This window comes from Lepidochelys kempii, chromosome 1 (assembly GCF_965140265.1).
Source record: "Lepidochelys kempii isolate rLepKem1 chromosome 1, rLepKem1.hap2, whole genome shotgun sequence".
Lineage (NCBI taxonomy): Eukaryota > Metazoa > Chordata > Testudines > Cheloniidae > Lepidochelys > Lepidochelys kempii.
This window is the reverse complement of record NC_133256.1, coordinates 284,232,293-284,304,381: the sequence shown is the minus strand read 5'-3', so window position 1 is coordinate 284,304,381 and position 72,089 is coordinate 284,232,293. Positions and strand designations below refer to the sequence as shown.

The 72,089-nt window shown below is 43.1% G+C and overlaps 1 protein-coding gene across 2 annotated transcripts; it reads left to right on the top strand.

Moving 5' to 3' along the window:
• The first annotated feature begins 21,315 nt into the window (after nucleotides 1-21,315).
• On the top strand, nucleotides 21,316-40,468 carry TMEM19 (transmembrane protein 19). Of its 2 annotated transcripts, XM_073327769.1 has the most exons (7): nucleotides 21,316-21,605; nucleotides 22,104-22,251; nucleotides 31,154-31,267; nucleotides 33,023-33,160; nucleotides 33,505-33,759; nucleotides 35,327-35,536; nucleotides 37,633-40,468. In XM_073327769.1, the coding sequence occupies exons 2-7, from the start codon at nucleotides 22,125-22,127 to the stop codon at nucleotides 37,794-37,796; spliced, it is 1,008 nt and encodes a 335-aa protein (XP_073183870.1). In that variant the 5' UTR covers nucleotides 21,316-21,605; nucleotides 22,104-22,124; the 3' UTR covers nucleotides 37,797-40,468. The 2 variants fall into 2 exon arrangements, with proteins under 2 accessions (XP_073183870.1, XP_073183871.1); XM_073327770.1 differs by lacking the exon at nucleotides 33,023-33,160.
• The last annotated feature ends 31,621 nt before the right edge of the window (nucleotides 40,469-72,089 follow it).

Sequence of the window (72,089 nt, the reverse complement as noted above, 5' to 3'; positions counted from 1 at the left end):
TTCTTGTCAGTGATCATCTTCAAACAAGATCAGGAACCCACTGACAGAATATGTCTTAGCAGCACCAGAAGGCAAAGGATCCTAAGGTTCCTTTCAGCAAGCACCATAAAGCACCAATTACATTGACACACAATTTTGGTATGAGTGCTGTGTGTTGGACTCCACCCTGTTTATCTGAATTTCCCCAGTCTTGTTTTGCTGCATAACACAGTGAGTCACAGCAGCATGGGTCTACTCCATGTGACTGAAAGAATGTGAATAAAATTTAATTTAGTATAGCAGAGAAACAGAAAAGAATTGAATATTCAGTCTGGTCAGGATTTTTAGGCTGTTGACAGCAGAGGCAATGCAAAGAAGCACACTTCTCAGAACTTCAGCCCATCCTGCTTTTAGGCTATTTACTTTACCTGGACTTCCCACAAGTTCTCCTGAGCCTGATTTGACTCTTCAGAAGTCTCAAGTGGAGGTAAGAAATCATCCTGTGTCTTGGACTTCTAAGTACACATTATATCCACCGCCTCCTTCATGCATGCCTTGACTTCCTTCTTGTCTAGAATCTGGTGAAGCTACAGTAGAAGTCTTGTAGACATTGCTCCCACACCTAAGGTAAGACCTGCGAGCTGCTACAGTGAAAAAGGTTTCCAGACTTACCCCTGCCCCAGGTTGGACTGCAGTTGACTATTACTAATTAGGTCTGCCTAAACCTTTTTTATATATAAATAATCATCCCCTTTTTGTAAATTTTTAAATTTCTTAACAATACAAAAAATTTTCATCATTTAAGAAACAAAACTAATTTATAATTGTTGGCCAAAGAGAGTGTGCCATTTCCATATGTGTCATAGATATGCAAAATACTGGTATAGAATATCATTAACCTATGCAACAAATTAAAGTTATTGTTCTGATAGAATTTTATGCTGAAAAAGTTTAAATCATAAAAATCCAATGTGGATGTGCTGCATAAAGCTGTGCAATGTGCTGCTCTGTGGTAATTTTGTTCTCCCCTGCATACTAAGGGTATGTCCAAAGTGCAGTTGGAGATGTGACTGCAGCACATGTAATTTTATAGTTGAGCTAGCTTTAATCTAGCTAGGCCAGGTACCAATAATCGTGAAGCCACAGCAGCATCAGTTAGCTGCCCAAATATGTACCAAGGCTCCCTGGCGAGCTTTGCTGCTTCGGGCCCTGAGCATAGGTGTGCACACGGAGTATGCCCAGGCACACCCTAATCAGGGCCACCCCAAGCGCAAAAAAAAAGGGGGGGGGGGGTGGCCAGACTGCTGGATATGGAGGGCGAGGGAGTCCGGGGTAGGGTGGGCCCCGGCTCGGCCTCTCTTCTTCCACCCCCCGCCGGCTCTTCCCTGCAGGGGCAGAAGCTTGGTGGTGCTGCGCGCCCCAAGCTCTGTCCTGCTGCTCCACGGCAGCCAGCAGCCAAGCTCCTGCCTCTTCCCCCAGCATGCTGCGTACTCGCCCCTCCTCCTCTCACTCTATCCCTGCCCCCCGATCAGCTGTGTGCTGGGGAGAGAAAGGAGGATGTGGAGGGGGGGGGCAGGGCCTTGCGGAAGAGGGTGGAATTGGGGTATATCCTTTCCAGACCCCTGCTGTGAACCACTGAGGGCAGAGGGCTGGGAGCACCCCCATGACCCCAGCCCATCTCCCCAGCCCTGACCCCTGCAACCCCCACACCAGCCCTCTGCCCTGACTCCTGCTCCCCCCCTCACACACACCCAGCCCTCTGCCCTGAATCCGGTACCCTCCCCCCATGACCCTAGCCCTGACTCCTGCACCCAGTGATTTCCCTATGCCCCTACTGAATTTCTCCAACACCCTTCCCCCCCCCTCCAGTTTTGTGAACTAGTTACATGCCAATTTAGTGACTGTTTGGAAATTTGAATTGAAATTTAAACATTAATAACACTTTAAAAGCATATACAGTGTATGATAAAATACATGTATCTGAAAAAGTATTATAGATTTGAAAAGTATGAACATGGACTAGCTTCCTTATACAGTTGTTTTTTATAACAATGTCGGTGCATTCATCTTGATGATGTTGGCCAACCTAATAATTTCAAATGATGATTTGTAAGCAAAGTCTAAATGAGCTCTCCCTGACAGCTAGTGATGAGCTGGGCTGTGGGGAAAGGCTTCAAGACCAGATTATATTTACATTCACACCTAATCTACCTAGGTATCCAGCAAACAGAGCCCAAGTGATAGATTTTGGCTGGGGTTGGGTTACAAATCACTTGAATGGGGGTGGGGGATGAAATCTTGTTGTTCTTATTGTATGAGTAAAGGACAGTAGAACTGTACTTAGCCTGTGTTGATTGAGGTCATTAAGAGAGAGGATGGGGACCTGTCTCACTCCATTGTTTAAAGACAGAGCTGATTAGGCTCCATAGATAGTCTTTTGTTCTGTTAAGTGACCACTGCAGCTGAAATCACTGATGATCAGGTCTAAGTGATTAGTCCTGCTGTGGCGACAGTGTTTCTGTGGAAGAGACAGCCCAGACTACACTAGCTGCGAGGTTCCCGCACTGAGAGCTCAGCTGAAATCACTGAGAGTTGTGTGGAACCTCAAGAGACCAACTCCCAGAGGTCACAGTGGCAAGTGGCAGCAGAAGGTGACTGTGCAGGGCCATTGGCAACGGAGCTATAGAATGAACGGTGGCACAACAAACAGCAGTGGCCAGAGCGAACAGTGAGCAGCTGGAGGAACGAGAAAGGTGCCTTCTTGCCCCCTACCTGGGAGGTGTATTCACATGAAAGCACTTCTGAACTCTGAGTCTCCACTGACCAAGGGCAACACCGGTGAGTGGGGTGCAGTGGAGGGAAAAATGAGGGGCACGTTAAACAAACATTTGTTTGTTGGACTATATTTCAGTGACTTTGCTCCACAATGCTAGATTTGTGACTGGGAATGGAAACTTATGTTTCCTAGTAGGCCAAGATTTTTAAAATGCATTATTTGCCAAGGTTGTTATCTCACATTGTTGCTATCTTGAGAGGTCATTATGTTGTGGAGTTTCTGTACGAAACATTTTTATTATAATTAATTTTTTACATAAGAATGGTCAAACTGGGTCAGACCAATGGTCCATATAGCCCAGTATCCTGTTTCTGACAGTGGTCAAGGCCAGGTGCTTCAGAGGGAATGAACAGAACAGGTAGTCATCAAGTGATCCATCCCTGTTGCCCATTCCCAGCTTCTGGCAAACAGGCTAGGGTCACTCAGAGCATGGTGTTGCATCCCTGCCAATCCTGGCCAATAGCCACTGATGAACCTATTTTCCAGGAATTTATCTATTTCTTTTTTTAATCCTGTTATAGTTTTGGTCTTCACAGCATCCCCTGGCAAAGAGTTCCACGGGTTGACTTTGTTGTGTGAAGAAGTACTTCCTTTTGGTTCTTTTAAAACCTGCTGCCTATTAATTTCATTGGGTGACTGCTAGTTCTTGTGTTATGTGAAGGATTAAATAACATTTCCTTCACTTTCTTCACACCAGTCAAGATTTTATAGACCTCTATCATATCCCCCCTTAGTCGTCTCTTTTCTAAGCTGAAAATTCCCAGTCATTTTAATCTCTCCTCCTGTTTCATACCCCTAATCATTTTAGTTGCCCATCTCTGTACCTTTTCCAATTCCAATATATCTTTTTTTGGGATGGGGTGACCAGATCTGCACACAGTATTCAAGGTGTGCACGTACCATGGATTTATACAGAGGCAATATGATATTTTTCTGTCCTTTTAATTATTCCCAACATCCTGTTTGCTTTTTGACTGCTGCTGCACATTGAGTGGATGTTTTCAGAGAACTATCCACAAGGACTCCAAGATCTTTCTGGAGTGTTAACAGCTAATTCAGACTCCATCATTTTGTATGTATAGTTGAGATTGTTTTCCAATGTAGGTTACTTTACATTTTTCAACACTGAATTTCATCTGCCATTTTGTCGCACAGTCACCCAGTTTTGTGAGATCCCTTTGTAGCTCATCGCAGTCTGCCTGGGACTTAACTATCTTGAATAGTTTTGTATCATCTGTAAATTTTGCCACCTCACTGTTTACCCATTTTTCCAGATCATTTATGAATATGTTAAACAGTAATGGTCCCAGTACCAACCCCTCAGGGATACCACTATTTATCTCTCTCCATTCTGAAAACTGATCATTTATTCCTACTCTTGTTTCCCATCTTTTAACAGTTACTCATCCATGAGAGGACTTTCCTCTTATCCTATGATGGCTTACTTTTCAAAAGTCAATTTAAATTAAATAACTTTTTTTAAATTATATTTTTTTAGAAATCTAGACCTGTTATGTGTTTTGGTGTAATTTGCATTATCCTTATGTTAAATTTGCATTGTCCTAACAAGACATTTACTTTATTCATATCTCTTTTATAGGTTGCAGGTCAAAGTGAAAATGAAAAGACAAAAAAAATTTTTTTTCACTCAAAAAGGCCTCAAAAACTAACCAAGGTGAAGAACACATCAAGAACATATCAACATGTCATCTGAAGGTTCAAGTGGTATATCTACATCTGACCAGCCCGAAGCACAAATACAGCTACCTAGTGAAGAAACAGTGTCTCCAAAACCTAAAGGCATTTCCCGATGTTCGTCGGTCAAAGTGTTCCCATATATTGAAGTTACAAAAGATGGCTACTGGTGCACCTCTTGCAAAAAAGCTTACGAAGAAGGAAAGTTTCCCAATGCTATAATTGGTAAAAGTGGAGGATTGGTTTGTCAAACCAATCAGCAAAGCCAATGCTGACAAACTACATGAAAAGTTTGCAAAACACCAGGCTGCTGCAGTGCACCAACATGCAGAAAGCCTTATAAACCCACTTTCAAAGCCAATTTTAGAAGTACTTAATGAGGCTGTTAAGAATGCTGGAGACACAACACAGTTCATGCGAACAAACATGGCTGTGGCATCCTACTTTCTATTTAAGCAAGAGATACTACACACTACAAACTGGAGGCCAATGTTAAGTGCATTGTCACTTGTTCATCCTGAAGTTGAACACTGGTTCCGAACAAGACCAGCAAATGCTCACTATCTTTCTGCAAGAAACTCAACTGACTGGCTAGAAGCATGGAGTGTAACAGCAAAAGACTCAACAGTTGAAAACGTGAAGAACTCTCTCGCCACATTCAAAAAATTTGCATACATGGCTGATGAATGCACCGATGCAAATGGGCATCAAGTATTACATCTTTGTGTACGTTATCTAGATGTCAGGGGTAGGCCAGTAGATGCATTTCTAGATGTTCAAGTTATAGAAGACACATCGGCTGCATCTGTGACAACCCACATCTTAGAGTTAAATGCTTGTCAACTGGACCCCAGACAGATGTCTGCTTGTGAATTTGATGGAGCTGCAAACTTCTCTGGAAGACACGGTGGAGTACAAGCTTTGCTCAGAGAAAATTATAACCCTAATCTCTCCTATACACACTGCAGAGGCCATCTACTCCAACTAGCGCTAGTACGAGCTGCAGAATCTTCAAAAGACATTTAAAAAGCTATAAATGTAATGTCTTCGTTATATTCTTTTTTCAGCAAGAGTCCAAAAAGACTTACTATCTTGGAAAATATAGAAGATCCACTGGGACTGAAGTTAAAATTAGTCCAACCTAGGAAAACCCGCTGGCTTTCCCATGAGCAATCCTTGGCTGTTGTCTTAAAATTACTCCAGCCGTTATTACTGGCTTTGGAAAGTATCTACCAAGATGTGATGGATCTAAGTAGTGAGGCTGGTGGATTACTTTTGCTACTACATTCAGAGAAGACTATTGCCATTCTCTCTCTTGTAAGTCTACTGTTGAAACCAATTGGGTCATTAAACAATGCCATCCAGGTATCTGCTACAACAGTAGTAGATCTTTGTCCAGCAATAGAAGCTACATTTGGATCAATTAGAGAGCTATCCATTGAAAAAGTACTGGAAGAAGCAAAGACTTCAGTCCAGAAGTTGACTAATGAAGGCATTTATATTGAATCCTAAAGTGAAGAGGACAAGAAGTGTTTGTTAAGACAACTGAAAAAGTACACAGACTTGATTCTTAAAAACCTACAACAGTGACTTCTAGATTCTACTCCACCTCTACGTAGCTTTTACAGATGCCTGTCCTATAAAACACCAACAGTTGAGTGGATTGAGGCACTACCAGCAATGGGGCTGCCATGTGCTCAGGACAGAATAGAGAATTTGAACACAGAGTGGAATATCATACAACGAATGAATGAAGATTTGACTTCAACTTCTTTTTTATCATCACTAGTGGCTCGACCTGATCTTTGTGTTCTGTTTCCTGGGATGAGAGAAGTAGAAATTCATCTCTTGCTACTCCCAGTCACAACAGCTACAGCTAAGCGTTCTTTTTCATCGTTGAATAGAATTTTGTGTTCTGAAAGAAGTCACCTCCTGCCTGATCATGTGAATGAACTAATGAGCATATCAGTTGAAGGAATGGAAGTACTGGGTACACAAGAAGCTACCAAAGATGAACGCATTGCATTTAAGAAGTTCATTAACAGAGTTGTGCAAAATTATAACAAGAAACAAAGAAGGATGTAGACGTAGTGCTTCATAGAAGGCTTCAGTAGCCAAGTTTCATTTGTGTGATGATTTTAAAACATGAGTTAAATCTAATAAAATGGTCATGAAACATTTTTCAGTTTTTACTATGGTGCATACAGCCCACCTTCACCCTCACAGTCTCACCCCTTATTGGCCCTGACACCAGCCCCACCCCCTGTAAATTCGAACACCCCCCCTAATTTCAATTCAATTCAGTCCCCCACACCTTATGTCCTAACTCCTGCACCCCCCCACACATCCCCACCCCAACCCTGAGCACCAAACAGGGAGCTTATCCACCTGCACCCCTCACAAAATGGGAGCTGCCCCAGGTAAGCGCTCGACACCCCAACCTCCTGCCCCAATGCTGAGCCCCCTCCCTCATTCTAGCTCCTGGCCAAACCCTGCACCCCAATCCCCAGCTTGCTCCTACACCCTAACTCCCTCCCAGACCCTGCATCCCTAGCCCTGTACTCAGTGCACCCCCACCTTCAGCTTGGTGCGGAGAGAGACAGAGAGAATGGGTTAGAACCAGGGAGAAGGTAGGTACCCACTTTATGTGGGCAGGAGTGGGGGGGGATCCTGTTTACACCCTCCCTAGCCCTGCTGCACTTGTAGTTTACCCCCAGCCCCTCCCTTGCTCCAGGGACCAACCCTAGTTGTTGGATCATATTAAAGAAGTTCTGTATTAAAATCACAAATGAGTTTGATTCCCCAGAGTTTAAATTCCAGGGTATTACTAATTAAGAGGTCTCTTGGTTTTTGGTATTGTTTCTCTCCCTCTATGTGTGAAACTTGCAAGCTGCTAACTGTGTTAGTACATTCTAAGACAGAGTCTGTTCTCAAAGCAATTCACAGAGAGAGAGACTCAAAGCAATACTCTAACAACAGAAACAGCACCCAGAGACTCCCCGCCCTTTTGTTGTATTAACAATTGTGATTAAAATAGAGTTAGAGGATGTATGTGGATGGATGCTTGGTGTGGATAATAACTGAATGATCAGGGAGGTGCCAGCCTAAGAATCCAGTGTCCATCAGCTGAAGAAGGCGTCAAGTGGAAATAACCAGACAACCCCCCCCCCCTCCCCCAGAGGGCAGACTGGAATCCACCCAACAGCCTCAAGGATGGGAGAACCAAAGAACAAGATAACATCTTGGAGCCATCAGGAATGTGCTATCTGCTGATTGATTCAGCAACAGCATGATGAAGCAATTCCCATAGACTGGCATAGGAAGAAATTCCTATAAAAATAGACTCTAAAAGGTGAGAACTTTGGGGTCTGATTCTGCAAACCAACTTCCAGGAGCATCAGATAAGCATCTGACAAGGCCCTGCTCCCTCCTCATGTCCAGGCCACCTGGCCAGTGACTTGGCATGAGCAACTCTAAGGCTGGTAACTATGATAACAACCTTGCAGAACCTGTGTGTGTGTTTGTATGAATGAATGTGAGAATAAATATGAGATTGAATGGAATGTTATAGCTATAACTAACTGCTTACTATGATTCTTTCTGTATTCACAATAAATGTGGTATTTTGCCTTTTTCCCTTTAATAAGATCCTGCTGGTTTTTATTTTATTGGTACAACATAGTTCCCGCCCCACTGTGCTTTTGCCACCGGCCCCTGCCTTGCTCCAGACAGCAGGGGCTAATCCTCCCCCCATGCCCCACTGTGCTCCTCTTTCCCCTGACTCCTACCTCACTCCAGCTGGTGACCAATTCCCCCCATGCCCCACTGTGCTCTTGTCCCTGGCCCCTGCATCGCTCCAGCTGGGGACCAATCCTTCCCCCCCCCCCCCCCCTCATCTCCACCATGCCCAGCTGTTAGGGTGGATAAAAAATCAATGACTTTAAAAAAAACAATTGTTTTTTTGAGGAAAAAACATATCTAAAGATAGATACATTATATCTCATCATGGAATAAGGATTATAAATTCTAATTCTATAGTATGAGACAGTATATTAATGTAATGTTTAAGAAAAGTTTTGTAAATGAGTTCTAATAGTTCATGGATTAGGGACCCAATTTTATGGGGTTCCACAGGTTTCTGTATAGATTATTTAGGTTAATCTTTCTATCTACCCAGTGGAACTCAGTGCTCAGTCTAGAAGATACCATCAGAAATGCTTAATTTTGCAGTTGTATTATGCAATAAGTGCCGAATTGTGTAATATAGATGTTGTAGAAATGTATAGAAAGCCCACGTTCGCTTGCAGCATGTATCCCCTCCCCCTCCGCATTACCATTGGTCCTCCCCTCCCCTCCAACTACTATTCTAGAAAATTCTTTGACCTATATAAGCGGCCGCATCAGGCGTGCCCAGCGCAGTGTCTACAGTGTTTGTAATCTTTGTTGCGTGTACTCTACTGAAATAGCATAACAAGCCCGTGGCTTTGTTTTAATTCAATGGTATGATACCCCCTTTTAATTTTAAAATATGGATCGGTTCGTTGTTAATATAAGAAAAGGAGCAGACAAACTGAATTATAACGAATGTGCTGATAGTAGTGCAAATACCTCGGACTCCTCGGTTAAGAACTTACATGAAGATAATGCCGCCACCAGTTCCAGTGCGTGCAATAAACTGAGTAATGACCAACAGAAACAGACTTTGTCTCTTAGTTCAGGTCAGTGTAGTTCCTATTCAAAGCCATCAAACATTCCATCTGACGAGCCGGTCTGTGATATTCCAAAAAATAGATTAGAACGCCAGTCTTGATTATCTAGAGGTCCTTATCAGCCTAGATTGAGTATGTTTCCTAGAAGTAAAATAGGGAATAAACAAAGAAGTTTTCAGTCCGATTAGTATGAAAAGTATAGGTGGTTAGAATATAGCCCATCAAAGAACGCAGCATTTTGCTTTTACTGCCGTTTCCTCTCCTCTAATGATGCAGCAAACAAAGGTCACACTGATCCAGCATTCATTGATAAGGGATTCAGAAACTGGCATAAGGCTAATGAATGTTTTTAAAACAACCAACTATCAAAAAATCATGTGTTGAGCTGTTCTTCATGGTCAAGTTTTAATGAAGGGACACCTACTGATGTATTGTTGGATGAGAGCAAGCAGGCTTATCTGTCTAAACAAGAAGAAGAACAGTACCATAACCGAAGTGTAATGGAGCAACTGATTGACATTGTTCTGTGTTTGGCGAAAGGTGGGAGACCATTCAGGGGTTTGAGAGAGGTTTATTTCTAAATCTTGTCAATATGCTCCAAAAATATGATCCCATACTGGCAAAGTATGTGCAACAATCTCCTCAAAACGCTACCTATCAGAGTAATCGCATCCAAAATGATTTAATTGTAGCCTTGCACAACATTGTCCAACAAAAGATTGTGTCTTCACTAAATGGAAAAATGGTCTCAATAATTGCTGAGGACACTACTGACTGAGGACACCATGAACAGATGTCCATTGTGGTGTGGTATTTTGACAATGAAAAACAGTCCAGTTGAACATTTTGTCTGTTCAGACACTATTAACAGTTGATGCTCAGTCAATTTTTACCAGTTAAATGATGTCCTTGGCATTCTTAAAATTGACCATCAGTAATGTCTGTCTGTTTTGATGGCACATCTACTATGTCTGGATGTACTGTGGGAGTTCAAATGAAATGTGAAGAAAGAAACAGTGAAATACCCTATGTACACTGCTATGCGCATTGTTTGAACCTCGTCCTAGAAGATGCATGCACTGCAAGTAAACAAAACAGAACTGTCTTTGATTTTTTTTCGTGTTATTCAGACTCTTTACGCCCTCATGGAGTCCTGTGCGACATGCAGTAATGGAGAAGATTTCACAAGAAGTAGGATCCCAGTTGAAGACTTTGAAGTCCCTGTCAAACACAAGATGGGCATGCAGAGCAGAAGCAGTGGCTGCTGTAAAACAAAACTACTCCATCATTTTACAAGCTTTACAAGGGATTATCGAAACAACTTGCCTTGCTGACGCTAAAATAAAAGCCAGGGGCTTTATCCATGAACTAAATTCATTCAAGTTCGTCTTTGCCCTTCACATGATGCACCCTATTCTCCAGATGGTGGTAAAAGTGAGTAAGGCTCTTTAATGACAGGGGTGATAAGCCTTGTGTAACTCTTTGGCTGTGATGAGAAATGGCCCAGAATATTTTCAATCTATTTTCAATGACAGTGTGAAAATGTGTGTAGAGAACGATATATCGATTCCTCCAGTTAAGAAGAGAAAAAGTCCACTCGTATAGATGACGCATTTGAGTCCCAGCATCACTTTGATACAAAAGAGGCGCAGGAGAGAATAACTTCATTTTCCCCCACTCCTAGACTCCATGATTACCTGCATTGACCAGCGATTTGATCAGGAGACTTGTAAAATTGTGATTGCAATGGGAAAACTGCTGAGCTTAGACATTGGCAGGGACGATATGAGAATCATTGCCAACAAATTTAAAGTGTCCTTGGATGAGTTGGAAGCTGATGTCGGATTGCTTCAGGGTTATGACGGATCTGTTCCTAAAGGTAGCACTACGAACACCACCAGCGAGTGGTTTGATTGGCTAAAGGAATTGGATCGGTCTTCCATGTTCCAGGCCTTTTACAAATCTATTCAATGCTTTGCAGTCTTACCTGTTACAAGCTGTTCACATGAAAGAGCCTTTTCGAAACTAGCACATGTAAAAAACAAACTAAGAAGTACAATGTCCTAGCAGAGCCTCGCCTCACTCGTGATTTTGTACATTGAATGAGAATTGGCTTCGTCAGTTAATTACAATGATTGAGGAATTTAAGTCCATAACACCTGGTGAGCAACATCTCATCCTCTAGGACAGGAAGATGAAGAAACCTTAACCTATTTGGGTTAGCTCATTATCTGGTTAAAGATAAAGATCATGAAAATCGACTATCTTTGTATACACCTGGTTATCACTACAGCAAACATTTGGTATTTTGTGTCTCATTTTTTAAGTTTGTATTTTTTTAAGTAAAGTTTACTTTTTAATTTAAAAAACATTAAGTTGAGTTAAGTTTTAGTTTCTTTGATGAATAAAAATGTCCTTTATGATTTGAGTATTCAATAAATGTTCTCCTTTAAAAAAATAAATAAATAAAATTCCCTGGGTGCACACCCTAATGCAATGTGCTGCGCACGCCTATGGCCCTGAGCCAGCTAGATTAAAGCTAGCTCAGCTACCTATACTGTAATCACACCTCCAGTTGCACTATAGCCCTACCCTATCTAGGGCAAGCCACAATTTTGCAGGAAAGCTACACATTGCGCAGATTTATTCAGGACATATGCACTGAATTTTGTGACAATGTTAACTGATTATGAAACATTTAAGTCTTAAATTTACTTCATCTTAGTCTCAAGTTCACACTTCAAATGAATACAGACGGTGCAGGGGAGGGCAACTTCACACATGATGATTATGATTCTGTGGGGAAAGATTCCTGATTTGCAAGATTGTTGGAATAGGTGGCAAACACATCCAGCACAGTTTGAGCTCTGCATGGCAGGTACCTTTGCTGCAAGCCTCCCCAAGTCTCAAAGTACTACAGTGCCTGCTGCCAGTTCTCCTCACTTAAGTCCTGTATAGAGGAGCAGTTTAGCCATTTCTTTTGGCCTCAGCCTGAATGGTAAAACTCAATTGAGATAATTGCCTTTGAGCAACAGTGCGTGGGGATGGTGATTGTTCTGTTTGCACTACTTTTAATCTGCAAGCATCTTATTGCTGCCTGTGCTTTTAAAGGGTAGCAGCAGGCAAAAGACAGGAGCCAACTGAGGAAGACCTAGAACAAATGAAGAATAAAATACTAGGGAGAAAGCAAAATTGCAGGCAAAGGAGCTCCAGAACAGAAGGTAGTATTTATGGATGCACAAGTGCTGGTAACTAGTGGAGTTCCTCAAGGATGGACCTTAAGACAGATCTTATTTAATATTTATATTAATGACTTTAGCACACTTCTACTTTTTGTGCCAATGATACAAAGTTGGAAGGCGTTGTCCATACAGAGGAACTAGATGTCCTTTAAGACTGGAGTAACAGAAATGGGATGGAATTTAATAGGACGAAGTGCAAGGGTCTAATAATTTCTGCTACAAGCTGGGGGCTCATCGGTGGGAAGTTACAGAGGAGGAGAGGGATCTGCATATGTAGGTCAATCATAGGATAATTGAAGCACCACTCTGATGTGGCTGTGAAAAAGGAAAATGTGATCTATGATGTATTAAATGAGGCATTTCCAGTAGAGATAGAAATATTAATGCCATTGTACAAGGCACAAGTAGGACCTCATTTGGAAGGCTGTGTACAATTCTGGTCACTCATGTTCAAGAAAGATTAATTCAAACTACAACAGGTGTAGAGAAGAGCTACTTCGGTGATCAGAGGAGTGGAGTGTCTATCTTATGAGAGAAGAGCTTGGCTTGTTTAGCCTCGCACAATGAAGGCTGAGAGGTGATATGATTGTTCTCCAGAAATACATTGGGGGTAAACACCAAGGAGGTTGAAGAGCTGTTTGAGCTAACAGACAATTTTGGCACAAGAACAAATGTGTGTAAACTGGCTATGAACAAATTCAGCCTGGAAATTAGAAGAAGTTTTCTAACCATCAGAGGAGAGAGGTTCTGGAACATTCTCCCACGAGGAGTTGTAGGGGTAAGCAACTTAATTAGTTTTGAGAAAGAGCAGGACAAATTTATGAGTGGGATTGTATGACAGGGTTGCATGCCACGGTGGAGGGCAGGGTGCGTCAGCCCTGGGAGTTGCTTCTGGTTCCTAAGATTTCAGGCTTCAGGGCTTCAGCCAATCAGCTGCAGGGGTCAGGAAGAGATTCCCCTTCTCCCCCCAGTGCATTCTTCTTTTTCTTGTCTCCTTCTGGAGCACTAGGGATGGCCACAGCTGGAGATGGGACACTGGTGTGGTGGTACAGTACTCTGAGGTGGCACTGAGCATTCTGTGTCACATGCTTGTCTGGCTGGTTCTTGCTTCTGTGCTCAGGGTCTAACTGATTGCCATATGTGGGGTCAGGAAGCAGTTTCCCCCAGATCAAATAGTCAGTGACCTTGGGGGCAGGTTCACCTTCCTATGCAGCATAGAGAGCAGGTCACTTGCCAGGATTATCTGAATATGTCTCACTTAATCAATTCCCTGCCACTGCAGGGACCTTGTGCACTGGTGCACTTCAGTATCTCCTCTTCTGTCTGGCACATAATAGTCTAATCACCTGTGGGCTGTAATACCTTGATCTATTTTCAGTTGTTGGGTTTAGTGTATGGGTGGTGTTGGTGGCCTGTGGGACACATGGATCAGACTAGATGATGTGGTGGTTTCTCTGGCCTTAACCTGTGATTCTCTGACAAATAGATTTATACTGCAACTTGACAAAATGGCAAATTGTGGGGTTACTTTACAGGATTGGACATTGAGGCCCAGACAATATTGCTACCTGAAGAGCCAGAATAAAAGCTTCCCCAGAAATACCGAGTGTGTAAAGGTTTATATTTGTAATCTAAATTACAAAATAAGATTGGGCAAATCATATGCCTTACCAGTGTGAGGGGTTTGTTTTATATCAAGTTTTGACTGTTAGTAAATTACATGTCCTGGAAACTCACAAATATTTGGACTTCATGTATATCATTGACTAAGACAAATAAAAATATAGAAACAGTAAGTAAAACTAAATTTGGGAAGATTGGAGCAAGTAGCTAATAGCAAATAGCAAAGCTAATGTGCGGAATAAAAATAAGCCTAATTAAAATGAATACATTCTGCAGAGATTCTCAACTCCTTACTATGAATCTCACCCACAGACAGATATTTTTCAGGACTTTATTTAGACAATGAAGAAAAAGCCTAAATTTGCCCTCCATTCAAGGAGAGGGAAGGTGGCAAAGAGTTTATGGGTAAAATGAGTTTAAGTAAAATGTGTCTTTTACCATAGACTGGGGTTCAAAAGGGCTAGTGGGGGGATAGACTGGGGTGGGGGTTAGTGGGGTGACAGCCAGGGGTGAAAGTAAAATGTGTCTTTTACCATAGACTGGGGTTCAAAAGGGCTAGTGGGGGGATAGACTGGGGTGGGGGTTAGTGGGGTGACAGCCAGGGGTGAAAGTAAAATGTGTCTTAACTGGTAAAAGACACATTTTACTTTCACCCCTGGCTGTCACCCCACTAACCCCCACCCCAGTCTATCCCCCCACTAGCCCTTTTGAACCCCAGTCTATGTGACCCTCCAGCAGCCCCATGTGCCCTGTTCTGTTTCTCCTGCCCCATATCCCATGTCTCCTCACCTGGTCCTGCAGGCAGGGCACTGTGTGGAATGCAGATACTGCCCCCTCCCTCTCCGTGGCTGGCCACTCTGGCCCTGAACTAGCTGCCCTCTCTTCTGGTGTTACAGCAGCTCCAGGTGGGTGATAGGTGTAATTGCAGCATCTTTCTGGCAGAATATATTTTCTGTGGGGAAAAAATCTGTGGGGGACATGAATTCTGCATGTGCGCAGTGGTGCAGAATTCCCCCAGGACTACTCTATAGCCTGGTGGTTAGGGTGTCTATGTGGATGACCTAGGTACCAGTTCCCATGGTCTAATGCTTCTTTAATTATTTATACATGATGAAACAGATTCACCAGGATAGAATGAGGGAGCTCTCTTACATGAGACTATCCCACAGCTCAGTGGTTTGAACACCACTCTTGAGACATAGGAGAATCCTGTTCAAATCCATTTTCCCCTCCAGCAGAGAGGGAAATTGAACCCAGGTCTTCCACATCCCAGGCAACTGCACTAAGCACTGGGCTAAAAGTTATTCATTGGGTGATGGCAGCTCCTCCTCCTCCTCCTCTGACTGTTATGTGTGGACTTAGGCAGGCACCCAACTTATTCTCACAAGAAACTACTTATGCATCTATGATGTTTTGGGCTCCACCCAGACAAAAGGGTTTCCATCACCCCCTGCCCTGTAACTTTGGGGGTCTATGTGCTGTGCAGCTGTAGTCCAATTCCCAGACACCAGTACTCTGCACACAAGCATAAGGTCTTATCCTGGCTCTCACCAGCCTAGTTCCACTTTGCAGGATGTAAAAGGTGCTTTTTAAAGGTGCTTTTAAAGGGTGCTCTATCTACACTTTTAAAGGGTGCTCTATCGGACACATGGATTTTTAAAGTCCATTGTTTAAAAACAAATTAAGTTGATAACTTTCTATTAAATAATAAAACCAACCATCAATATTGCCTTTATGGAGGGTTACAAGAAATATAAAAGCAATGTACAAGACCATTCCTAATTATAAAGTTTTGCTCTGTAAGACAAGATAATACAGATATATTTTAAGTAAAAATGAATAAAATGTACACAGAACTACCAAACACCTTAAATAATTAAGAACAGTCCAAGTTTTCTGATCTTTACTATCAAACTAATTCCAAGGTAACTATATTAGCAGGCCTAGAGTTGTATTTATATAGACTCAGCTCCAACCCTAATTGGCATAAGCTCACCGGTTAAGATTTCCAGTTCCCCCTGCTCTTCCTGTTATTCCTTGATTAAACTAATATAGTTCCTGTTATTTAAAAACACCCAAAACCAGGTAAAAATTGACTAATTTATAATGAGAGTGTTCCCTTTCAATGTTACAGCTCTAAGGAAAGAACCTGAAAAGTGATATAAACAATGTGTTTTCAGAAACAGAGATATCATGGATATGAATTTACTTTGAGAAGTGATGAAGAAAAGAAGATGAAAAATACTATATTAGAGTGTTAGAAAGGAGGGGAAGGGGGAAAAAAGCAGAAAACAAAATTTATTTTCAAGAGCTCTCTGGTACAGGAGACATTTTATGCTCTGATATTACAAACCTACATTAGAAAATGCCAAATCCTGAAATATTTCTAAAATTATCTGCAAAAATCCCAGAATGTAGATGAGTGTATTGTGATTAATATACTGTGTACAGTAGTATGCTAGTATCTCCAGACATCCTACATCCATTATCCATTCCTTTTTCTTATTATGGTACTGCAGTGTAGGAACTTCTAGACTCAAAACCAGTTTTGTTTTATAGTGCTGTGATTGGAGTGCTGTAGCTGAAGATAAAAAGGCCTTCAGTTCTAAAATTTTGCTTTCAGTTGCATACACCTTCTTTTAAAAGATAGCTTTTAGTTGAAACTTTTCATGATGTTGCTTAGACCAGAGGGGCATTTATTTACGAAAGTTGAAAGAAAAGGCTTTCAGGCCTGTTAGGTTTTTTTTCCAAACCATTAAGAAAATTGTTTAGTTGCTTTTTTGGCACTGGATGGCTCACGGTTTATTTAAAAATATATAGATTATAAATTTTACAAGCATGAATGAGTAATGTGTGCTGCTTAGATTTATAGAAATTTAGTTATTAGGTGTTGAACACTGTGTACTGAGCATGGAAGGCACTTAACTTTTTTAATGATTTAAGAACAGTATTCTTAAAACAAGACTGTGTGAAAGTTTTAATATATTTTATTTAAATCTTTGCCCATAAGAAAGGTAGTGTAAATTTGTATTGAATAAGAACAATAATTATGGAGTGAGAAAGTCTAAAAACAACATAGTACAAAACAGTATAGAAGAAGTAAAGTTCTTCTTTGGTCAGGAACTACAGGGATGAGTACCATTTGTTCTCAACTGTTTAGTGCTGTTTGCTTGATATGTCTGATGTTGTATTGTCCTATAATCGTTAATTAAAATATATAATCCCATTTCCTCAAGCATAGTTCCATATTCAGGATCCAGAACTTATGTATCATTTTTGCAGGTGCCAATAAAAACACAAGCCAAGATTTAAAAAAAACAGGACACTAAAGTTAGCATTTGGGTTGACTTCGTTAGAAGCTGCTAGGTGCTTAGCACTTTTGAAAATCTGGCTACTTATTGAGATGTCTAAAAGACCCTAACTTTAGGTTCCTATTTTTTAAAAATCTTGATCATATTGCTTCATGTGTGTTATACAAGTTACCTCTAAATCCTGGACCCAACAGGCATATATTTTGGCTTATCATAGCTGAAGATGCTTGGGGCAAAGCAAATGAGGTTTTGACAGATTATGGACCAAAGCCCCACAAACTGAAAGAAAGAGAAGGTGAATATATGTGCAATCATCATTACAGAATTAGTGATTCCAACCTTCTTTATAATCAGGTAAAATTACAACTTGAAACCTTTCTGGATAGCTGATCCAGTCTTTACAGTCTTTTGTTCAGGATGAGCACAGCTCAACACAGCCCTTTTGCTCCAACAGTAACTCTCCTTAACTTTTCAGTGTGCTACCACTAACTTTAATATTTTACAAACAAAAATAATATTGGAGATAGATAAATTCATATTGGAATGAATAAATTATGGAGTTGATTGCCACTAACTAGGCAATGGTTTATTAGGCTAGTGATCTGAATAAGCTTGATCTTGCCTTATTTTTAAAGTTAGGTAATTTAGATTCTGTTAAGTATTTGTATGCATGAACTCTAGCATTGTTAGTTCAGTGTGGTCCTTAAACAATTGCCTCGTTTGTTTTGTTTTTATCAGTTTAACCCTACAATCATGTTAGCTGTTTGTTGATTATTTCAGACAGTTTGCAAATAAGGCCATGTTTACACAAGGGATTTTTTGGGGGGACGGAGACACCAACACTACAACCTGTTCAGCTACACCAGTGTTAGCACTGATGGGAGTTGTAGTGCAGAGAAGATTCCAATGGCTGTTGGCTTTTATACCCACAAAATAGAGTTGTAAATAGGCTGAATGTCACCAGAGTCTTGTCTGAAACACTTGACCTGATGGTGGCATCAGTGGTAATTTTTTCACTAAAATTACCAGAGCCTGTATGCTGTAAACACTTATGTAGGAGCTTAACTTTAAGCACAAGAATAGTCCTATAGACTTTAATTAAATTAAGCATGCGTGTAAATATTTGCAGGATCAGACCCCTAGTGTAGACAAAGCAGAAAGGCCTGCAAGCAGCCTATGAATTATTCCTCCATCTCTACAACAACAAAAGAACCTCTGAGCTCTTGCAACTATTGCCAGAAGATCCCCAATCTTAGCTGGGAAAATTACTTTTGTAGTGCTAACAAGGCCAATCCAATCAAGGTGGCCCATTTCCAACAGTTGACAAGGTGTGAGTATCAGCAGAGGGAAAATTACTTTTTGTAGTGACCCATCCACTCCCAGTCTTTATTCAGGCCTAATTTGATGGTGTCCAGTTTGCAAATTAATTCCAGTTCTACGGTTTCTCGTTGGGAGTCTGTTTTTGAAGTTTTTTTGTTGAAGAATTGCCACTTTTAAGTCTGTTATTGAGTGTCCAGGAAGATTGAAGTGTTCTCCTATTGGTTTTTGAATGTTACAATTCTTGATATCTGATTTGTGTCCATTTATTCTTTTTGCATAGAGACTCTCTGGTTTGGCCAATGTACATGGTCGTTGCTAACTCTGTCTGCATATCTATTCAAGGGACACCATCAAAGGACCTTACTACATCAGCCACACCATCAGGAGCTCATTCATCTGCACATCTACCAATGTAATATATGCCATCATGTGCTAGCAATGCCCCTCTGCCATATAAGCTACAAAAAGTAATTTTCCCTCTGCTGATACTCACACCTTCTTGTCAGCTGTTGGAAATGGGCCACCTTGATTGCATTGGCCTTGTTAGCACTACAAAAGTAATTTTCCCTTTCTTGGTATTCACCCCTTCTTGTCAACTGTTGAGAATAGGCCACTTTGACCTTAATTGAATTGACTCATTAGCGCTGACACTGCCCCCCCCCCACCCCACTTGGTAAGGCAACTCCCATCTTTTCATGTGCTATAATATATATTCTGCTTATTGTTTTTTTCACTCCATGCATTGGAGGAGGTGGATTTTAGCCCATGAAAGCTTATGCCCAAATAAATTTGTTAGTCTCTAAGGTGCCACAAGGACTCATTGTTGTTTTTGTTTGCTTATAGTTACTTAGCTGTATAAGTATTTGTGGGATATAGGCCTTTCATTATATGGGCTGTGTATATAACAATATAGAATCTCTGAATGATACGTCAGAATTGTGCAGAATGATCCCAAAAATCTTGTACATTTGATGGCTATCTGCCCCAAAGGGGAAGGAGAATATACAGAAGGCTGTGGAATTTCATACCTTTCTTTGCTTTGTGGATGTACAAAGTCTCTGATACTTGGAGTCAGATGCACTCATAGCCAGGTTTCCACCCACACAATATTTGTGGTCACACAGCACCTCTCTTAATAACTCTTACTGGTTTCTTCGTTGATTGTCTGGCACCCGCTAAACAATTCTGGCATGTACTCAGAAAAGTTGCCAGACTGGGTTGGTATGCACTCAGCTGAAGCTAATTATAAGGCGGTGTTAAAGTCTGCCTCTGATGCTGAAGGATTTTGCTGTGTTTCAACAAGTTTAAAATCTCACTCAGGACATTTAGAGATATCACTACTACCACCATGATTTCAGGCTCTAATCCTTATGTTGATGCCATCATCCTGTCATTGTTATTCTGTGAATTGGTAAGTGAGATTGTTACCTATTAATTTTTGATTGTTTGATTGATTGTTTCAGAATGTAAATCATATATGGAATTCTAGAGATCATTGGCTTCAAATTGTACAGTCAGTACTGACCAGCCCAGAACTGACTGAGTGGGAATGTGTAAAGTAGGTGGTGTCACAGACTTGGTGCTTAGTGACTGGAGGAGGGGTTGGGCATAGAATCAATATTCACTGCAAAGGATGGGGCACGCAGCCCAGGTCTGAGCATGGAGGGAGATCTCATTGAGGAGACAGTATGGAGTACAGGCGCATCACAAGGAGAGGGGCACACAGCCCTGGTTCTCCCTGAAGTATTGGGAAAGGTAAATACTCGATGTTCAGTGTGGAGGAGGGAGAGACAGCCCCAGGTGCCACTCTCATAGAGGGGATGGGAGAGCATATAGTCAGTACAAGAGAGGGGAGCACAGCCTTAACTCTCACTGAAGAGACTGATGGAGGCACAGACTTGATGCTTAGTCAAAGAGAGTGGGGAGGCAGTCACAGGTTCTGTGCTGGAGTGGGGTGAAACAGCCTCATGTCTCAGTTCTAGTCTCAAGGAGGGGATGGGGCCAGAGCCCAAGCTGTAACTCATGGGATGGGGACACTGGCGTGGGGGGAAGAAGCCCCAGCTTGCTGAGGAGTTTGGGGGGAACAGTTTCAGTGGGGTGGGTAGTCCCCATTGTTACTTGGAAGTTGTGGGGGCTGGCCTCAGTGGGGGGGAATCAGATCCTGCTATCACAAGGCTAGGCGGGCAGTCCCTGCTGTCAGAAGGCCATGGGCTCTGTGAGTGAGGTTAGTCCTGCTGTCAGAGAGATTGGGGGGGCAGTCGCCGCTGTCACTGGTGGGTGTGCAGGGCATGGGCTCGGTGGGGGTGTGTCAGTCCCCACTGCCACAAGGGCGGGCAGGAATGGGGTGGGGGTGGGATTCAGTTCCAGTCATGGAGAGCATGGGCTCGATGTGCGGGGGTGCCTTACTCCCCCCTGGCATAGGGGTGGGGGCATAGGCTCGGCGGGCAGGTCAGTCCCCACTGTCACGCAGGGGGCGCGGGCTCTGAGGGGGGATTAGTCTCTGCTGTCACAGGTGTGGGGAGACGTGCTCGGTGGGACTCCGGGAGGGGTCGGAACCCATTGTCCCAGGCACGGCGGGGCACGGAGCCAGTGGGGAAGGGCCAGTCCCCGCTCTCACGGGCTCGGTGGGGCATGGGGGCTCAGTTCCCCGCGTCCCCGTCCCCCCCCCCACGCTGTCACGGCGCTGCGCGAGCGGCGGAGAGTATTTCCCTGAGCGGCCGCAGATGGGCAGGAAGCACGGAGCATGCGCGGCTGGGTGGCGGCCGGAGCCCTGAGGCTGCGCGGAGCCGGGGTCGATCTGGCGGCGCTGGTGCCCGACGGCGCGGGGGCCAAGCATGAGGCTCGCCCAGCGGCCGGGGCAGGACAGCGAGCTCGCCGTGCCTGGCAGAGGGTGAGGTTGAGTGCCCCCCTCCCCCCCCCCTTCTGCGCCGACCTGGGCCTAGAGGCGCCGCCGCAGCCGGGCCGCCACCTTGTGCAAGGTGCAGGGACCCGCCCAGCCCCTCACGCAGACCCCACACCACCACCCTTGAATCTCCACCGTACGGGGAAGGGCCCGCCCGACACGCTCCCATGGAGGTGGGGGGCTGTCACAAACTTGTTCTGCCCTTTCTGACTTTCCCTCTTTCCTTTCGGTGGTGACATGGACTTGGCGTCCCTTGTGTGTGCGCGTTGGGAGAGGCTCCCTCTTGCTGGGTTAGTTTCCAGAGGCTCCCCTGTCGGGGGGTGGGGGGCGCTGCCATGTGGGAGTGTAGTTGTCTTTAACTCAGCAGGGATCTGAGGAATGGTCCCCCAGTGCTACGGCCCAAGCCACAGCCCCTGCATTAAACTTTGTTTTTAACAAAAATGGTTCTTTAATTGAAATTGTGTATGTGATCTTTTCCTCCCATAGGTAACTGTCTTCTGAATTCCCATGTCATACCAGCAGGAGGATTACAAAGAATCTATCAAAATGATGACAAATATTGTCATTTTGAGCCTGCTTATTTGTATTTCGTTATCTTTCTGGATTGTGTCTATGACAGCAAGTACATACTATGGTAAGTCCGTGGCCAGCCTACTTGGCTGAGCAAAACTTAGCCATATGCTCAACTTGAACCCCCATCGTCTCTCTGTCTCTGTTAGCAAATGATAACTTTTTCATACTGCCTCCTGTCAACTCCAAATTTTTAGAGAATGTTCTAGTCATCAGTAGGACCCTATGGATTTTGATGAAAGCTGAAAAACCAGTGGAGGACACATGAAGGCTCACATGAAGTTGCAGTGGGGGAGGTTTAGATTGGATATTAGGAAAAACTTTTTCACTAAGAGGGTGGTGAAACACTGGAATGCGTTACCTAGGGAGGTGGTAGAATCTCCTTCCTTAGAGGTTTTTAAGGTCAGGCTTGACAAAGCCCTGGCTGGGATGATTTAACTGGGAATTGGTCCTGCTTTGAGCAGGGGGTTGGACTAGATGACCTTCTGGGGTCCCTTCCAACCCTGATATTCTATGATTCTATGATTCCTGGCATGTGGTTAGAGACCAGTCAGCTTCAGTGAGATCTGTAATGGTCTATAGATCAAAGAACCGGTTGATGGTAGCCATTAATACCTTCCAGCATAGTACCCCTCATCTCAGCTCTGCCCATTGATTCAATAGAGTTTAAAATGTGGTTGCCCTGAATGACTTATCTCCCAGACAGAAAAAATGAAATAATTGTGTAAGGGGGAACATAGGACGAGGGGCTCAGAGACAGGCGGCAGATGGGGGGCACAGAGACAAGTGGCACAGGGAGAAAAGGGGGCACACAGAGCCCCTGGCATGAAGGAGGGGTTTCTGCATGGAGTTCCTAAAATGGAGGGAAATGGGAGGGTGACCCTGGGAGCTTGTGGGGGGAATTGAGGAATACAAGGAGTGTGTGCAATGAGCTCAGCCTCCAGAAGCAAGATGTGCCAATCCTCTCATAAAATATATCTTGATCATATTTTGTTAATTTGCAGTTAAGATTTTTCTTCAATCAATATTATTACTTGTAGAGAAAATACATGTTAGGATCATTGTAGTAGGAGAGTATTAAAGAATACTTCACGTAAATGTTCTATTATCCTTTTAGTGATTATGTCTGGTGACTGTACACGTTCCATCTATTACCCTAACTGAATCACAACATGCAGATTCTTTCAACATCTGCATCGCTAACGATATACTTAATTACAAAGACTTTTCAATACCGTTGAAAGAATTCATCAGTGTTTCTTTTGGTTTTGAGTTAAGGTGGCTGCAGTGTGTAAAGGGAACTGCCACATGTTTATATTGTCCTTAACCACATGTATGAACTCTGTGAGTAATAGTATAGTAATTTAACTGAAGAGTTTTTACATGGAAATTTACTTATTTTCTCAAAAGAAATATAAGAAGCCTTGTAAATTTAAAATCAGTTGGCATGCACAGTACCCATACAAATTTGTATAGAAAATTTTGTGTTGGGTGATCCTGGAAATTACTAGGCTTTTTCTTGCACATCTTAGGTACAGGTTTCAGAGTAGCAGCCGTGTTAGTCTGTATTCGCAAAAAGAAAAGGAGTACTTGTGGCACCTTAGAGACTAACCAATTTATTTGAGCATAAGCTTTCTTGAGCTACAGCTCACTTCATCGGATGCATTCAGTGGAAAATACAGTGGGGAGATTTATGTACATACACACTGTAACGAGAATAATAGCTCACCTTAAGTGATCACTCTCGTTACAGTGTGTATGGTAACACCCATTGTTTCTTGTTCTCTATGTACATAAATCTCCCCACTGTATTTTCCACTGAATGCACCTGATGAAGTGAGCTGTAGCTCACGAAAGCTTATGCTCAAATAAATTTGTTAGTCTCTAAGGTGCCACAAATACTCCTTTTCATCTTAGGTACAGTAACTCCTCACTTAACGTTGTAGTTAGGTTCCTGAAAAATGCGACTTTAAGCGAATCCAATTTCCCCATAAGAATTAATGTAAATGGGGGGGTTAGGTTCCAGGAAATTTTTTTTATTTTTGCCAGACAAAAGATATAAAATACACACACACACACACACACACACAGTATAAGTTTTAAACAAAGATGATTGTGAAGCTTGGTTGAGGTGCTGACATCAGAGGGTGGGATATTTCCCAAGGAATGCCTTAGTGCTAAATGATGAACTAGCAATTGGCTGAGCCTTCCAACGGTTAACTCATTGTTAATGCAGCCTCACACTCTACAAGGCAGCAGGAATGGAGGGAGGGGAGACAGCATGGCAGACAAAGACACACACCGCGTGTGTGTGAGAGAGCCATGCGCCTTTCCCCTTTAAGTAAACCGACCCACTCAAGTACACTGCCTTGTTAAGTTAATCAGCAAGCTGAGACCACAGCTGCTGCCAGGAAGCTCCCTCTGTCCTATGTCCCCCTGCTCTATGGAGATGGGGTAAGCGGGGTGCAGGAGCAAGGGGGAGAGGGACACCCTGACATTAGCCCTTGCTCTCCCCCCCCCCCCAAGAAGCAGGAGGCTCGGGGAGCAGCTCCAAGGCAGAGGGCAGGAGCAGCACATGGCAGTGGCGGGAGGGACAGCTGAACTGCTGGCAATTGATAGCCTGCTGGGCAGCAGCTGCACAGGGAACTTAGGGGAGCGGGGAGCTGACAGGGTGGCTGCCTATCCACCTTGGATCCAAGCCCCCACCAGCTAGCTCCAACGGGCTGCTCTTCCTGCAAGCAGTGGACAAAGCAGGCGGCTGCCAAACGACATTATAAGGGAGCATTGCACAACTTTAAATGAGCCTGTTCCCTAATTGATCAGCAATGTAACAACGAAACAGTGTTAACCGGGACGACTTTAAGGGGGGGGGGTTACTGTATGCCCAAGTGGAGCTCCTCTCCTATGTATACTATAAGAGGTTCATAGCAACAAGGCTGCCTTCCTGTCATCTCCCAAAGCACTTGCTTTGCACTCTGGTACAGAGGAGAAGAAGGGGTACTTCTGTCTTGTGAATCTTTTTGCATAGCGTAAGACATGCATCATTTGTTGGGATTCCCTCTGAGACCTTTTCCAATTGCCTTATCCATAAGCTCCTTCGTTTTCAGTTTAAACCGAATTTTACCAAAAAAAATCCCAGGTTTTACAAAAAGTATTATTCACTTTTTTCCTATTTTTCACCCTACTTTTGTGTCATTCATATAAAAATGACTTGTTTTATTAGGAAAATACAATACATTGCATGAGATATATGTATTATGATAATACGTTAGTCTGTGTGTATATGCAAAGCTGCCTGTTGAAGTAAAAAGGCTATGTATTAGTCTAGAACAGGGGTTTCCAAACTTGGTTTGCAGCTTGTTCAGGGTAAGCCCCTGGGGGGCCACGAGACCCTTTGTTTACCTGAGCATCCTCAGGTATGGCCACGTGCTGCTCCCAGTGGCCATGGTTCGCCGTTTCCAGCCAATGGGAGCTGCGGGAAGTGGTGCCTGGCCCACAAAACAAATTTGGGAACCCTTGGTCTAGAACAGTGGTTCTCAAACTTTTTTTTTCATGGACCACTTGAAAATTGCTGAGGGTCTCGGCAGACCACTTAATGATCTTTCCAAATGTTATTTGTACCCTTAGCTAACTATTGTAAAGCGCTTTGGATAAAAGCCCTATTTTTAAAAAAAAAAAAAAAAAAACCTTAATAATGTTTTTTTGTTCTACAAGTAAGAGCGCACACTCATTTTAATATCAGTGGTCTTACCTTTCTAATGCAACGGATTTGTCCTTTCTCCCCTGCCATGGCAGCCCCAGAGCTGGGGTTGGGAAGGAGGGCCATCTCTCCCCGGCAGCCACAGTCCTGGAGCTGGGGAAAGTTGCCACTTTCTCTGGCCGCCGCAGCCATGCATGTCCCAAATTCCCACCACCCGCTCTTCTCACCCACTGCTCCCTCCCACCTATTCCCCCCAAGACCACCATCTCATCTTACATGTGCTTCTTCTCCAGGGTCCAGGCACCTAATTAGTGGAGCCATGCCTAATTAGTGGAGCCATGCCATTAGTGGTGGCCCTTCATTCTGTTGTGTGCGGCCGCCCAGGTGCGCACCTTAGAGGGAACTATCTGTGGACCACCTGAATGGAGCTCGCGGACCACAGTTTGAGAACCTTTGGTCTAGAAGATACAAACACAAGCTCTGAAGTGCGTGCACATCTGAATGTACTGATGAATCTCACACCCACCACGTACACATTTAAAGCTGTCAGCAGATAATGGTTTAAAGATCTCCCACTAAAATGGGAAGAAAACAAAAATCTGTATCTGAATACATTTCAGAACACAAGGAAGTATTCAAAAGTTGTAAAAAAAAAAAAAAAACAAAAAAAAAAACCCCATGAGAAAGGAATGAAGTTAAGTGTATGTGCTGCAAATGGCGTGGCCCAGTTATTAAATGTAAATGTTTATAGGCTAATAGTTCTAAGTCCGTGGTTCTCAAACTTTTACACTGGTGATCCCCTTTACATAGCAAGCCCTTGAGTGCGACCCCCCCCCCTTTATAAATTAAAAACACTTTTTTGTATATTTAACACTGTTATAAATGCTAGAGGCAAAGTGGGATTTGGGGTGGAGGCTGACAGCCCAGGACCCCCCATGTATTAACTTCGCAACCCCCTGAGAGGTCCTGGTTATACCAATAAAATAAAAACCAGCAGGATCTTATTAAAGGGGAAAAGCCAAAATACCACATTTAACACACAGGTTCTGCAAGGTGTTATCATAGTTACCAGCCTTAGAGTTGCTCATGCCAAGCCACTGGCCAGGTGGCCTGGACATGAGGAGGGAGCAGGGCCTCGTCAGATGCACATCTGATGCTCCTGGAAGTTGGTTTACAGAATCAGACCCCAAAGTTCTCACTTTCTAGAGTCCATTTTTATAGGAATGTCTTCATATGCCAGTCTATGGGAATTGCTTCATCATGCTGTTGCTGAATCAATCAGCAGATGTCACATTCCTGACAGCTCCGTGCTGACAGATGTTATCTTGTTCTTTGGTTCTCCCATTCTTGAGGCTGTTGGGTGGATTCCAGTCTGCCCTCCGGGGGGTCCTCTGGTTATTTCCACTTGACGCCTTCTTCAGCCAATGGACACTGCCTTCTTAGGCTGGCACTTCCCTGATCATTCAGTTATTATCCACACCAAGCATCCATCCACATACATCCTCTATCTCTATTTTAATCACAATTGTTAACAAAGCGAGATGAATACAACAAAAGGGCGAGGAGTCTCTGGGTGCTGTTTCTGTTACAGAGTATTGCTTTGAGTCTCTCTCTGAGTGGTGGTTGTTACAAAGAATTGCTTTGAGAACAGACTCTGTCTTAGAATGTACTAACAATTAGGAGCTTGCAATTTTCACACACAGCGGGAGAGAAACGGTACTAAAAACCAAGAGACCTCTTAATTAGTAATACCCTGGAATTTAAACTATGGATTTTAATACAGAACTACTTTAATATGATCTAACATCCTGACCCCCAGTTTGAGAACCCCTGTTCTAAGTCTACAACAGTAAACTGTTTATTCAAATAAGTTTTATTTTGGGTTTAGAGATGTGTTGTTTTGTTAAACTCATGTTTTGAGTTATGTTTTAGTTCTGCAGCAAACCACATTGAATTCCATTCACCAAAGCATTAATCTACTGAACAATTTTTTCCCTTGTTCTTCCGTCCATCAAAATAAACCCCAGTATTTACCCAGAAAAATAAATAGTTTTTTTCCATCAATTTTCACCTGTTTTTGTTATTGTTGTTGTTATACAGGGCATTTAAGCTAATTTTTTCAAAATAGTTAAATCATTGCCCATAGCAGACTCATTTCTTGGATTCCCAGGCAGAATTAAATGCAATAAAAGCCAAAAATGAAAGGCCCTACTTATCCAGAATAATTTGTCTAGTTGTGGTAGAACACCTCATTCTGTTCTCTGGAATCCAAAAACCTCGTTTGACTCCGTATTTCGTCATTCAGGTTCTTTAACTTGGCATACAGCAAACCTATGCAAAGCTGATCAGACTCAAGTGTAGGGGGTGGGTATAGGGCGTACCACGCCTCCAAAATTACACAGAAAACCTCTTCATTTATATACATTTACACGTTGCATTGCATTTACTATACATTGCATCACACATTTTTGGATTGGCTTGGTTATTTTGCAAGAACCAGTCCCTCTGCAGCCTGCTCTGACCATGCATTGTGCACTCTCAACCTCCTCTTTTTACAGTCCTAACTTATCTTGTCCATTGTTAATAAATGGTTCAGTGGGTGTTCTCCCTCCTATTGTAGCCGGCCCAGACATTGTCTTTTTAGCCTACTGACCTCAGCCTAATGATCTGTTTACTTCCCTAATTCTGTCCTCCAAGAAATGAGGCCTCTTTCCATGTTTTAATTACTCATGTCATGCCAGACTTCAGATACATCACTGCAGAATGTGCCTGCTCTGTAATACCCCTGAGCCCTTGGGGATCAAGAACCCCTGCATCTGCAGAGCTTTGAGCTCTGCTGACCAAGCACTGCTTTTTCTCATTTATAATCCCCATTCCATGATGAGATATCTCTGAGCTATACTGTATCTTAATTAAAACTATCTTTAGATAGGCTTTTTCCTCAAAAAGCATTTTATCAAAAAAATCCAATTTAAATAAAATCCAATTTTTAATTTTTTTTTTTTAAATCATTGATTTTTATCCACCCTGGCCACGGATACCGAAACAATGTATACCAGGGACCCGCTGGTTCAGCAGTGGCGTAGGTAAGAGGAGGACATTGGGTGGGCGGGCAGTGATGGGGAGTGGAGGGGTAAGAGCGAGCTGGCCGCCCCCCCCCCCCACCACCACCAAGCTGGTCTTGTGGTGGAGGGGGATGTGATAGATGCTCTGGCCAGGGGCTACTGGAAAAAAGGGGGGCCTGGTAAAAATGTGTGTACCTGCTCCGCCTGGCACTTGGGGCTTGCCATGCTCTGTCCGCCCGGCGCTCCTGCCGGGGAGTGGGGTTGGGGTGTGGGGCCTTGCTCCACTCCGCCCAGCGCTCCAGCCAGAGAGGAGGGTCAGGAGCTTGGAAGCCCCCGGGGCCCAACCCTGCTCCTTGGCTGACATGCCAGGCGGCGGTATGGGGCAAGCGCTGGGGCAGGAGCAGAGCTGAGGCTGGGGGGGTAGGCCAGGATATTAAGTGGGTGAGCCGCAGCCCACCCATGGCTATGCATCTCTGTCGCATATCCATCCCTCGTCAATAGGGGAATGTGTTCCAATTCACATCGGTCCCAATCGAGATATCTGTCATTTGCAACTTACAGTACAGTACTGCAAATGACGGATACGCAGATAGGGACCAAAGTGAATCAGAACACGTTCCCCTATTGATGAGCAATGGATAGGCGAAACAACGGATAAGGGGGAGACTTGTACCGGGGACCCCCCTGTAATGGTATTTTGGAGGAAAATGCTAGAATTTTTAAGATTAGGCCAACCACAAAACCAACAATGATTCTATATGTGTAATAGTCCAAAGGAGGTTGGACTATTACACAATTAGTATTTCCAGCCAGGTGTTTGATAGCTCATGTTTGGAGAAGGACAGATCCGCAACGTTACTGGCTTAGACAAATAAAAGTATGATTAATCATTGCAGTGGAAGCAATGATAGCTTTATATTAGGATCAAGTAGATTTTATAATGTATTGGTTACTACAGGATTTGAACAAAATAAATACATAGATAATAAGAGGTTGATCAAATATAAAGGGATGTTTTGAAGATAAATATACCCTATGAATGAATACTTGTGTATAGAAAGTTCATATATGTTGAGTGGAAAAAGTTAAAAATTGTCCATTTATTCCTACTGCATGCTTTATATCTAGACAGTTTCTGATCCATGACCATTATAGTACTTTACTTCCCCCTCCATGAATATTTCATTCCCTTAATAGTCTTTTTGTACATGACAATGTCAAAGGCTCTTGGAAGGTCCAACTACATTTTAACTGTATGTTCTCCTTTATCTACTCTTGTGTTGACACATACAAAGAACTTTAGGAGTTTCGAGAGACATAAATTTCCTCTACATAAACCGTTTTGGTTTGTCTCTGTCACATCATGTTCCTCTAGGTGTTTATAATTCTATTTGTTTTAACCAGTCTTCAGGATACTTTATTAAATTGCCAAGATTATTTGTCAAAGAAGTTTTTAGTTAAAGGTGAAATGTTTTTTCAAAATCATTTGTATTTATTGCATAATGTACTATAAAATATATTGTTGAAACTTCTTCATATAGTTCTAGAGAAGCGATCAGAATATAAGGTACTGGAAAGATTTCTGTGAATTGGTTTATTTATTCAAATGTAGTCCTGCCATCGCTACATAAAAGTAATAAAAATAATATTTTGAAAATTAAGTTTTATAGGCTTTATATTATTTTACGTCTTTACTTGAAGTTAGGAAGAAAAAGGTCCCATAATGTCATTAGTCCGTTAGTGTCTTTATGTATTTGCTGTAAAATCACAATTACACCATCCATTCTACCAAAATTAAAATCAGGCTTCAGTTAGTTTTGTATTTTTGAATTTTAATTTTCACTGTCTGTAATTCCCTTTTAGAAATTTAAAAATTATGTCATTTCCCTGCAGTTTGGTTCCTTTTCTGATTAGTAAAGTTTTTATTACTAAACTGAATACTTTCTCTTTATATGGATTAATGTATGTGAATACTAAACAAAGGGAGAAGGTCCTTTTCAATGTGTTGTTCTAAAACAGAGTTAAAGTATTTCTCTTCTGAATTGTAAAAGGGGTGAGGAAAATAAAGCAGGTCTGATTTGTATGTTCAGAATGTAAATGCATATTAGTAAAGATTTACTATTCTGACATGTAGACCATTTTCTATCCTTCAGAAGACGAGTATGTAATATTTTATTTAATACTTTATTTTAACTTCTCAGGTACTTTACGGCCTATTTCTCCATGGCGTTGGCTTTTTTCAGTTGTCGTTCCACTAATGATTGCTTCACGAGGCTTTAAGAAGAAGAGCCTGGATCACAGTGGAGCTTTAGGGGGTATGTATTTTCTGGGAATATTAAGTGACCTATTTAATATATAAGCTAATGTGCCTTTCTTAATTTTTGCTTTTCTGTGCACTTTTAAGGACTTCCTACTCTCAATCCAGTAATAATGTAAACATATAAGTGTAAGCATACAATATCTGTCATGGCTTCATGTTGGTTTAATGTTGTGTGTCATTTATACTTGTTTAAGCAAGCAGTTTATGCTCCTGTAACTACAGCTCACTGTTTTAGCTATAAAATCCACTACAATAATGGCAATGAGACATGAGATAACATACACCATCTTACTCTGCAGTATCTGGAGTCTTTGTGGAGAGACTGACGGTTGCAGTCTCTTTTCATCCATGCTAAGCCAGAAGAGTGAAAGGAGTATGGGGAAGGAGGCTGCTGGAAAGCAATTCCCTCAATCTGAGACGTGGAGGGAGCCTATCTGCTTGATTCTTCAGTTTATGTGATACAGACCCAGACTGTTCTCTGTGGTTCCCTTTGCTGAAGGATGGGCAGTGCTCCTTTCTTGCCTCCCAAAAATAAAAAGGAAATTAATGATCTGTTCAAGCCTGCTTTTCTTGACTAGATGGAGAAACACCAAGGTACAGTAGAGTAACATTACCGAACTCTGATGCAAGCTTTGTAGCTATGGTGCTAGTCCATTTCATGAGGCACAGGGCAGAAATGAGGATCAGTGTTGGGGAGAAAGAGCACGACCCCAAATCTTCCCTTCTTTTATCACACACTGCAAATATGGTACTTCATCTGCAGGTAGAATGGCAGGCAATACCTTGAAAGCCACCAACTTTACTTTTCTTCTCCCTTTGTAACTCCTACCGTAACCAACTGGAGGAGCAGCTCACTTATATAGAGAGTCAGGCCAAGCTTCTGTACTGCAGTGACATTGAGCTAGCTGAGCCTCAGGTGGCACCAGTAGTCTTCTTTTACTAGCAGAATATGGCTTCTGATGAGCAGTTGAGTAAGTAGAGGGAATCCAAAGTACACGGTGAGGAGGAGAAAAGTTAAAAACGAACATGTGAAAAAGCAACAAAGGGAAGGATGGCAAAAAGGAAATAACAGACAGAAAAGAAAAAGCAAGAGAGAAAATGAACAAAAAAAAAAGAGATTAGCAACTATCAGGACATGATATGAATGGATGGCAGGGAATGCGCAATCTGTCAAATGATCCAAAGAGGTGGCTCTATGTTTTAAAAAAAAAAAAAGGGGGGGGGGGGGAGGGAGAATCCAAGTCATGAAAAGGTCAGCATTTAGATAGTGGTGGCTGGAAACATAACAATAGCTCTTTGTCTCCTTTCTGCCTAGAAACAATAAAATACTCCAGGCAGGGTATATCCAGGGATTTTCACTTAGATGTCATTTGCCTCATCTTATTGTTTAATTTTCTTTGTATTTTGCATAGATGGGTGTTACTGTTTCCTGGCAATATCAGATGGCTGTTTCAGAAACCATATACTGTCCAGATACTTAGTGGAAGATTCAGGAATGTTAAAGGACAAGATCAAAGCAAAAAAGCCCCAAAAAAATTTCAGTCAAAATGGTTGGCTCTTTTTAAATTGTGTAGACAGTTTTCAGGAACTACAGTAATGATCTAGCTAATTGCACTGTCATTTTATTGTAGGTTTATCATGAAGGGGTAATTGATAATTTTTGAGACTCCAAAATAATTTCCTGTTAATTGTTTTGAAAAGATGATTGCATGAACTAAACTTGCTTTATTCCCCCCCCCTCCCTTTTCAGGATTAGTGGTTGGATTTATCCTAACAATTGCAAATTACAGCTTCTTCACTGCCTTGCTCATGTTTTTTGTTACTTCTTCAAAACTTACTAAGTGGAAAGAAGATGTGAAGAAGCGTATAGATTCAGAATTCAAAGAAGGTAAACACGAAGAATTGTACTGTCCAACAACCTGTAAAGAATAGCTACTGTGTTTTACCTGATACTTTTGAAAGTTAGAGATATTATATAGTAGTACACAGAATAGAGAACACTGTAAAGCATTCTTCTCCTCTTTATCCCCATCCTGGACTAGAAGCAATGTGCTTGCTAGTGGTTCATTTAATAGTAGTAAACTAAAAGTAGTGATTGTGACTTGAGATTTTCATGTTTTTTGAGTTTTGCGCTTTTTAATTTGCTTTTGCTACTGTATGATGTGGCTGAATGTCAAGTTTCTCTGCTACAGATGAAAATATTCAAATATTTTTGTTTTTGTTTTACTCAAGGTGGGCAGAGGAATTGGGTGCAAGTATTCTGTAATGGTGGTGTCCCTACGGAGCTGGCTCTGCTATATATGATAGAAAATGGACCAGGTGAAATTCCAATAGACTTTTCCAAGCAGTACACTGCATCATGGATGTGTTTATCCCTTTTGGGAGCTTTGGCCTGCTCTGCTGGAGATACGTGGGCTTCAGAGATTGGCAGTGTCTGGAGTAAAAGTGAGCCAAGGTTAATAACAACATGGGAAAAGGTTCCAGTTGGTAAGGCCTTGCTGATTTATACATTCTTGTCTTAATAATGTGTCATTTGTGTCTGGGACCCTTAACATAACCATATCCATAAAAAGAATAAATCAAATTCTGCTAGTATTGTGAAGTTTTATGTGGTAAAAATAAGTACGTTGACATAGTATTTACCACATTCTGTTTGTCATGGCCTGTAAATAAAAAAAATAGCTTGGAGAGAGAGCAAAAAATTAAAAAATAACTTTTGGTTTGGTTCAAACTGAAACAGTTTTTTCTTGCCAAAACAGGAAAAAAAATAATTCAGTTTTGGGTTGAACAAAACATTTTGTTTGACCCAAAACAATTTTTTTCATTTTCAGGTGTTTGACCTGATTTTGTGAATAGTTTCAGTGACCTGAAAAATGCGTTTTTTGACAGATTTACTACTATGAAAAAAATTCACATACCTGCAGTTAGATAGCATCCTGTGAGATAAAACCCTTACAGAATTCTGAGACTGCTTGTTTTTACTACCATTAGTGTGTTCGTATTGCAGTAGATTTAAAGATAGATTTTATAGATATAAGGAATGGTAATTGTCATCTGACTTCCTTTAAAAAAGGGGAAGTGAAATGCTTTTTAAAATCAAGCTAGATAAGATTTCTAATTGGTAGCAGAATGTGTGTTTTAAATGTAAAGATTATAAAAATGCACTTTTAAACCAAATAGTCAATTCATTTCCTGCTTTGCTGTCTTACCATTCCCTGTCTCCTATAGTTGATGACATTGCTAACTCTTAAAGCAATTCATAGTATTGAGTTTTCTTGAAGCAAAGAAATCTAGATCCCTAAATTTGAGAGTTGGTTATTGTAAGTTGATTTCTAAATTGTGTGAAGACAGTAGTTTGCCTCTTTTTTTTTTTTTTTTTTTTCCCCACCATAAATGCTCACTGGGTTCCTTTTGCGTAAGTTGGTAAACGTGTTGCTTTTTTAGATAATTCTTTTAAATATCTTTTGGGCAAAACATATCTTGGTGAACTACTTCTGAAAGTTTGAATAGTAGATACTCACTCTGGCTAAATAGAGTTAAATGTACGGGTTGGGAGGATATCTTTATCTTCCTCCCGCTCTACCCCTAAAATTAAAGTGCCTAAGTAATACTGACACTTTTTTTCTTTCCAATTTTGTTTAATATTTATTTAACTTATTGTTTGTGAAATTTTCTGGATTAATAGCCATGGAGATTGAAGTATCTGATTACTCAAGTGGTAGTTCATAGGCAGCAACTTTGCAGGGTAAGCTACCCAGCACAATGCCAGTCAGGAAGGATCAGTCCTTGCTTTGTCTACACTAGCCTTTTTTCTCCAAAATTTCCCACACTGCTAACACTGGTTGCAGTTCCATCAGCAGTAACAATAGTGAAAGCATCAGTGTAGACAATGTGTTGGCCACTACTGGAAATTTTAGAGAAACAAAGGCTAGTGTAACGGAGCCTCTGGGAGTGAGAGGGTAGTTCTGTCTTCACTGTCAAGTAAACCATTAAAGCCAATTAATACATCTTCCAAAATGGTTTATAACTCAACTCTGTTTTTTCTTTGATTTAGGTACTAATGGAGGTGTTACATTAGTGGGCCTAATTTCAAGTCTCATTGGTGGCATGCTAGTAGGTGTGGCTTACTTCATTACTCAGCTTGTTTTTGTGAGTGATCTGGATATATCTGCTCCACAGTGGCCACTTGTTGTGTTTGGCGCAATGGCTGGTTTACTGGGGTCAATTATTGATTCATATTTAGGAGCTACAATGCAATATACTGGTAAGAAATTTTCTGCTTATTTTTCTGATTAACTTAAAAGCTCCCTTTTAACTCCAGAGAGGCTGGGGAAGTGGTTTTTAAAATGGGGAAAGAATGGAGGGATTTCCACAGTGGTCAAAGGGAGATAAATAGAATGGTGGAGATCAGAAAGAAGATAAATTGCCTTTGCTCCTATCTTCATCCTTATCCTCTGCCATCTTGGTTCTTCTCCCCACTTTTTTATTTTGGCATTTCAAAATTTTCTGAGGCTGCTGTCCTCCGAGTCATGAAAATGTTTGTGAAATGGTATGATAGGGAAAAAAATGATTAGTATTTTTTCATCAGGCCTTGCTTGAATATGTCAGATCCTAGTAGTGCACACTGACTGTGTTCTTTTTTTCTGTCTTGTTCCACTGAATTGCTATCAAACCAAAGTGTGTCTAATATTGTATGACAGTACTTTCCTTTTACTTCTATTATCTTATCACAAACATAGTAAAGTTAAGGCCAAATTGTCCCACCTTACTAGGTGGAGTAATGCATTAATTTGCAAATAGTCACCTTGATTTGAATGGGATTAGTTGTAGAGTCAAGTACTACTTGATTACGGGAGGCAGTGGCCCTTGTGCAGTGCATTTGGGTTTCGATTGTGGCTTTCACTAAAGATGTTAATATGGGGAGCAGAAGGTCTTTTTCTTGGGTTTGGCGAGTTATCTAGAAAATAAACATGAGGCTTGGCTTTCCATAGCACGTATTAAGTAAAAGTTAACTACCTCAGCATGAAGTTAGTGCCTCTGTAGCCTCATCCTGTTCACCACTGAACTTTGGTTTTGGCCTTAGTTTAGTAAGTGATTAGGAGGCAACAAGACTGCCAGCTATCTGCTTTCCAAACAGGCTTTAAAAAAGAAAAAGTCTTTGTGGTGTTTGTAGGAATCTCTTTACAATAAAACAGAAGTTCACGGTGAATATTCTTATCTTTTAACATGCTGGGCATTAGGAGATCTTCAAAAGCTACAAGAGAAATACTGGCATATGTTGTACTGGCCTGCTTTGAGGTGCTTCCGCCTCCCCTCATTCCCCACACAAACACCTCATGTGTCAGTTTTCTAGAAATGTACATTTCTCCTGGAACACACAATAGTGGAGTGGCAGGGAGAGCACTGTGATAGCTAATGAAAAACAATGTTAAAACTCTGCTAATACAAAGGTAGAGTAGAGAGCAGCTAGGCTGGTGGTGGGAAAGCCTTGCAGCTAGCTAGTAAATACTGTTGTTTTGTAAGTGGAGATGTTAGTGAGTACTATTTCAGCATTTAAGGCAGTGGTGCCCAAATTTTTCCTGTTGTGTCCGCCCCTTACCAGTAATGGAATCTGTCTGTCTGCCTCCCCTTTCATTACTGCACAGTTGGCTCAGCAGAGGAGCTTGGGCTGAAGGCAGAACTGAGAACAGGGGAGGAGCTGGGGCTAGAAGCAGAGCCGGCCTGGGGTCGGAGAGGGAATGAGGGCAGAGCTGGGCAGCAGCTGGGGCCAGAGCCGGAGCGGGACTGGAGCTGGGTGGTGCTCTCTCTCCACCCCTCTCCCCTTGTGGGGGCTGGCCTGGGTCCCGCTGCGTGTCTCCCCAAATGTTCCTCCACTGATCTAAGAGGAGTAGACTTACCATCAAACAGAGTAATCATTTTCTTTACATCGTTTATCATTGAAAACTAATTCTTTTTGACAGACATACTTTGTTTCTAACCATTTGTTTGTCAACAGCATCTTTCATATCAGAACTCTTTAGTTTTGATTACCACTATCATTAGCTTCTTATTTGTAGAACTGCATATGTAGATTTCATAGAAACAGTAACTACATTTTTTAAAAATAGCTTCTCTCTAATTAAAAGTCTAGAATCTAGATTCCCTCCTTTGAGGCTATTGGTGTTAGTTTAGAATAATAGTTTAGAATTAATAATAATAGATAATTATTGGCTAGTTAATTATCCTTTTTATATATGTTTGACTGCACAGTCATATACTAAGCATTTGTAGGCAGTCATGTACATTTGAGGTCTTGGTAGTGGATTTCCTCTCAAGTATGATAGTACTGTAAATTTATCTTTTATTTACTTCTTTCCCCAGGTTTTGACAAGCGTATTGGCATGGTTGTCAACTACCAAACAAAAGACTCAAAGCACGTATCTGGAAAACCTATTCTGGACAACAATGCAGTGAACCTCTTTTCTTCTGTAGTCATTGCTTTGTTACTTCCTGGTGTGGCATGGGGTTTCTGGCCAAGAGGGTGAAACTTCCTAAGTCTTTTAATACATAGTTCAAATACACTTAATATGAATCAAAGGTTTCTCCCCAAAGCACTGTTTTTACCTTGTTTGAGGAAGTCCTCTGCATCCTTTTCAGAGCCAGAAGGATTCACCATCTTAACTTCCTTAGGCTGTAAGTTTTATGGGCAGCCACCATCTTTCTGGGAAAAGAGGACCAGATGAGGCTCTGTTAATAACCTGTCAGTGCTACTCCTTAATTGGACGCCGTTTGCTACTTTGTAACATGAAACACTTCATTTTCCCTTCTGAAGCTGAATGCTTGGTCTCCAAATCATTTCCAGCCCCTGGCAGAAGAAAGAGTGAGAGAATACAACCACAAATCTAACCTGGATCTGCTATACGACTAGTATTAACAGTGTTCTCCAAGCCACAAACAAAGTACTATATATTTTCTGTAATTTAGATCATAGTAGTGTCAATGAAATCACTGAATTCTGGTTTAGTATACATTTTCCCATTGTCTGCTACAATATTATAGGTTTTATAGAGGTGCATTGAAGTCTTTAAAAACATTGTACTTTAATAAGCATTGTTGCCTATTCCATGTTGTATTACTTTTTTGCCATGCTTTTGACGAAGAGTAAGAAAAAGTAATGGTGTAACATAATGTCTCAGGCATATGACTAAATTTAAAATCAAAACTAATCTTTTTCCAATAAGCAAAACAGGTTTCTGTCCTTGTTTTCTGAAAGTCTTCCTTGCCTTTTATTAAGTAGGAATATAAAGCTTATATAAGCAGCATCATAAGGTGGTACTTCTCAGATTAAGTTATTGATCTTAAAAGTAAAGATTACATTTTTTTAATTCAAAATCAACTGGTTAGAAAAGATGTAACTTGTTCTGTAACTGTGGAATTACTCTTTAATATTCCAAGTTAAATAGTAGCACATTCACCAAGTTGTGGTCTTCATATTCTTCCTCAGTAACACTCTTTTTTTGTTTTACAAATTGTTGCTCACTGGAGATGTAAAAAGTGTTGGGGCCTGTACTGTTGATAAATTATTATGGGGTTTTCACTTTTGTCATTAAATGACAGGCTAAAAAGTTTTTCAGTTAACAATTTAGTATTTATTATATAGAATCAGATCCTGCAACTGGTTGCATGCGTGGATCCTTTTGGCCATATAGAGATCATCCACCTGGATCCATTTGCAGGGTATGACCCATAATGTGTGCACCAAAAAAAGTTTCTTCAAATCTGAGAGTGATTACCAGTTCCGGTGATATTCCCAGTTTTAAGTATAGGAGACTTGGCAGAATCTTTCAAAACAGAATAAACTAAGTGTGACCACTGCATCCTAATGTTCTTGTTGAAAAGCACTGTAATGTGAAAGGCATAGATGCCCTTATTGATTAATTATATTTAATTTAACTGTAAATAAATGCATTTTTCTTCATGATATAGTTAGGATTTTGTGCTAACACATTTTTGATTTTGTTAATGCCACACGGCATTAGAGGAAGGCTCTTAGAAAGGAAAAAAAGTAGATGATGGTGAGTTCAGTAAGAGAGTGAAAACATACAAATACTTTGAGAGGGTTTAGCTTTTAATTTAAATATTTTAATTGTCTGGTATATTATGTTGCAGGAATCAAAGGCATCTTTTCAGGGATTAAGGAGGCTTTTAGCCAAGTTTCTATTGTAATCTAATGTGGATCCCAAGCTTAAAACACCACACAACACTGAATATATATCCATAACATGTTTTAAAAACAAACAAACTGCATAGCAGTATGAAATGCCTTCATTGCTGTTAAATTAAATTTTAAACAAGCAATTTTGCACATAGCAGGTAAGGGTGCGATTTTCAAAAGTGCAGAATATTGGCTTACCTCTGGTGAGAACAGAGTTGGGCCAACACTGAGTGCTTTGGAATTTCCCACCATTAAATCTCTAGTGTACAGAATCGTATTTAAAGAATATAGCATTAGTTTTATTAAATAATATCCACTCTGGACAGGATACCATTACACTGGACAAAATACTATTAAATTGAACAGAACATAGTGGTGCAGATTGTGTTGCCTTTGATTTTTTTTATTTTACACAGTAGCTGTGCAGAAAGTGTAGCCCTTATGAGAAGAGGAGGAGAAATATAGGGAAATTGTATGTCACTAAGTGTAGTTGTTCAGACCAGAAAGAAGCCAATGGAACGTTAACACTTGAGATCATTAGAAGGTGTCTGGATAGGCACAGAGAAAATAGATGAAATTAAAAGGGCAGGTGATAAAAGGAAAGGAGGCAAAATAAGCAGAGTAAGATATTAATAGAAATGAATTGAGGGCACATAGTGTTTTTCCATTACACTGTGTTTTAAATATTTGAATATTTGTTTTGCCTCAATGCCTGTATTAGATTAATCTCAAATACTAATCCAATGCCTGTAAATTAAAATTTGACATTTATCTGGCACTAATTTATTTATTTCTTACTGAAACAGCATGAAAATTCACAAATCACCTCTACAATACTTTGTACTTTGAAAAATACTTTGAAAAATTCCAGTTGGAAGTCAATTGAGCCTTATCTGTATAGTTTTATAGATTGTGTATGTTTAAGAACATGACTATTTTTCAATATAAATATGAAGTAGTTTTTCTTAATAAACACATAATGTAATTGGTTTTTATGTTAAATCTTGTCTCTGCCTGAAAAAATTTCAGTTAGTCTGGTATCTCAATCTGAAGCATTTTTAAGGATACAACAGTGCAATCATTTATTTACAGAATACAGCTTTATAATTATACTAATTTACTAAGTGTCAAAATGTGCATTGTTTGTGCCTGATAGATCCACCGTAGTTAAGTGTGCAAGCACTTCAGTGGTAAACCACAGTTCACTGAGACATGTTTAGCTAAAACCACTCAATAAGAGATGTCAAACAGTCTGGGGAGATGGCCCAATTACATGTGAAAATGTGGCCCAGGGCTTTGATTTTTAAATTATTACTGAGTCCAGATAATCCACTGAACAGCGATAAGATTACAGTTTCAGTGATGCACAGCCCTTTCTGGGATCACTACTACTTTTGTCTTTTGTTTGGCAATTTTTGCATGCAGTTAACTGGTGTGTATGAACAGTTGTTAACTGTGTATGCAAATTGCACACCTACATTATTTTCAAATCTGATTCCTAAATATCCATTATTGGCTTCATAGTTAGCACTGGGAGATGAATGGGAGAGTTTCCACCTATCTGCTGTTTAGGACAGGACTACACTAATTCATGTTCAGATGGTTGTCTTCGCCACAAAGGGTCAAAACTTGTTTTAAAAATGAAAGCTTGCATTCTATTGAATCTGCATGCCAGATTAACACATCAAGTGAACTGATGCCATTTCTAAAATGAAACAAGTTTAGGACTGGATGGCTCAGGATTGGTAATAGGGCTTGCCTGCATAGGTATGTTATATCCAATTACCTTTAGTTTGCCTTAAAGTGCCTTGCATCTATACATAACCTTTTAAAAAGTGAATTTGGCATCTTCAGTTGCTGTAATGAATCCTTGCAAGAGGATGGTTTGCTTGCCTGCAATGAGTTTGTTTGTTCTAAGGTTTGCATATGCACACTCCTAACTACTATACTTCTAGCAGTCTCCCCAGTGCATTGCTTCACCCCTAGATCAGATTATCTGTGTACCTCCATGGCTCTGGGGTCATCTTGACTGGATTTCACCTCCTTGTTTAAATGCAGGCTGGCAGCCAGCTGTGCCTCTTTTTGATACCAGATAGTAGTGAGTTCAGACACCTGGAGTCACATATGTTATAGCCATGCCCCTTCCTCCCTCCCCTGTGGACCCATGCTTCCCATTCCCCTAGGCTTCTTTGTGAACTCCTGCAGAGGTCCTAGATTTGATTGTTGTTTTTGGAGAGCTGCATGTTCAATGCTTGGAGAAGAGTCACGGGAAGATAGACTTGTACAAGACGTTGACAGAACCAATGAAGAGCAGGGCACTCTCATACCTGGTCCCAGTGCAGTCAAAGCACAGGATCTCCAGCAGAGGTAGCTGAAGACCAGGAACAGGACCTCTGGTAAAGCTCCCACTGCTTGCCTATACTATGAGGACCTGGACTGTTTCTGCAATCAAAGCCACCACTGCACTAAGAATGATGTCATGGACGGTTTTCCACAACGCAGCCCATACAGCATAACAGGTACCATTTGATCCCATGTATACCAGGAAGTCTGACAGGAGATTTTTTCTGGGCAGCCAAGAACGGTATTACACAGCAGATTTAGAGATAGCTGGCCTGAAATTGCTGTGGATGAGAGCTCTACAAAAATGAGCCTGAAAATGCTACAGAGGGGAGCTGTATCAGTCAGTACTATATGCTGTATTACAATACAAGTGTACAGGGAGAGTTAAATAACCTTTTTCCTTGTACCAACCGTCTGCTGTTGTGTTCGGGGAGCCTTTCCCTGGCTGCTTAGTTTTTAACCACACTAGACTAAAAGCTATGAAGTTTTATTTCCCTGCAGTATCAAATCCCACAACCACATGTCCCACTTGCTGCATCCACAATCTCCTTTCTGAGGTGTTTCCTGTTCTTTCACCCACCTCTGCTCAAGATGTTGGCAACGCAGGCCGGTTAAAAAAACCTGCATGGCAAGTGTGTTTGTTGTAGTCAAAGAGTAAAAGCAATAGCCAAAGTATTGCGGCTCAGTTTCATTAATACCCTCAACTTTTAGCTAATTTACGTTGTGAAGTAAATTTCCCAAATGAGGCTATAGAGACAGTTCAAAACAGACTGTAAGGCATTCATTTACTGTAGAGTTCTCTTTATTTTGGAATGCACTTTGTTAATCTGAGGCTGTAATAAGAGACCTTAAGGCAAATTAGAGCTTTCTTTTGGCATGCATGTTCCAAGGCAATGAGTTTTCTCAGAATTGCCTACATAACTAATATTTCCCCACCACACCTGCACCAGCTGGGGGGACACCATCTTGGTAAATAGCAGTGCTGTATTTGCCTATTGCCTTTTTGAACAAGACCTTTCTTTCTCTTTCTCTCCTGGGGACTTGCCACAGAGTGACATCTTCCACCATAAGGACAGCCACCAGAGGTGCAGATGCAATCACAAAGCCTGGGAAGGGTGTACATAATACAGAAGCAAGCAGCTATGCTGGAGCACCTTTGTTACAAAGTTAAAGGCTGGACCCCAACCTTGCACTGTGCTGCAAACTATGGAGAATGCACTATACTGGGACCTATCTTTCAATCATCCTAATGGCAGGCTCTTTCCACACAACAGTCAACCCCCTGGCATCACCCCACATTCATACTAGTGAATAGGTTTGTCAGCTCCAAGATGCAAAAAAAACAGCCACTGCCCAACCTTGACCCCCAGCCTCCTGGCCTCCACTTCCCCTTTCAGGCACCATTCCTACCAGCCTGCCCTCCTGGTACCCACCTAACACAGGTGCTGGTGCAGGTAAGGTGCTGGGGCTGTTTCCAGGCTTCTTTGCCTCTTACTTTCCCCACCCCTTGCTGCACTCCAGGCCCCCAAGCAGCCAGCGGGAAACGCAGCCCCGCAACAATCCCCACCCCCGAGATGGCAGCTAGTGAGTCTGGCCAACGCTGGAGCATTTTAGGAAGGAGGGGAAGGCAGACGAGTCTTCCCAGGGAGGCCTGGCTCTTACAAGGGATTGGCCCATGGGAAGTCTTTGCTGAATGTTCCCTTCCCCCTCAGGATGGAGAAACAGGGAAAGGGCAAAAAACACCTTGCCATGAAGATGTGCTATCAGCAAGGCAATACAAAAACTGGCCAGGTGGTAATTGTATTGATGAACCTTCCACAGTGATCAACCAGGACTTACCACTCCATGGAGAAACACCCTTTCTTGCTGATAAACTCCGAGGCCTGGTGTGGGGAGCAAAGAATAGGCATGGGGTGGGGGGGGTCCCATCAATAGCTCCTTTGAGAATCCCATCTATGCAAAGCTGTCAATAACTTCCTATGCATTGCCAAGCTCTATGACTCAGCACAACAGCACCCCCTTAATCGCACCACAAACCTCCATGTAAAGAACCCCAGCAGCTGATCTAGCAGCACCAAAGCGGTTAGCTGGTGGCAGATAGGAATCGGGCTGGCAAGCTTCCAAATGGCAATGATGGCTACACACTTCTCCAGACTGGAGGAAACTCTCATGTTGGTGTTATGCTGCTGCACCTCCACAGTGACCTCTACACAGATCACCAGGAAAGCAGCCTTCCACAGCCTGAAGCTCTAGAGCCACTGCTGGCCACCCAAGTGTTGCATGACTGCCCTGCCTCACCAGTCAGTGTCAGCTGACCAAGCCCAGAAGCTCCACCAAGTAAAGCTGTACCAGATAAGTCCTGCAGAAGTAACCTGTTAATTTCATCCTCCTCCTCCTCCTCCACTGGTATCCATATTGCCATGGAATCCAAAGCCCCTTGAAGTCACCAAGCTGAATCTATCTGGCTACACGTCAGTGAAGTAAAGTTACTGTATGATTATGTTGATTTATTAGATTTTCCTGTATAAAACTATTGGTATAGCTTAACAGGGGACTATTAGAAAAACAACCAGGAAAGCAACACAATGGATCTTGAACAGCAACTTCCCAACAAACACCTGTGGGGGGTGGATGGGGGTGAAGGAGGAGGTGAGCAAATACCAGACCATGACCTACTTCCAACACAGGCTACTGCAAACATATCAAACCTGTCCTCCACTATCTACGCTAGCTTCCCATAGAATTCTGAATTGAGTTCAAGGTTTCAAGCGTTTTTTCAAAGTGCTCGATGGTCTGGGCGCAGGACATCTAAAAGATCAGCTAAAGCTCTGGGACAAAGACCGTGGTTGAGAACTCTGCTGCTCTGGCACAATGGAATTCTCAACAATAAGAGTAAAGTTCATCTATGCAAGAGACAGAACTTTCTTCAGGAGTGGCTTTTGACTGTGGAATGAACTCCCCCAAGAAGAGGGGGGACAGGAGTTCAGTTAACCCAGTATCTGTGATACTGCCCATCACCATAGTACTGGAGTGCCTTGAATATATTAATTTATCCTCCTAAATCTCCAGTGAGGTAAAGTAGTAGTATTCTCCTCATTTAGCAGACTGGGATCTGAGGCAGTTAAGCCCTGATTAAGGCCAAAGAGTTTGATTGACCTGACCAATGTCAAGGAGATTTCTTTGGTAACGAGACACATTTGAAATAAGGACTATGATGTATCTGAGAGATTAATTTTCTAAATTATGGTTGTTTCACTATAAGAGAGCAGCATTGTTATTCTCCTTTCCTTTCCTTTTTTTTTAATGCTTGTGTTAGTTCGGAACATTTTTTTCTAGTAAAGAGAGAGGGTAGTCCCTCAGTGCTATATGCCAACAACTAAGACAGGACTGTCAGACTGTTATTTTAAATAGATCTTACAGAATGTTGCAAAAATCTTTCACCACAAGAAAGTGGCACGTTAGCACTGGTTAATAATTGTTTCAAAATGAGGAAGTATTCCTCCACACAAGCAAGAGTGGGAGACCTGCCAATAGATTATCTAACATTATTAGAAACATAAAAAAAATTGTGGCGGAGTTGAAGCTAGAAGACAAGACACTAAAAATTAACATAGCTCTCTCTAACACTTGCAGACTACAAAGCCATCAGATATTTCACAGAAAGGAAAAAACAAACAGTGCATACAGTATATACAAATAAATGTTGAAGGCCTTTTAAATGACCAATTTGAAAAAACAAACCAATTAATGCAGAACCCTGTTAATGCAACGTGAAGGGTGCAAATGAACACGTCATTATTTTATGGTGCCGCAAACTTGGCACCTTGCAGTTTAGATAGAGAGCATGTTGGTACTGCCATGCAGAGCTTATGTTGCAATCTAAGGCACCTACAACTGACTTTATGTGGGCAGACCCTGGTGGTCACAAAGAGCCCCACTGACTTCAAAGGGAGTCAATTGCAGGAACAGATCATAATTTTACAAATAATGCAACCGAGGGACAACAAACGATAGGGGTAGAGACCGTGATCACAGTAACGAGACTGGAATTACTCAGCAATGCTATTGTACAGACAGCAGGGTTGAACTAATTATTCATGTGCAGTTTTTGATAAATTATAGGCGGAGCTGTTAGTGCCACCTATAGTAATGGTTGCCTGATACTTTCCATTATAAGACCCTAAGTTTATCTGCAAAAGACTTGGCTAAACTTTAACCACTCGGGCTGAAATTTTCTATGCTGGGTGTCTGCCTCAACATTTTTGAAAGTATCAGCTGAAATATTTCAGTTTCCAAGAATGAGGTTGGGGGAAAATGTTGTTTTTTGCCCAGGTTAAAAAATATTTTTTTTACAACTGTTTTGTTGGGAAGATCATAGAATCATAGAATATTAGGGTTGGAAGGGACCCCATAAGGTCATCTAGTCCAACCCCCTGCTCGAAGCAGGACCAATTCCCAGTTAAATCATCCCAGCCAGGGCTTTGTCAAGCCTGACCTTAAAAACCTCTAAGGAAGGAGATTCTACCACCTCCCTAGGTAACGCATTCCAGTGTTTCACCACCCTCTTAGTGAAAAAGTTTTTCCTAATATCCAACCTAAACCTCCCCCACTGCAACTTGAGACCATTACTCCTCGTTCTGTCATCTGCTACCATTGAGAACAGTCTAGAGCCATCCTCTTTGGAACCCCCTTTCAGGTAGATGAAAGCAGCTATCAAATCCCCCCTCATTCTTCTCTTCTGCAGGCTAAACAATCCCAGCTCCCTCAGCCTCTCCTCATAACTCATGTGTTCCAGTCCCCTAATCATTTTTGTTGCCCTTCGCTGGACTCTCTCCAATTTATCCACATCCTTCTTGAAGTGTGGGGCCCAAAACTGGACACAGTACTCCAGATGAGGCCTCACCAATGTCGAATAGAGGGGAACGATCACGTCCCTTGATCTGCTCGCTATGCCCCTACTTATACATCCCAAAATGCCATTGGCCTTCTTGGCAACAAGGGCACACTGCTGACTCATATCCAGCTTCTCGTCCACTGTCACCCCTAGGTCCTTTTCCGCAGAACTGCTGCCTAGCCATTCGGGCCCTAGTCTGTAGCTGTGCATTGGGTTCTTCCGTCCTAAGTGCAGGACCCTGCACTTATCCTTATTGAACCTCATCACATTTCTTTTGGCCCAATCCTCCAATTTGCCTAGGTCATTCTGTATCCTATCCCTCCCCTCCAGCGTATCTACCACTCCTCCCAGTTTAGTATCATCCGCAAATTTGCTGAGAGTGCAATCCACACCATCCTCCAGATCATTTATGAAGATATTGAACAAAACCGGCCCCAGGACCGACCCTTGGGGTACTCCACTTGATACCGGCTGCCAACTAGATATGGAGCCATTGATCACTACCCGTTGAGCCCGACAATCTAGCCAGCTTTCTACCCACCTTATAGTGCATTCATCCAGCCCATACTTCCTTAACTTGCTGACAGGAATACTGTGGGAGACCGTGTCAAAAGCTTTGCTAAAGTCAAGAAACAATACATCCACTGCTTTCCCTTCATCCACAGAACCAGTAATCTCATCATAAAAGGCGATTAGATTAGTCAGGCATGACCTTCCCTTGGTGAATCCATGCTGGCTGTTCCTGATCACTTTCCTCTCATGCAAGTGCTTCAGGATTGATTCTTTGAGGACCTGCTCCATGATTTTTCCGGGGACTGAGGTGAGGCTGACTGGCCTGTAGTTCCCAGGATCCTCCTTCTTCCCTTTTTTAAAGATTGGCACTAGATTAGCCTTTTTCCAGTCATCCGGGACTTCCCCGGTTCGCCACGAGTTTTCAAAGATAATGGCCAATGGCTCTGCAATCACAGCCGCCAATTCCTTCAGCACTCTTGGATGCAACTCGTCCGGCCCCATGGACTTGTGCACGTCCAGCTTTTCTAAATAGTCCCTAACCACCTCTATCTCCACAGAGGGCTGGCCATCTCTTCCCCATTTTGTGATGCCCAGCGCAGCAGTCTGGGAGCTGACCTTGTTAGTGAAAACAGAGGCAAAAAAAGCATTGAGTACATTAGCTTTTTCCACATCCTCTGTCACTAGGTTGCCTCCCTCATTCAGTAAGAGGCCCACACATTCCTTGGCTTTCTTCTTGTTGCCAACATACCTGAAGAAACCCTTCTTGTTACTCTTGACATCTCTGGCTAGCTGCAGCTCCAGGTGCGATTTGGCCCTCCTGATAACATTCCTACATGCCCGAGCAATATTTTTATACTCTTCCCTGGTCATATGTCCAACCTTCCACTTCTTGTAAGCTATGTAAGATCTAGCACCTTCATTCTTTAGAGCGGGGATTTGTAATTTAGCAGGGAGATTGCCCTGCTGACAGGGATGTGTTTGAACTGTCCCTGTGAAAATTAACCCAAATTTGGCCAAGTTATGTGCCTCTGAAAAATTGCAGTTTGCACAAGGTCAGTAGAGGCTTGTTCGAGTTTGACTATTAAATTCTCTGAAGATTCTGTCTGCACTGAGCATGCTTCAGCTCCTCGCAGACCCTGTGAGCTGTTTGGACTGTTCATGTGCCATTCCCACACAGCACTCTTCATCCCAGGCTGCAGGGCTAAACTAGACTTTCCCTGTGATAGCTCTAAGCTCTCCGAGGGGCTGCTGTGGCACTTGGCCCAGGAACTGACAGCAGTGTGAGTGTTTCTCCTGTGCTATCAACATTCCCCCTCCTGGCACGTGGAGGACAAGACTGAAGCTGCATAACTTGAATGCAGAGGGGGTCAGGAGTTGGGGCAGGTATGGAGGTGGATAGGGGCAGAAGGGGAGAGACAGAAGCTTGGAGAACAAGGGAAGAACTTTCTGTAGCCACTACAGTACACTCCTTCCAGAATCTGGAATTGAACCCTGCACACCTGAATCCCGACATTTCTCTCCTGTCAGCAAATAGCTGGAAGCCCACAAACAAAGTGTGTCTTAGCCTCCTCTGGTGCCTGGTCTGCATAGAAAATAACAGCCTACTACTGCTCTAGTTACTCCATTAGATCAAGTAATAGAAGTCTGTGGTATGGATCTTAAGTCCTGAACCTTGCTCACGACCTAATATAATTCCACATACTGGAATTTTTTTTGCACTTTTTTTTAAAATGCAGAAATTACATTAAAAAGAACATTAAGGCTGCAAAGTCAAGCACTCAGAAGTTAGGAAATGCCAGAATGCATGTTGCCCTTGTAACCTTAATTTGGGTCCCTTGTGTGTGTTCATTATGATAGCCTGTAATTACATGATCAAACTTTATTTTTTTCAGTAGGACTCCTGCCTCATTCAGTGCACAAGATGGACAGTGTTTCAGGGTTGAATAGTGAATGAAGCAGGGGTTTGCAGAAAGAGAAAGGATGATCTCACTGTTAAGGAGGTTAAAGTCTGCCCCAGAAAATTGGATTCTATCTCTGCCTCTTGCCACAGAGTTCCTATATGATGCTGGACAAGTCATTTAAACCTAGATGTCCACAGTTGGTGACCAATTGTGTATCCCTCGTTTTCTGGGTGCATAACATGAGAGTATGGAGCCAGATTTACAGAAATGATGAATGCTTACAACTGCAACTGAAGTCAACTGGACTTGTGCTTTGAACACATAATGTGTTATAACAATGCTAAGTACTCTACTCTAGAATTAGGCCCTAAGTGTCTCAAGTTGGGCACCCAAAATTAGTGGACATGTCTGACAGTTTTGGACTTAATCTCTCAATGCCTCTGATCCCCATCTGTAAAATAGGGATATTATTCCCACCTGCTCTCACATGGGTGCGGTGAAGATACCTTTGCTAATGTTTGTGAAGCACTCAGTGTGACCCTAACAGCATCCCAGTGCAAAAGGGCAAGCAGCTCACTGGTATCTGGTGATGAGCTTCAGCTGGCCTGACCAGTTCAGTGTACCCTAGTTCATTAATGTCATAAACTGTATCTTATATCTGTCATATAAGGTATCAATGGAAAACAAATAACATACTGATCATTAATATTCTTCCATGAGGTATGCACAGTAAATGCCCAAGGGATCACACAAGTATGAAGGAAATTTTGAACTAAAATGTGTTTACCAGACAAGTCTTGGAAATGGGTTAACATTTTTTTCCCAAAGGATAAGCTGACACCTCCAGCCGGGTGTCATCAGAGTTGATCGACAATCACATGACAAATAGCCATTCATTTGCATTGCAGAGGGCAGGAACTGATCAATTTTCATTTTAGCAAACACCAGCAGGGAAAGAAACCAGCATGGACTTTCATCCTCCACCTGACTCCTTCCTCACAGCTTGAATGAACTTTATTTTGGGGGATAACTTTCAGAAAAATCTTTTCAAAAGTTCACTGGACTGTAAAGGAGAGGGGCAAAGAACCCCAAGTTGTCTTTCACCTAAGATAAAAAAGGAACTAAGCACTTTGGACTTTGTGGGAGATTCTGACCAGAGGGATGGTCAGTCATCTTGTTGGAAGATAGTGTGGTAAGGATCTTACCTTGAACCAAGACTGTAGTTTTCTTAAGTCTTAGTCTCTACAAAGCATTTTTCACTTTTATTTGCTTGTAACCATTTCTAACTCTATCCTTTAAACTTGGACTCAAAATCTTGCCTCCTTTTGTTAATATACTTGTTTTAATCTAAACCAACCCAGTGCTGTGCTTGAATTGAAGTGATTGTTAGCTCCAGTTAAAGTGATAAGTTGTGCAGTCTGTCTCTTTAGCTGAGCAAATGAACCTTGTTATTCCTCTGAATGGTCCACGAAAGGGCTAGGCACTGCCAAGCATACCGGTTTGGGAAAATTTGGGACTGGAGTGTGTTGGGGTCTTCTTGTCAGGTGTATCCGAGGCTGGTGGAAGCCAGAGTGTGGCTGTGGTGTAACAGGCTGCTGGAGTCAGAGTTGCTGGTCCAGGGCTGATTATCGCACAGACCCTCAGTGCATGCTTGTGTGCTGACTGGGAGCATACAGAGAATGGAGCTACAGCAGCAGAGCTGTTGAAGGCAGGTGATGACAAAACCCTGCATTGGTCTGCATTGCACCTCAGAACATGACACTCAGGTACTTTGTTGGGAGCATCACAGAAATGCCCAAGAGGCAGGGATCCTGTGGGGGAAAATAGAGGTATTAAAGACAGTATCGTAATGCACATGTCCAAGGGGGGGTGGGGGACAAATTAAAGGCAAATTGTGGCATTTCCTGACTTTGGAATGCTTGACTTTGTAACCTTGACATTCCTTTAACATAAGTTTTTGGATGTAATAAATGTATAAAATGCCTGATAACACAAAAATGTTTGGTTGACTTATGTTTTGTGCCTGTGGCAACAGGCAGAGATCTTAGGAGGGGGTTGAATGAAGAGAGAGTAATAGTCTGGCAAACCAATTCAGAAAGAGTTTCCATACGTATACAGCAGTGTGTAGGTAGGAAATGCAAAAAATAAGGTTCTAACTGTAATGTTAACCAAGCCAAATTGCACATTTAGCTATGTTTAAGAACAGAACCACTAATTGAAAAAGCCACGTATGTGCACTGCTGTTACTGGACTGTTACGTGCAAAAATACATTATTTTGTGTTACACATATGTTGTACATGGTTTTGCATTTAATTTCTATGTTGTTTTCAGTCTTGGAAAGATCACCCTACCTGCTCTGCTACAAAGCTATGCATTTATTTTGTGCAGCTTCTATGTATTGTGCTGCACTATTCTGTATACCCACCAATGACATAACGGTAACATCCTGCTAGAAAATGTTTACTGTGCAGCCATGAAAGTGAATATTATTGTCTTTATTCATTTTTAAAGAAATGTCAAACTTCCCAAACTGCTGTCTTTGAGGATTAGACATTTGTGAACTTTAAAGTTTTGCTGTTTTTGAGATATTTATGTGCCAAATATCTTGCTTATTTGAAAAGTGGGAGTGGGGAGAGGGAGAATATTTTTCTCCACACTATTTACAGAAAAATGGCTGCAATTGGTCAAACATTCCCAAATTACCTTTGGCTGAGAAGCAAATCTTGAAAACTTTGGCTCAAATGGGGAACATTTGAAAAAGCATGCAGTGGAAATGGAGTTATAATTAGAAACTTACCATTGCATCTAAAATTATATTCCCTAGCAGAAATTTGAGTGTTTCACAACATTTCTTCAAAATCTATCATGAAAACATTCCTAGCTACAAATGCTTACAGCTCACATTTGCATTTGGGATAAAGATAAGAAAGACACTGATAACACAGGAAATAATGATTATTGTCTGATCTCCAAACACGACTACAAGGCGTTTTCAAATCTCAACGTAACACAGAGATGGGGAGTACAAAGCACACAATGAGCAAGAAGGGGGTCATAAATAGCAGCTTTGGGTTCAGGTGGCCTTGCCCCACCACACTTGCGAAGCAGGCCAATCTTGAAGGAGCCTTATAAAAGGAGATGCTTGCTCAATTCAGAAGGCCTGAGGAGGTGGACAGCCCTCTCATATTCAGCTCCCAGAAAAGAGCACAGCAGAGCCTTTCTTCAGTTGCTTGTGAGCATAGAGCAGTAGGATAGAGAGGCTGATGTTTCCTTTCCTTTGTTGCCTTGAGAACTGGGACCAGGGGCTGACCATGTGGCAGACCCCCTACTGAGAATATGAGCTCCTTGAGGAGAAGATGGGCCAATGTAGGAAGTAGCCAAGGGAAGAAGCAAGAGGTCTGACAAGCCAGACCTTGATCACTTTCTACAAGGGCTCCTGGCCTGGAACCCAGGGTAGAGGGAGGGACTAGGTTCCCCTACAGCCTCATGTGAAGACCTCAAAAACAAGGGGCCAGAAGGACTATTGGGCCTGGACCAGGGCTGTTGTATGTTGTGTCTCACATGAAGTGTGAGATCCTCCAGCTATTGGTGGAAAGCCCTGGTTTAGCCCAAAAGGGGTGAGACAAAAGGTAACTTGGCTGGAGGGCTAAATCACAAGGCAAAAGGGAACCACCAATGGACCTGGTTGGCTGGACTACAGAGTAAAAAGCCACTGCATTACTGCACCTAGCCATCGGGTAGCTCTCTGTCTGGGGAGATACTTTGTGGCAAACACATATAGTATATGTAGCCTTGGCAGAATTCCACATTAATTTGTTTATGATTTTCATGGATATCAGTTTATTTTTATCACTTCATTTTTCTATCAATTTAAATTTTCACAGTTGTGCAAAATTATGGGGTTTTTAAACATTTTTGAAATTGTTATTGATTTAAATTTTCACAGTTACATGAAATTATGGGAGGCAGACAATAATTATTTAATAATAATAGTAGTTGTTGATATTCAAAAAGTTAAAGCTATAATTAGAGAGAGAAAGTGGGTGAGGTATTATCTTTTATTGGACCAACTGCTTTTGGTGAGAGAGACAAGCTTTCAAGCCACACAGAGCTCCTCCTCAGGTCTAGGAAAGGAACTCCCCATCATCACAGCAAAATGCAAGGTGGATTGATCATAGACTTTAAGGTCAGAACATTATGATTGTCTAGTCTGACCTCCTTCACAACGTAGGCCACAGAATCTCACCCACCCACTCCTGTAACAACCCCCTGATCTATGTCTGAGTGATCAAAGTTCTCAAATCGTGGTTTAAAGACTTCAAGGTGCAGAGAATCTTCCATCAAGTGACCCGTGCCCCACGCTGCAGAGGAAGGCGAAAAAACCCCAGGGCCTCTGCCAATCTGCTCTGGAGGACAATTCCTTCCCAACCCCAAATATGGTGATCAACTAAACCCTGAGCACATGGGCAAGACTCACCAGCCAGACACCCAGGAAAGAATTCTCTGTAGTATTGCAGGAAGTGGCATGGGCTGAGGGATGTGCTGGCCGCCGCTTCCCGCAGCCCCCATTGGCCTGGAACGGCAAACTGTGGCCAGTGGGTGCTGCGATCGGCCGAACTTGAGGATGCTGCAGGTAAACAAACTGTCCCTGATGGGCCGCATGCCAAAGGTTGCCGATCCCTGAGTTAGCACATATTGTAAGGGAGCATTTAAGGTAGAGTAGTTTGTTAACACCGCTACATTCATAGGACAAAAAGAGGGGGTTAATAGTTTACAGAGTGTTCTCATAAACCATAAATCCAGTGTCTCTGTTCAGTCCATGATTTTTGGTGTCTAGCAGAGTAATGCATTTAAGCTCCCAGGCTCATCTTTTGAAAGTGTTGTGCAGGTTATCTTTGAGGATGGGGACTGATAGGTCAGATATAGTGATTGCTTTATGAAAAGTGTTCATCACAGGTGATAGGGTGTGTCATAAATATAAACGGAAGGGTAAACACCTGTAAATCCCTCCTGGCCAGAGGAAAAACCCTTTCACCTGTAAAGGGTTAAGAAGCTAGGATAACCTCACTGGCACAGGACCAAAATGACCAATGAGGAGCCAAGATACTTTCAAAGCTGGAGTGGGGGGAACAAAGGGCTCGCTCTGTCTGTGTGTTGCTTTTGCCGGGAATAGAGCAAGAATGCAGGTCAGAACTCCTGTAAAAAGTCAGTAAGCAATCTAGTTAGATATGTGTTAGATTCTGTTTTGTTTAAATGGCTGATAAAATAAGTTGTGCTGAATGGAATGTATATTCCTGATTTTGTGTCTTTTTGTAACGTAAGGTTTTGCCTAGAGGGATTCTCTATGTTTTGAATCTGATTACCCTGTAAGGTATTTACCATCCTGATTTTACAGAGGTGATTCTTTTACTTTTTCTTCAATTAAAATTCTTCTTTTAAGAACCTGATTGCTTTTTCATTGCTCTTAAGATCCCAGGGTTTGGGTCTGTGTTCACCTATGCAAATTGGTGAGGATTTTTATCAAGCCTTCCCCAGAAAAGGGGGTGTAGGGCTTGGGGAGATTTTGTGGGGAAAGATTTCCAAGTGGGCTCTTTCCTGGTTATATTTGTTAGACGGTTGGTGGTGGCAGCAATAAAGTCCAGGGACAAAAGGTAAAATAGTTTGTACCTTGGGGAAGTTTTAACCTAAGCTGGTAAAAATAAGCTTAGGGGGGTTTTCATGCAGGTCCCCTCATCTGTACTTCAGGAACCTTGACAGGGTGTTTTTGTCTTTTATCATTTTCCTGTGTGAGCTCGTTCAAGAGCATAGTCATTGTCTGCTTTCACCCACATAATTGTTACTGGGGCATTTAGTGCACTGGATGAGGTGTACCTCATGTGATAATCATGTGTAGGATCCATGGATCTTGAAAGGTGCACTGTGGGGATGTAGATCATTCTAGAAGTGGAGATATGCCTGAAGGTTTTGCATCTGTTGTTCTGGCAGGGTCTGGTGCTGCTTTGAGTTGGCATGTACTGGTCTGTGAGGAGCTTGCTTCTGATAAGGAGAGGTTGTGCAGTTTTTGAAGGGCAGAAGTGGGACTTCAGGAAATATTTCCATTAGGACGGGGTCCCCATTGAGTATGGATGGTAGTTGTTTGATACCCTGTCTGAGCTCCAGGGTGAGGTGGTAGGTGACAATTAGGGGTACCTGGTCAGAGGAGGTTTTATTTCTGTATTGAGCAGGTACTCTTGGGACATTTGGGTGGCCCATTCCACAATCTGATCTACTTCTCTGGTGGAGTGTCCTTGTTTGGTGAAGGCAATTTTAAGTGTGTTAAGGTATATATTCTGGACTTTCTCTCGAGAGCATTTCTGGGGTCTTCAAACAACACCCCCCCAACCTCTCCAGTTTAATATCCACTAACTTTCTGAGACACTTGGATTTGGCCTGTGGGGGTTTACTGGCAATGACTAGCAAGGCCCACCTGATTTCACTTATAAGCTCACATTCAGGGTGACAGGGCTTAATGGCTATATTTTTCAAAATGATAAATTTTATTATAAACAGCAAAATCTAAACATTTTCTTTAATACTCTACAAATCTCCTCTGGTTCCACTTCTATTAGCTCCTAGAAACCTGGCATTTCCACACAGACATAGACATCTACTCTAGGATAGACCTCTCCCCATTCCTATGTTAAAGAGTCAAGACTATCTTTCCCATTACAGAGAACAATCATCTGATGTCTTTTGGCAGTAATTCAGCTGAACATCCAGAGGGGCATTTGTTTGTTCTGAATTTGCCATTTGCTAGACGTAGCTGCTTCGTTTGCTCTCAATTATTTGTTCCAAAATTGCATTGATGTAACAATTTTAATTAGCTTAAGGCTTTCAGGCACAGGAAGATTTGCAGATCTTTACTGTGATGGCTGGCAAGTCTATGGGTATGTCTACACTACGAAATTAGGTTGAATTTATAGAAGTCGGTTTTTTTGAAATCGGTTTTATATATTCGAGTGTGTGTGTCCCCACAGAAAATGCTCTAAGTGCATTAAGTGCATTAACTCGGCGGAGCGCTTCCACAGTACCGAGGCAAGCGTCGACTTCTGGAGCGTTGCACTGTGGGTAGCTATCCCACAGTTCCCGCAGTCTCCGCTGCCCATTGGAATTCTGGGTTGATATCCCAATGCCTGATGGGGCTAAAACATTGTCGCGGGTGGTTCTGGGTACATATCGTCAGGACCCCGTTCCCACCCTCCCTCCCCCCGTGAAAGCAAGGGCAGACAATCATTTCGCGCCTTTTTTGTCTGCTGCCAGCCAAAGATGTAAAGGATAGATGGAGTGGGTCAGAACAAGAAATAGACCAGATTTGTTTTGTACTCATTTTCCTCCTCCCCTGTCTAGATCACACTGCAGTCAGTCACAGAGAAGGCGCAGCGAGGTTAATCTAGCCATGTATCAATCAGAGGCCAGGCTAACCTCCTTGTTCCAATAACAACGATAACTTTGGTGCACCATTTCTTATTGGAACCCTCCGTGCAGTCCTGCCTGAAATACTCCTTGATGTACAGGCACACCCTTTGTTGATTTTAGCTCCCTGAAGCCAACCCTGTAAACCGTGTCGTCAGTCGCCCCTCCCTCCGTCAGAGCAACGGCAGACAATCGTTCCGCGCCTTCTTTCTGTGCGGACGCCATACCAAGGCAAGCATGGAGGCCGCTGAGCTCATTTTGGCAATTAGGAGCACATCAACCACCACACGCATTATCCAGCAGTATATGCAGCACCAGAACATGGCAACGCGATACCGGGCGAGGAGGCGACGTCAGCGCGGTCCCGTGAGTGATCAGGACATGGACACAGATTTCTCTGAAAGCATGGGCCCTGCCAATGCATGCATCATGGTGCTAATGGGGCAGGTTCATGCTGTGGAACGCCGATTCTGGGCTCGGGAAACAAGCACAGACTGGTGGGACCGCATAGTGTTGCAGGTCTGGGACGATTCCCAGTGGCTGCGAAACTTTTGCATGCGTAAGGGCACTTTCATGGAACTTTGTGACTTGCTTTCCCCTGCCCTGAAGCGCATGAATACCAGGATGAGAGCAGCCCTCACAGTTGAGAAGCGAGTGGCGATAGCCCTGTGGAAGCTTGCAACGCCAGACAGCTACCGGTCAGTTGGGAATCAATTTGGAGTGGGCAAATCTACTGTGGGGGCTGCTGTGATGCAAGTAGCTCACGCAATCAAAGATCTGCTGATATCAAGGGTAGTGACCCTGGGAAATGTGCAGGTCATAGTGGATGGCTTTGCTGCAATGGGATTCCCTAACTGTGGTGGGGCTATAGACGGAACCCATATCCCTATCTTGGCACCAGAGCACCAAGCCGGCGAGTACATAAACCGCAAGGGGTACTTTTCGATAGTGCTGCAAGCTCTGGTGGATCACAAGGGACGTTTCACCAACATCAACGTGGGATGGCCGGGAAAGGTGCATGACGCTCGCATCTTCAGGAACTCTGGTCTGTTTCAAAAGCTGCAGGAAGGGACTTTCTTCCCAGACCAGAAAATAACTGTTGGGGATGTTGAAATGCCTATATGTATCCTTGGGGACCCAGCCTACCCCTTAATGCCATGGCTCATGAAGCCGTACACAGGCAGCCTGGACAGTAGTCAGGAGCTGTTCAACTACAGGCTTAGCAAGTGCAGAATGGTGGTAGAATGTGCATTTGGATGTTTAAAGGCGCGCTGGCGCAGTTTACTGACTCGCTTAGACCTCAGCGAAACCAATATTCCCACTGTTATTACTGCTTGCTGTGTGCTCCACAATATCTGTGAGAGTAAGGGGGAGATGTTTATGGCGGGGTGGGAGATTGAGGCAAATCGCCTGGCTGCTGGTTACGCGCAGCCAGACACCAGGGCGGTTAGAAGAGCTCAGGAGGGCGCGGTACGCATCAGAGAAGCTTTGAAAACCAGTTTCATGACTGGCCAGGCTACAGTGTGAAAGTTATGTTTGTTTCTCCTTGATGAAACCCCCCGCCCCTTGGTTCACTCTACTTCCCTGTAAGCTAACCACCCTCCCCTCCTCCCTTTAATCACCGCTTGCAGAGGCAATAAAGTCATTGCTGCTTCACAGTCATGCATTCGTTATTCATTCATCACACAAATAGGGGGATGACTACCAAGGTATCCCAGGAGGGGTGGTGGAGGAGGGAAGGAAAATGCCACACAGCACTTTAAGCACAGCACTTTAAAAGTTTACAACTTTAAAATTTATTGAATGACAGCCTTCTTTTTTTTGGGCAATCCTCTGTTGTGGAGTTGCTGGTTGGCCGGAGGCCCCCCCACCGCGTTCTTGGGCGTCTGGGTGTGGAGGCTATGGAACTTGGGGAGGAGGGCGGTTGGTTACAGAGGGGCAGCAGTGGCAGTCTGTGCTCCAGCTGCCTTTGCTGCAGCTCAACCATACACTGGAGCATTCTGGTTTGGTCCTGCAGCAGCCTCAGCATTGAATCCTGCCTCCTCTCATCACGCTGCCGCCACATTTGAGCTTCAGCCCTGTCTTTGGCCCGCCACTTACTCTCTTCAGCCCTCCACCTCTCCTCCCGGTCATTTTGTGCTTTCCTGCACTCTGACATTATTTGCCTCCACGCATTCGTCTGTGCTCTGTCAGTGTGGGAGGACAGCATTAGCTTGGAGAACATTTCATCTCGAGTGCGTTTTTTTTTCTTTCTAAGCTTCACTAGCCTCTGGGAAGGAGAAGATCCTGTGATCATTGAAACACATCCAGCTGGTGGAGAAAAAAAAAGGGACAGCGGTATTTAAAAAGACACATTTTATAAAACAGTCGCTACACTCTTTCAGGGCAAACCTTGCTGTTAACATTACATACATAGCACATGTGCTTTCGTTACAAGGTCGCATTTTGCCTCCTCCCACCGCGTGACTACCCCCTCAACCCTCCCCCCTCCCCGTGGCTAACAGCGGGGAACATTTCTGTTCAGCCACAGGCAAACAACACAGCAGGAATGGGCTATACTGAGTGTCCCTGAAGAAAAGCACCCTATTTCAACCAGGTGACCATGAATTATATCTCACTCTCCTGAGGATAACACAGAGAGAGAAAGAACGGATTTTGGTTGAATGCCAGCAAACATACACTGCAATGCTTTGTTCTACAGTGATTTCCGAGTATGTGTTACTGGCCTGGAGTGATAAAAGTGTCCTACCATGAAGGACGAAATAAGGCTGCCCTCCCCAGAAACCTTTTGCAAAGGCTTTAGGACTACATCTAGGAGAACCGCAAATGCCAGGGCAAAGTAATCCTTTCACATGCTTGCTTTTAAACCATGTATAGCATTTTAAAAGGTACACTCACCAGAGGTCCCTTCTCCGCCTGCTGGGTCCAGGAGGCAGCCTTGGGTGGGTTCGGGGGGTACTGGCTCCAGGTCTAGGGTGAGAAACAGTTCCTGGCTGTCGGGAAAACCGGTTTCTCCGCTTGCTTGCTGTGAGCTATCTACAACCTCCTCCTCCTCCTCATCTTCTTCGTCCCCAAAACCTGCTTCCGTATTGCCTCCATCTCCATTGAAGGAGTCAAACAACACGGCTGGGGTAGTGGTGCCTGAACCCCCTAAAATGGCATGCAGCTCATCATAGAAGCGGCATGTTTGGGGCTCTGACCCAGAGCGGCTGTTCGCCTCTCTGGTTTTCTGGTAGGCTTGCCTCAGCTCCTTCAGTTTCACGTGGCACTGCTTCGGGTCCCTGTTATGGCCTCTGTCCTTCATGCCCTGGGAGATTTTCACAAAGGTTTTGGCATTTCGAAAACTGGAACGGAGTTCTGATAGCACGGATTCCTCTCCCCAAACAGCGATCAGATCCCGTACCTCCCGTTCGGTCCATGCTGGAGCTCTTTTGCGATTCTGGGACTCCATCATGGTCACCTGTGCTGATGAGCTCTGCATGGTCACCTGCAGCTTGCCACGCTGGCCAAACAGGAAATGAGATTCAAAAGTTCGCGGTTCTTTTCCTGTCTACCTGGCCAGTGCATCTGAGTTGAGAGTGCTGTCCAGAGTGGTCAGAATGGAGCACTCTGGGATAGCTCCCGGAGGCCAATACCATCGAATTGTGTCCACAGTACCCCAAATTCGAGCTGGGAACGTCGATTTAAGCGCTAATCCACTTGTCAGGGGTGGAGTAAGGAAATCGATTTTAAGAGCCCTTTAAGTCGAAATAAAGGGCTTCACTGTGTGGACGGGTGCAGGTTTAAATCGATTTAACGCTGCTAAATTCGACCTAAAGTCCTAGTGTAGACCAGGGCTTAGTGACCTGGTGGTAGAAACATAGTCAGCCACAGGTGTACATTATGGTGACCAAAGTTTCTCCCACCTGTAGAGCCGAGCCTCTGACATTAATGATGGGAATCATTTCTGTAACAATTCTTCATTGCAGACAAGGCCTACTGGCTTTAACTCTGTGTCAATTTTATTTAATTATCCATCTTTCAGACAATTTACACAGACCACACTTTTTTTATTCAATGACCTGTTACAAAATTTCATTATTAAAACCATTCCCAGTGCTGTGCTGCAGTTACTGAGAAGTATCCTCAACAAGCTTTGACGCCATTTATAAACTTAAAAATCTCTAAGTCTTCAGTAAGGACTAAAGTGTCCAAGCACCTAGAATGCTAAGTGCTTTGGTTCTGTTTTGCCTCTGCAGTGGGGGCAGTAGAAAAGAACAGCATTTGATTTGATATTGCTGCTTTCCTGTTTAAAGTATCTTTTTTTATTTTAAACACGGAATTAGTTGACATGCAACAACAGTTACAGGAAAATATTGTACAGTATCCTTGTCGTAGATAGCTCACATCTTCTAAGGAGATCAGAGCAACTGGAGGCAAATGAAACCGCCACTAAGTGCTCAGCAATAGCAAAAGTTGTTTTATTGATAATAAAAACGTTGCCTAACACAGCAGGATTATCTTTTCATCTTGAAAAAGGATGATCCCATTCCAAATGAATAACTAGTAGAGAGACACATTCATCCAACCACCATTTTTTCAAAGCAGTGGCCTCTCTTAACACTCCCTCCCAACCCATTGTGCAGCAAAGTGACATCAGAGTTTATTTACTGACCTTCAGAAAAAATACAAATCTGCTACAGGTTGTTGTGGAGTGTGACAAATGTGGAAAACCTGCATTTTGTTGCTGGTAGCACTTTGCATCCCCTGCTCTGCCAACAACAGGTGCTAAAGTTTTTCTATCTTCAAAAACTGAGGGTTTTTCCCCCAAGCTGGAGAGTTTGTATGTATCACACCAGTTTTATAAACTGGGATAGTCCTGAGCTGTGCCTGCAGTTCTGTGGTCAACCTATAGATTTCTGCCAGATATACACTCGCATTTAAAAAATATTCTATTAGTTTTACAAGGCCAGCTGTTTACAGAATAAATATGACAGTTTGTCCTGAGCAGCTTGCCATCTAATTCTGGTAGCAAAGAAACCTACTTGAATGTGATCCCATGCAGCATTATCTGGTTGAGTCTAGGGACACAATAGGTCTATTTTAATTCCAACTTCCTTCCTGCTTCACGTCAAACGGAAAATACCGTGAGACTAGAGCATCCTTTCTCAGAATGGTTTAGAGAGAGACTTCTGTTTCTGGTCCTGCAGGCATCAAAGTGTAGAGTGAAAATTAAATAATGCAGGGGGAGAGAGGGGAAGTTATACAAACTTTCCTGAATCTTGAAAGTTTTCATCTGAAGTTTAGGTGAAGGTCCTTGCTTCCTTGCTTTAGCTGAGAGAGCTTGACCATCCATAATGGTTTTGTTTATTTCTTTCATCAGGGGAATTTTTAAACAGTAGGGGCCAGATTCCTTTTTACTCTCTGGCCACTCTGCACCATATTCTGGCTGTAAATGACCATAGAGAATTCCCTTCCTAGAGGGGAGCTGTCCACCTCAGTAAACCTGGTAAAAGTGGCCCCTATACTAGGTGATCCTCCCAGTAAAAAGGGCATGCTGAAGGAGGGAACAGGCCAGGGACATGGCAGAGCAGAGCTCTGCTATTCTGATTCTTATTAGTGTGGGCTGCTCTAACTGATGCTAGTACCCAGCCAGGACTGATGCCGTGAATAGTTTTGCAATAGCTCCTTCTTTCTCCTATGCTGAGTGGACCATGGGCATGGGAGAGTTGCACACTATAAAGTGGCGTGTTATGTAATATCTTGTAGAGATGGTATATTCAAATTGTTGTAATTAAAAAAATCCCACAGCACTTTGTGAAAAGACAGGGTATTAGCTTCAGTTCCTGAACAAATTCCAGTTGGAACTTGTGGCAGTGTTGTTCATTTTCTGTCCTAAACTTTTCTGTAATTAGTTAACTGTGTCAAATATTAAACTGGAACTAGCATCTACTATACCTTAATGGTGTCTGAATTTCACTAGTGGGCAAATTGATTAATATACATGATTGTTGTAAAGAAATGTAACTCGAATACAGTAGACAGCTTTAGGCACTTTAGTGAAATTGGCTATATAAATATTGTACCAACCCCCCTACCCATGCTGACACAGCTGCTGGTAGATGTCCTAAGGTAGTGAGCCTGCACCTCTTTCTTTTCAGGGTGGGCACAGCCTCTTCTCCCTGCCTCCCACACCCCCCCGCTTTGCTTACATGGAGCCAGAAACTCCTAACAAAGACCCAAGTGCACACAGAGGAGTTCTGAGACCATTTATATAAAAAAAATTAAGCAAGGGGATGGTACAAACCAACAGGTCGGGGGACTGAAGGGAATTCACAGCAATCGTGAAATAATTGTGTTTTTTTTTTTTTAAACTAAGCACAATCCCTTCCCCCAGCTCTGGAGGTACCCAAAATCTTTTACCTCCTTCACCTCCGAGGGCTCTAATCCCACCAGTGGTACACACAGACCTGAGATGCACTAGGCTGGTGAGGTAGCTGCTTGCTGGCTGCTCAGTCTGGACCTCTGCCAGGTGGGATATGGTGCTACTTGGCCTTCACCTGCCCTGAGGACACATGCAAGTCTGAGTCCAAAGTGTTCACCACCAGCCCCCGTCTAGCAGTGCCCATCACATTCCTTTCCCCTGGGCTCACACATACCCGCACACAGAGCAACAGGAGTCCTCCTTCCTTCCACCGAGGCTCCCACCCCTGCCAAGATGGCGTTCTCCCACTGGTCCAGCTCTCCTGGAATCCTCTGGCTTCTTGCCACTCTAGGCAATTGATCCTCCAAACTTGATTGCTCACATTTAGGTGCATCTGTTGGGTTATTATGATGTCAGTCATTCTGTTTTCAATCAGTCTTTACAATGACGAAAAAGTACTCTAAGTATTATGTGAAGTATAAATTGTTTCCTGAAAAGTTGCAGAGATTTTTCAGCATTCTGCAAAAACCACACAGTGGGGTTTGCAGAACTTTTTGCATAGTTATCATTCCAGATGTGCTGAATCAGAGTTCCTGGACCTTGAGCTGTCCCTGTGAGCCACTTCCCTGAGGCCCTGCACCATTGCTGATTAAATTATGGGATTAATATTGCTTTCTGGAAACACAGGAAGCTTGAAAACTGCCTGTGTGGTGAAAAATGTTCTCAGATCTCAGGGAACTCAGAGGAGACTTGTTGAAAGTAAATGAAATTAAAGTATACTTGTACCTCACAATAATGCACACAAAGGAAAAGCAGCTCATCTAGGGGTTGAGCTAGTTTCAGCAATTGCCTTTTAAATTAGCTACCTTTAAAAAATTATCAGATTGTCTGAAAAAAGGAAGCCAAGAAATTGTTCGGATTGTATTAGAGAATCCAACCTCCCTAGTTCAGTTGAGAAACCCAGGCATCACTCAGTGCCTTGGGGCTCTGATTTTCCAGAGTATTCCAAATCTGCCAATTGAAATGGAATCATTCTCTGCCTCTCGGCATCTCTTCCCTTAAAACCAGTCACACTGTTTTAGCCAAACATGGAGCCTGTCAGATATGAACATAGGCATAGGTTTGAGATTGTTTCTACTTTATAAATGTTATCTGCATGTGTCAAGGTTCCTCCCCCACTCTGAACTCTAGGGTACAGATGTGGGGACCTGCATGAAAAAACCTCCTAAACTTATCTTTACCAGCTTAGGTCAAAACTTCCCCAAGGTACAAAATATTCCCCCCGTTGTCCTTGGACTGGCCGCTACCACCACCAAACTAATACTGGTTACTGGGGAAGAGCTGTTTGGACGCGTCTTTCCCCCCAAAATACTTCCCAAAACCCTGCACCCCACTTCCTGGACAAGGTTTGGTAAAAAGCCTCACCAATTTGCCTAGGTGACTACAGACCCAGACCCTTGGATCTTAAGAACAATGAACAATCCTCCCAACACTTGCACCCCCCTTTCCTGGGAAATGTTGGATAAAAAGCCTCACCAATTTGCATAGGTGACCACAGACCCAAACCCTTGGATCTGAGAACAATGAAAAAGCATTCAGTTTTTTACAAGACTTTTAATAAAAAATAGAAGTAAATAGAAATAAAGAAATCCCCCCTGTAAAATCAGGATGGTAGATATCTTACAGGGTAATTAGATTCAAAAACATAGAGAACCCCTCTAGGCAAAACCTTAAGTTACAAAAAAGATACATAGACAGAAATAGTTATTCTATTCAGCACAATTCTTTTCTCAGCCATTTAAAGAAATCATAATCTAACACATACCTAGCTAGATTACTTACTAAAAGTCCTAAGACTCCATTCCTGGTCTATCCCCGGCCAAGACGACTACAGACAGACACAGACCCTTTGTTTCTCTCCCTCCTCCCAGCTTTTGAAAGTATCTTGTCTCCTCATTGGTCATTTTGGTCAGGTGCCAGCGAGGTTACCTTTAGCTTCTTAACCCTTTACAGGTGAGAGGAGCTTTCCCCTGGCCAGGAGGGATTTCAAAGGGGTTTACCCTTCCCTTTATATTTATGACACGCCCCCCAAATCTCAGCTAGGGTGAAACACTGGCTGGGATTTCTTCCTGGAGCTCTAGGAAAACAGAGTTAATAAGACACATGCATCTCTAAATATACTACCAAGTACATAAAGACTAACAATATTTTCCACATCTCAAGGACGATTTTAACCAGTTGATTCTGGGAAACTTTCACGGGAGAGTGCATCAGCCACTTTGTTAGAAGCTCCTGAGATGTGTTGGATGTCGAAATCAAAATCTTGGAGAGCTAAACTCCACCGAAGAAGTTTTTTGTTAGTTTCTTTGACGGTGTGAAGCCACTTTAGTGCAGCATGGTCGGTTTGCAGGTGGAAACGCCGTCCCCAAACATATGGGCGTAGCTTTTCCAGAGCGTAGACAATGGCATAACATTCTTTTTCAGTGACTGACCAGTTGCTTTCCCTCTCAGACAGTTTTTTGCTGAGAAACACTACAGGGTGGAATTCTTGATCAGGTCCTTTCTGCATTAAAACTGCTCCCACACCACGCTCGGATGCATCTGTGGTTACTAGGAACGGTTTGTCAAAGTCTGGGGCCCTTAGTACAGGGTCAGACATGAGTGTTGCTTTAAGCTTGTTAAAGGCCTTCTGACACTTTTCGGTCCACTGAACAGCATTTGGCTGTTTCTTTTTGGTTAGGTCTGTCAGTGGGGCAGCGATTTGGCTGTAGTGCGGTACAAATCGTCTGTAATAACCAGCCAAGCCTAAGAAGGATTGAACCTGTTTCTTTGACTTTGGGACAGGTCACTTTTGGATAGCATCCACTTTGGCCTGTAGGGGGCTGATAGTTCCTTGACCCACCTGGTGTCCAAGGTAAGTCACTCTGTTTAGGCCTATTTGACACTTCTTAGCCTTAACAGTTAGTCCTGCCTCCCTTATGTGCTCAAGGACTTTTTGTAGATGTTCCAGGTGGTCTGCCCAGGAATCCGAAAATATGGCCACATCGTCAAGGTAGGCGACTGCATATTCTCCTAATCCCGCTAGGAGACCATCTACAAGTCTTTGGAAAGTGGCGGGTGCATTTCGCAGCCCGAAAGGGAGTACATTAAATTCATACAGCCCGAGATGTATGATGAAGGCTGACCTTTCCTTGGCAGATTCATCTAGCGGTACCTGCCAGTACCCCTTGGTTAAGTCCAAGGTAGAGATGAACTGGGCCCGTCCCAGTTTCTCTAATAGTTCATCTGTGCGTGGCATTGGATAGTTGTCTGGGCGAGTTACAGCATTTAGCTTACGGTAGTCCACGCAAAAACGTATTTCCCCATCTGGTTTGGGAACTAGAACCACTGGAGATGCCCATGCACTTTCAGAGGGGCGGATTACACCCATCTGTAACATATCCTGGATCTCCCGTTCTATAGCAGTTTTAGCTTGAGGAGACACCCGGTAAGGTTGGACCCTAATTGGGTGAGCATTACCTGTGTCAATGGAGTGGTATGCCCGTTCAGTCAGTCCTGGGGTGGCTGAGAACGTTGGCGCGTAGCTAGTGCACAGCTCCTGGATCTGCTGTCGCTGCATATGCCCAAGGGTCATGGAGAGGTTCACCTCTTCCACACCACCAGCACATTTCCCTTCGTAGTAAACACCTTCAGGCCACTCAGCGTCGTCTCCTCCCTGGGCTGTAAACTGACAAACCTTTAATTCTCTGGAATAAAAGGGCTTTAGAGAATTAATATGGTACACCTTAGGCTTTTGGTTGGAGGTGGGGAATGCTATGAGATAATTAACAGCTCCCAGGCGCTCCTGGACCGTGAATGGCCCTTCCCACGATGCTTCCATTTTATGGGCCTGGAGCGCCCTTAAGACCATGACCTGGTCTCCTACTTTGAAGGAACGCTCTCTGGCATGTTTATCATACCAGGCTTTTTGCTCTTTTTGAGCATCCTGTAAGTTTTCTCTAGGAAGGGCTAAAGAGGTTCGGAGGGTGTTTTGTAGGTTGGTTACAAAGTCCAGAATATTAGTTCCTGGAGAAGGTGTAAATCCCTCCCATTGCTGCTTCACCAACTGCAATGGCCCCTTAACCTCATGGCCATATACAAGTTCAAATGGGGAAAACCCTAAACTGGGATGTGGTACAGCTCTGTAGGCAAAGAGCAACTGCTGCAATACTAGGTCCCAATGATTGGAGTGCTCATTTACGAATTTACGTATCATGGCCCCCAAAGTTCCATTAAACTTCTCCACCATGCCATTTGTTTGATGGTGGTAAGGAGTGGCAACCAAGTGATTTACCCCATGAGCTTCCCAAAGGTTTTTCATAGTTCCTGCCAGGAAATTAGTCCCTGCATCTGTGAGGATGTCGGAGGGCCAACCTACCCTGGCAAAAATGTCTGCTAGTGCCTGACACACACTTTTAGCCCTGGTGTTGCTTAGAGCTACTGCTTCCGGCCATCGGGTGGCAAAATCCATGAAAGTCAGTATGTACTGCTTTCCTCTGGCTGTCTTTTTCGGAAAAGGACCCAGAATATCCACAGCTACTCGCTGAAATGGAACTTCAATGATGGGGAGTGGCTGGAGAGGGGCTTTGACCTGGTCTTGGGGTTTTCCCACTCTTTGGCACACCTCACAAGACTGGACATAGGTAGAAACATCCTTGCCCATTCCCTCCCAGTGGAATGATCCCCCCAAACGGTCTTTGGTCCTGTTCACCCCAGCATGGCCACTAGGGTGATCATGGGCTAAGCTCAAGAGCTTGGCCCGGTATTTAGTTGGAACTACCAACTGTCTCTGAGGATGCCAGTCTTCCTGGTGTCCACCAGAAAGAGTTTCCTTGTATAAAAGTCCTCTTTCTACAACAAACCTGGATCGATTAGAAGAGCTGAGAGGCGGTGGGTTGCTCCGTGCCGCCGTCCAAGCTCTCTGGAGGCTTTCATCTGCTTCCTGTTCGGTCTGGAACTGTTCCCTTGATGCTGGAGACATCAGTTCCTCATGGGATTGTGGACCTAGGTTTGGTCCCTCTGGAAGCGATATAGGGGATGGAGCTGTTTCTGTTGACTGTGAACCGCTCTCCGCTGGTGCACTATGTTGGGATTCAGGCTCCGGCTGAGCCTCTTGTGTAGGGTTATCGGCTGCTGCCAGTTCAGGTTCGGTGGGGCCCTCTGGTGTTGAGGTTGCAAGTACTGGATTCAGTGCTGACACGGGGTCTGGTGTTGGTTGTTCGGCTGGTTCCGGTTCTGGGACTGGTTCCGTCTGGGTCTCTGGGACTGGATCCACTACTGCTGTTGCAGACATTGGCCTGGGGTCCGGGTCCATCACCTCTGACTGGGTCCTGATAGAAGTTTCCGGAACAGAGCTAGGCCTCACGGCTTGTTTAGCCTGGCTGCGGGTGACCATTCCCACCCTCTTGGCCTGCTTCACATGATTGGCCAAGTCTTCCCCCAACAGCATGGGGATGGGATAATCATCATAGACTGCAAAAGTCCACATTCCTGACCAGCCCTTGTACTGGACAGGCAACTTGGCTGTAGGCAAATTGAAAGAGTTGGACTTGAAGGGTTGAATCGTCACTTGGATCTCTGGGTTGATTAAATTGGGGTTCACTAAGGAAGCATGGATAGCTGACACTTGTGCTCCGGTGTCCCTCCACGCGGTGACCACCTTCCCGCCCACACTCACAGTTTCCCTCCGCTCCAAGGGTATCTGGGAGGTATCTGGGCCTGTGGACCTCTGGTGTGATTCCGGTGCAATGAACTGTAATCTGTTGGGGTTCTTGGGGCAGTTGGCCTTTACATGCCCCAGCTCGTTACACTTAAAACATCGTCCAGCTGACGGGTCACTGGGGCGAGGAGGGTTGCTGGAGAACGGGGTGGTGGGACGATAAGGGGTCTGGAGGGTTCTTTGGGAGGTAGGTGGGGCTTTGGGCGGCCCCCAGTAATAGGGTGTGGTCTGGGGTGGTCCCTTCTGGTCTCCGCTCCAACTGCGACCAGTTTTCTTCTTCTCTGCCACCTCCACCCATCTGGCTCCAATCTCTCCTGCCTCAATTACAGTTTTGGGTTTCCCATCTAGGATGTATCTTTCTATTTCCTCAGGAACACCCTCTAAGAATTGTTCCATTTGCATTAGGAAGGGCAAATTTACTGGAGATTCAACACTTGCTCCTGATATCCAGGCATCCCAATGTTTCACAATGTGGTAGGCATGTCGGGTAAATGACATGTCTGGTTTCCACCTTAGGGCTCTGAACCTCCGACGAGACTGCTCGGGTGTTATCCCCATTCTGACTCTCGCCTTGGATTTAAACAGTTCATACTTGTTCATGTGTTCTTTAGGCATTTCAGCTGCCACCTCAGCTAAGGGTCCGCTGAGCTGCGGCCTCAGCTCTACCATGTATTGGTCAGTAGAGATGTTGTACCCAAGGCAGGCCCTTTCGAAGTTTTCTAGGAAGGCCTCAGTATCATCGCCTGCCTTGTAGGTGGGGAACTTTCTGGGATGGGAAGTGGTACTTGGAGAAGGATTACTAGGGTTTGTTGAGATATTCTGCTGAGCCTTTATCTTCTCCATCTCCTCCACATACTTCCTCTCTTTATCCTTCTCCTCCAGTTCTTTGTCCCTCGCTTCCATAGCTCTCCTGTGAGCAGCCGCTTGGTGTTGTTCTGCCTCCCTTTCTTGTTCCTTCTTCAGCTGCATGAGTTCTATCTGTCTTTCATGTTCCCTTTGTCTTTCCTCAGCCTGAAATTTGGCTAATTCGAGCTGTAGTCGAGCCGCGGATTTTGCCATTCTAACCTCTCTGTTTTTACTAACTTTACACCCGAGGTTTAGAAATAAACAAACAAAACTTGGCTGTAAAATTTTGCTGTGCTGGAATAGAATACCTATTCTCTGATAGTGATTGTCAGCCTACAGAAAAAGACAATTCCCTTGTCTCTGCTCTGGGCCCAAATTAAAGTAAAAAACCTCCAACTACTTGGAAACCTGCTTACCCAGCCCAAAGAAAAAAAAATTCCTTTTCAAACCTGTGCTCCTTGTAAAACAAAAAAATCAAAATCCTAAAAAAAAAACCCTGCCACTTTTGTCTCCAGGCAAATGGGTAGAGCACACCCCCCCTATTTACTTTTAGGAAGAAAAGAAAAAAAAAAACTCTGGGTTGGAAGACTGTGAATTTCCCTGCAGGAGTTAAGTACCCTGCCTCCAGGCAAAGAAAACCTGCAATTCACAAAGATAATCCCCTTTTGTCTCTGCTTGGCCACAAAGCAGAGAAAAACCAAGCTGCTTTCAGTTTCAAAGCTTTCTGGACTTCCTTTCCAAAGGAAAAAAAAATTTCCTTTTTAAAATCTGTATTTCTAGTTCAAAAAATCTCAACTGGATCTCAAAATGATTTCAGGTTAATCCCACCACTGTGCCACCATGTCAAGGTTCCTCCCCCACTCTGAACTCTAGGGTACAGATGTGGGGACCTGCATGAAAAAACCTCCTAAACTTATCTTTACCAGCTTAGGTCAAAACTTCCCCAAGGTACAAAATATTCCCCCCGTTGTCCTTGGACTGGCCGCTACCACCACCAAACTAATACTGGTTACTGGGGAAGAGCTGTTTGGACGCGTCTTTCCCCCCAAAATACTTCCCAAAACCCTGCACCCCACTTCCTGGACAAGGTTTGGTAAAAAGCCTCACCAATTTGCCTAGGTGACTACAGACCCAGACCCTTGGATCTTAAGAACAATGAACAATCCTCCCAACACTTGCACCCCCCTTTCCTGGGAAATGTTGGATAAAAAGCCTCACCAATTTGCATAGGTGACCACAGACCCAAACCCTTGGATCTGAGAACAATGAAAAAGCATTCAGTTTTTTACAAGACTTTTAATAAAAAATAGAAGTAAATAGAAATAAAGAAATCCCCCCTGTAAAATCAGGATGGTAGATATCTTACAGGGTAATTAGATTCAAAAACATAGAGAACCCCTCTAGGCAAAACCTTAAGTTACAAAAAAGATACATAGACAGAAATAGTTATTCTATTCAGCACAATTCTTTTCTCAGCCATTTAAAGAAATCATAATCTAACACATACCTAGCTAGATTACTTACTAAAAGTCCTAAGACTCCATTCCTGGTCTATCCCCGGCCAAGACGACTACAGACAGACACAGACCCTTTGTTTCTCTCCCTCCTCCCAGCTTTTGAAAGTATCTTGTCTCCTCATTGGTCATTTTGGTCAGGTGCCAGCGAGGTTACCTTTAGCTTCTTAACCCTTTACAGGTGAGAGGAGCTTTCCCCTGGCCAGGAGGGATTTCAAAGGGGTTTACCCTTCCCTTTATATTTATGACAGCATGTTTGTGAGCCAGACCTAAAAGCATGAAAAGTTAAAAGGCTATTGTATTGATGTGCTCCAGATGATATGGGCTGTAGAGCATTCACAGAACTATGTATCAATTCAGGTTATATGTTTAAACACTGACCACCTTGACGTCTTTGGCAGGATTCAAACCTGGAACCTCGAGCTAAACGCTGAATGAGCTAAAAGACACATCTTGCTTAGCCATAGCATGGCAGGCTCATCAAACACTTGCTGGACAAGCTGCCATCACTGTAGAGGACCAAATGCCACAACCAGCCAGGGGTTACATATGTATGTGTGTGTTACTGTGGAATCTGCAATTGCTTAGGGGTAATTAATACAAAATCCCAATGTCCATTATGCAGCTCCCCAGTCTCTGAAGCTTCACCCCTGGGGAAAGAGGCAGCAACTGGCTTTACCTGTTTCAGGAGACAAGGAAGAAGAGAGGCTTTGGAGTATAGAGACTTGAGGGCCCTCACTTTGATCCAACAAACTGACCAAGGGGGCAAATCCTCCCAGGAGGGTTTGAAGGACTGGACCCTGCCTGGGACTCCATAGGAAAGGTGAGGGACCTCTTGTAAGCTTAACTATGTGTTTTGACCTTTTATTGTTTTATATGTTCTCTGTAATGCCGTTGTCTTAAAATAAATGTACTTTGATTTGTGAAGGCACTTTAGTGACAGGAAAACCACTGTAACTTTCCCTGAAGAATGAGAATGAAGTTACAGGACCTGAGCT

What these genes read in the sequence shown, in the direction of transcription:
- TMEM19 (XM_073327769.1), top strand. Translation starts at nt 22,125, where the DNA reads ATGTCATACCAGCAGGAGGATTACAAAGAATCTATCAAAATGATGACA. An exon ending in GACAGCAAGTACATACTATG is followed by an intron (nt 22,252 to 31,153) that starts GTAAGTCCGTGG and finishes TTAACTTCTCAG; the next exon opens with GTACTTTACGGCCTATTTCT. An exon ending in AGCTACAATGCAATATACTG is followed by an intron (nt 35,537 to 37,632) that starts GTAAGAAATTTT and finishes TTCTTTCCCCAG; the next exon opens with GTTTTGACAAGCGTATTGGC.